The following is a 62575-nucleotide window of genomic DNA, read 5'->3' on the forward strand; positions in this document are numbered from 1 at the left end:
GTATGTGTAGGAATAAAACATCAGTAATACCCAAGGCTTCAGGAATCCAGTGGAGGTCTGGGACTGCATCCCCCTCCAATAAGGAGTATATCAGGATTGTCACACACTGCCACGTATATACCACTGTCAGCAACTTGAAGGCAGGAAGTGTGCTCTTTCCTCTTCGGACTCCTAGAGTACGTATTTTCAGGGCGCCAACACGATGGAAACAGAACGTTCTGAGTCCCCAGAGTCAAAGTTATGTTGACCACTGCATACCAGAGTGGTTATTCATGTGGAGTTTAAGCACTAAGGAGGGCGCAACACCGCAACACCCCCGAGAGAAGAAACAACCTCTTGGCCTCTTTCAAAGCTCCCTCTATGACGCGGCTCCATCTGTTTCCAGGGCAACAGGCCTGTGACGAGAATCCAACAGCGGATACACAGCCACTTGGAGGAACCAGCTTGCTGCTCAGTAACAAACTATTTTGCCGTTTGAAGCCACAGCCCCACACAGGAAACCCCTGACATCCCGGTACCCTAAGGCGGTGCCGCAGGCAACTTGACTTCGGCTTTCTGGTCTCGCCCAGTTCTCGGAGCAACAACTTCCGGCCTCCGAAGGCCCCCTACACGCCTCAGCAGGCCGGGGTCCTACAGCAATGGAAAGGTGCCCGCGGCGAACGCCTGACCCATATACGGACCTTGAACAAGGTTGTCTGTTCCTCCTGGCAGGCGGTGGCAACAGAGGCACTTAGAGGCATTGAGGCACAGTTGTGGGCGGGACGCAGGCCCAAAGCTGGAGAGTCTGGCGGGATTCGGGTAGGTGCAGTGGCGGAAGTAGTTGGACACAGTGAGAGCTGAGCCATCTAGGAAGGCGAGGCCGTGGGTCACCTCACCTGGAACAGCTGCCTGTCTCAGCCAGACCACAGCGAGTAGGGTTTGGCTGTCGGGGAAATGCCTCTGTTCGCCCCCAACCCTTTCGAGCAAGACGTGGGTAAGCGCTGGTTCCGGGGCCAGGCTGCTGTTCGTGGCTCTGGAAAGTGGGCGGTGGCATCTTGGGGGACTGGAATGCAAAAGGAGTGAGAAAGGGGGCGGCGCCGCGTCTTGAGGCTGGGAGGGTCACTTCGTCCTGGAGAGTGCTTTCTGCCCCCACCCGATCCCCAAGGTTGGGGATCCCGAAAGAGGACCATTCCCCTCGCCAAGCTCAGGCTGGGGAAGAAGAACCTGGGGCTTGCTGGAGACAGGGTTAATTAAGCAATTAGGAAGTTGACTGTATAAACTTTCTGCTCCCTAAAGAGCTGGGTAAGCAACCCCCACCCTTTTAGGAGATGATGCAAAAGTGGGCACTCTGCTGTCCAGGGCAGTCCAACCCTAGAGACCTTGACTTGCCCGCATTCAGTAGGAAGAACCTATGTCACCTTGCTTACCTGAAAATTTGTCCAAGCTCTGATAGCATAGCTTCAGGATTTATTTACACCGGCGGGAGGTGTTATTCTCTATCAGTGGATGGAGCAAGTGCTATGAAATATTGTTTTGAAGTGTGAAAAGGAAGGCAGCCCAGAACAACTAATATTTATTTGTTGGGGGTAGTAGGAGCGCCTCTGTCTCAATGACTGAGAAAAAAATGGAGTTTTTAAAAATTTTGGGCAGTAGAGTAATAAACAAATTGGCTAAGTAAGATTTTTGTAGCAGTCGTTAACAGAACCCTAGGTAGAGTCTTAGACTTTGTGGAATGAAAAAACACATGGCTGAAAACCACCAGAGTCACCCAGATACTTCACATTACAGCAGTGAAAGTCACTTGTTTCATAGTACAATTTTGTAATTATAAGGAGACTAGAAAGGGCCCAACTTTGATATATTATGTGATTCCAAAAGCATGCTCAAAAGTCAAATACAGTGTATAAGTCGCTTCTATACCCAGAGAGCTAAACATTTTTATAATGGCATTTTGATCCTAGAGTTTGATAATTTTGTTCAACATCTTTTTCTTAGTAGCTTAATACAGATAACTGGTATAAATCTAGGAAGCTTCTGCTTTTGGAACAGCTAATGAGGTTTTCCCTAGTTGCAGTGAGACTTGTATTTTTTATTGCTGGTGTGAAGACTTTCATTTTGTCCTGGTGAAATAAAACAGAAAGGGCAAAATAGAAAAGACAAGTGATTTTCAAATTTAAAAACTTTGAAACTTTTTCTTTAAGGGAATCTGTCGTGGAAACATTGTTTTTTGAATAAAAACTTCTAAAAGTACATTGAATTACTCTGCCTGTTTAGCTTTTCTGAACCTTCAGTGGCTTCTGAGGTTCCTCTCTGGTTTAGTGGATCACAGTATAGTACCAATGTAGTAAAAAAAAAAAAGGCAGTGCTGTTCAGACATATAAATACTACTGTGTTTATACTATTTCATGGGCAGCATCATTAAACAGAGCTTCAAGTACTTATTCGTTAACTCGAGTATGACTAAGTCATTATCCAAAAGGGAGTTTAAAGGTAAAAGAGCAAATTTGATTGAGTCCCATCTGTAACTTCTTTTAGACAAGTGAATGGAATTAATAGAAAAAGTGGAATGAAATACTTAGGAGTTCAAATTATTCTTAAACCTATATCATAGGAGGAAAATTATATAATGCATTTTTCATAACTTAAAGCTTCTTTTTTAAAAAAAAAAGATTTATTTTTAGAGAGAGGGGAAGAGGGGGAAAAAAGGGAGAGAAACATCAGTGTATGTTTGCCTCTGGCACACCTGCAAGCAACCCAGGCATATGCCCTGATCGGGAATCGAACTGGTGACCCTTTGGTTCCAGGCTGATGCTCAATCCACTGAGCCACACCAGTCAGGGCTAAAGCTCCTTTTAATTTGAAATGGTTAAGTAATGCAAGCAAGTCATCATTTAACTTTTGATGTCTATAGGAATATTCCTGTGCCATGTCACTGTCTTTCACCTACTCTCTGATTCAGTCAGATTTTTACTGTTGCTTCTTTTTTGTCATATCTTTGTGCACTTTCCATTCAGCAAACATGCATTGAATGATTACTGTGTATCAGACATTGTATTAAGTTCTGGGAACACAAAAATTTAATAAATGGACTGAATTCCTGCTATCAGGGAAGTCAGTCTAATGGAGGACACATACACACATAAAAAGGTAATTGTCATATAGTGTGATTATTATGGTACTAGAACTACATGACATGCTTTATATACATGCTCCCTTTGTTTAAAACAGTCGTTGTCCCTGAAAAGAAGACAAGAACCTCTGGGCAGACTCATTCTCTGTAAAGGCATTAACACTGTCCTCTCTTTCTCCCCCACTTTTCTATCTGCAGGAAGTAACTTTACATCTTACTATGTATGTGTGGTATGGTCATTTTATAATTAAAGGCCTTTAAAGATGAAACTGTGTTTCTTTGGTTCATATAGAGTCTCACCAGAGGGTGAGCAGTCTTTCTGACATTTATTTAGGGAAGAAACTCTTTACTCAGATTCAGAGAAAAGGCTGTAGTAGGTCAATATCTAAGAAGGCATTCCTGAGTTGATTATGGATGGTATATGCCTTGTGAAATGGAAGCAGGCCAAAGGCTAGGAAGTTCTTATTTTTTTCAGAGTCAGAACCTACAAACCCAGATAGGTATGTTAGGAATGGTTGCATTAGAGCACTTTAAATATTTATTGGACTTAAGTCTGGATTTATTTATTTTTTGTTCAGTAAAATTCCTTTGAAGCTGTGCTGAGGAACAAACAAAAATACGCACATACCCCAGCATCTTAAAGAGAAATCTAAGGTTCATGACGTGGAGCCTGGTTGGTGCAGCCTTCTTAGGCTATTCCAAGGGAAAAGTGAGACATGGGAGAGAGCCATAGTAGGAAGATTTAGTGGTTAGTGGCATTTCCTTATATTCTGGACCAACTTTTCTAGTTTCACTACATTGACTGCTTACTCATGACTTGTCTGCTCTGCACGTAACTCCAGTTCTTATTTGCATATCTTTTTTCTCCTTACCTGGTCCACCCAATCTCTTGCCAGGTTCTGCCTCTGCCATTTAATATTCACTGATAGACTTGCTTTTCCCAACAACCTTGGTATCTCCTTCCTTAAAGATATGTTTCCTTGTGTCCCAGAGAGCTGACCTCAAATTCTACCTCTAGAATTCTGGCACAGTGGATTGAAGTGTGAACTTTTATCTTAAAAGGAGACATTCCAAGTGAAATTTGAATGTGTGTATTACTGTATTTTTGGCTTGTGTTGTTACAACTTGACAGTGAGGTAGCTTGGGGATTTTATTTTATTTTATATTATTTATTTTACTTTATAGGAAACCTTAACAGAAAAATAGTATTTGATAGCACTTCAATGATACAAATTTGTTTTGTACGTACGAATTTATAACATTTATGTACTAAAGTCAATTCTTGAACACAATGAGGTTCTGCCTATTTATTTTCCTCCCTTCTAAGATTTAAACACTCTCTAAAAAAGCTATAAACTCTGTTTTATAATGTATAATAAACTCTATTTTGTAATATACTGTTGACCATTGAACAGCATGGGGGTTAGGAAGACTGATCCGCTGCACAGTCAAAAATCCTCATATGACTCCCCCCAAACTTAACTACTGATAATCTACTGTTGACTGGAGGCTTGACTAATAACATAGTTATCACATGTTTTTGTATATGTATTACATATTATATTTTTACAGTAAAATAGAGGGAAAATGTTATTAAGAAAATTATAAGGAGCCCTGACTGGTGTGACTCAGTCGGTTGGGCGTTGTCCTGCAAACCAAAAGGTTGTCAGATTGATTCCCAGTCAGGCACGTGCCTGGGTTGTAGGTCAGGTTCCTGGCTGGGGGCAAGTTGGAGAGGCAGCAGATCCATGTGTCTTTCCCTCTCTCTTCCCCTCTTTCTAAAAATAAAGAAATAAAATCTTTACCAAAAAAAATTCATAAAGAAGAGAAAATACATTTATAATGTTGTACTGAGTCAGTACTGTAAGTTTATGTCATCTGTTTTAGGTTTTGTGGTTCATCTGCAAGTTTTTTCAAATTGTCAATGGAAAAATAATCTGCATATGAGTGGACCCATACAATTCAAACAGATACTGATTGAGGGTCAACTGAATGTACTCTACATATAAGTATACAGTATTGTTTTTTCATGTTTCTAAACTTCATAAAAGGTGTTATTGCTTGCATTTCATTTGCAACTTGTCATTCAGCATTTTTTAATAGTTTTATCTCTAGTTCGTTAATTTTAAGACCTGTGTGGTGTTCCACCCTATGATTATGCCATATTTTTAATCTATGCTACTATTAATGGAAACGAAACTTTTTCCGGTGTTTTGCTGTTACAGACAGTATTTCAGTGAAAATTCTTATCCATGTTTTCTTGTTCACGCGACTGAGAGATTATCCAGGGATTGTACCTTGCAGAGGAATTTCTTATTAACAGTGTGGATAGTGCAGAGTTGCAAAATGCTGATTTTTTGATGGCAGAATTACCCTTTTAAGTGTTTGGGGGAGATTTTACTCCCACCAGCAGTGGAAGTAAAGTCCCTGTTTATTCAACATTCTCATTAACACTGCGTGTTGTCAGATTTTTACATTTATGGCAGTGTCATGGTTGTGAAATAGGGTATTGTCTTCATTTTATTTCAGCTTCATTGCTAGTGAAGATTAGCATCTTTTCATATATTTCTTGGTCATTCCATTTTCTTTTTTTTTTTTTTTTAATATTTATGGCAGCTATGACTGTTCCACTCTCCTCATTACTTTTACTTATTCTGTAGGATTATTTTTCCTGATTTTTAGTGTACCACAGACATTCTCTACTGATCTTTCATCGGTTATAAAAATTACAAATATATATCCCAGTTTGTTGTTTCTTTTGAAAATTTCTGATGTCTTTTATTAAGAGAATTTGTTTTAATTTAGTGATATCATCTTTCTCCCTTGATTTTATCTTTCTTATTTAAGAATTCTTCCTCTAACCCGAGTTTATAAGTATTTTGTCATATTTTCTTCTGCAAGTTTCATTAAAGTTTTGATTTTCACAGTTAGGTCTTTAATCCACCAGGACTCAGTATTTATGGAAGGTCCAAGGAAGGATTTGATTGGATAGTCAATTGACAATAGACAGTGATCGGTTTATCTAATCACTATTTACTGACTGTCTGTTTTTTCTCCACTATGGAGAGCTTTCTCCTTCATACAGTATTTCCTTTTATGAGGCCTGTATCTGTGCTTTCTGTTCTTCTGCACTGTTCTCTTTAGCTTCTGTGCCTATTCTAATCTCGGTGACCTTTGTAAGTGGTGGAGTAAGTCTCCTATCTTGTTTTCCATCATTTTGATAGTCTTACCTGTTTTTGGCCTTTGTTCTTTCATATCACTTTTTGATCAGATTGGTCCAATCATAAACGGGAATTTCTTTTAGGCTTTTTTAGGATTTAAGAGAAAAAACATTATAATTAATATTTTGTTTCATATAGAACTGATGTTATTTAAAACGCTCGCTTTTACTCCTTACTAGTAATATTTAATTCTAAGTTTACTTAGATTATAGTTTGAAAGTAAGGCAAGAGGGGAAGAGGATGATTTTTCTAGCAGAGAATATACAACATAATAGTACTGTAGCAGTGTACTGAGGTGGATGTGTCTCTGCATTGCTTTTTTGTTTGTTTAAATGAAAGGACCTGAGAGTTGTTCTTAATGCTAAAAGACTACATCTTGTTTATAAGTATGTGGACTAGACTATCGAACTTAGTTTCTTCTAGTTAAGGAATGTTGGAAATTGAAGGTCCTGGGAAGTAATTCTGACTAACTTTTAATGAACCTCAGAAGTTGTACTTAGTAGGTCTCTTATAAAAGCATGAAGGGAAACGATGAATGATTTTAAAATTTTGTTACGCATAATATCCCTGTTGTTTAGTATAATTTTTAAGTGGTAGATTATAGAAAAAATTGTTACAGAATTTTTTTTGTAACTGAAAACTTGTGAACTCTTTTTCTTAGTGAATGCACTCATATGAAGCACTTGTTTACCAGTGTTCATTTGCATTTTAGAAATGTAGTGACTCAATTTTAGTTCATTTGAACTAAAAGGGACTTTTATTGTTATCTGGAGCAGCTTCTTTTGCTTTCATATGTCATAAGATGAATTGTCTTCACATCCTTTTCTAAAAGCTAAGCTTAAATGCTTAAAGAGATCTAGCATGCTCAGTGTTTTGGTTGTCCTACTAGTACTAAGCACTTGAGGTGGAGGGTCGAAGGTTGACGGAGGAGACCTCTTTTTTTTTTTTAATTATTGCCTTATTAGGCTGTTACTTTACTTGTGTTAAAAAATTCATCTGAGTAAATTTGAACATCTAGTTGGCCTTATTAAACAATTCGTCAGTCAAGCAGCATCTCATCTGGCAGGCACAGAGATACTCAGAGGAGTTACACAAAATGGAAGGCTTTTATGGAAAAGAGGGGCAAAGAAGTCATTAGAAAAAGAAAAGTGAAAGTTCATTGGTGGAAACTAGGAGTTCAAGGTGCTAATGGCTTCTCATTGGCCGAATTGTGGTGTTTTCTATTGGGTGGGCTTGTTGCTGGGCTTGAAGAAAATCTCCTGCCAAGGTAGTCAAGTAGAGATGCGTTCCTGGTGGAGGTGGACTGCTCGTTGGGGTAATTGACAGGAATGGTAGGGTGTGAGAGCTCCCTCTACAGGCCTTCCCAACCCCAACTGTAGTTGAGATTTCATTTATGACAATATTTTGCTCTGTGTAATGCAGTTTTTTTGCCCAAATTTTTGAGGGAAAATAAGGGTGGGCTTTATACATGGGTATATAATAATCACATACCACAGGTAAAATAGTGGGTATAATAATCCCATGTATGATGCACACAAAAGCGTGGCTGCACATCATACGTGGGAGCGCATTACTTTTCACATTTGATAATGAATGCATATTTGTATTTAGTGTAGGGATTGAACCTAAGAAGGTCAGTGTATCAGATATCAGACATTGGCCCCTGAAGATTATCGACATTCTAACTTATTTTTAGCTCATACTACTTTAGTTTCATGTCAGAAATTTGTCAGTATGTGGTGATATAGTTTTAAGAATTTTAGCCATTTCAGTGGTATCTCATTGTGGTTTTAAAATGTATTTATCTGATTACTGTTGCTGTTGGGCACCACCTTTAAATATATTTATTCATCAAATGATTGTCCTCTCTTTTGAAGAGGACATTCTATTCAGTTTTTCATCCCTTTTTCTTTTCATTTAATTTCTACAACACTTCTAAGCCTGGGAGCCATTGTGGCCTTCATTTTACAAATGAGACCATGGGTTCAGATTTGATTCAGAGCTGAAGCAAACCACCTAGAGACCTTAAGCTAGTAAGTAGATTTCAGAGCTGGGCATAGAGAAGGCAGGTCTTCATTGTTTAATGCGTGATGTGTGTACTCTGCGTGTGCTCACAGAGTGTGATAACCATTTCCTCAGGTCTGTACAGGTCATGTGATCACCTACCCAGTCTACAGCTTTTGATTTTCCATCTGTGACATCTTGGCATGGTTACGGGTACTTTGTAGACTCATTTTCCCCCAACTATGGGTAAGTGTCTTATGCATGGAGCTTCCTGATAAGTCTGTTTCAGTACAAATTATCCTTACTACATTTATGCTTCTGCCTTGTTTTCTAAGGTAAGGGTGCTGTGGAAATGATCTGGTTTTTGAGGGCGTTGGGAGTGGGTGTGGCTCTCATATGTCAGGATTACAGCAGGCATCTTGGAAGTATTAGCTAAGGAGAAAGTGAACTTGCAGGAGTGTAAGGCTGGCCCTAGACCTTTTGCTTTTCTAATGTATGATTTACAGTGTTAAAAGGCGGCAACAGGTAATTGTGATGAGTTTTTTTCCTCCTCCTCCTCCCTACCTGCCCTATTTGTCCATCTCTCCCCAAATGGTGGTGACAGGTGAAAAGAGAGCTGCAGTCACTCTTCTGTATTCAACCAGAACCAAAGGCTCTTAAATATATGTATTGTTAGATGATGTAATACATGAAGTTAATCATGGCATGCTGGCTGGTTCTTTCTTTATAAACAAGAGTTGAAGTTGCATTTATCTTATTTGCCCTATTCAGCATGTTTTAAATGTTTGTACATAGGGAAACTGAAAACCAACTTGTTGGGAAGGGACATTTAGCAGTTTTGAACAAAAATTGCATTCGAGAGGCAGTTTAATATAGTACTTAAACTTAGAGAATATACACTGAGGCAGACTGCTTCTATTGAAATTATTGTTTTACTGCTTCCTAGCTGTATCACTGGTCTTGTGCTGGTTACTTTTTGTGTCTCAGTTTCCTGATGCTTAGAATGAGGAATTCTTACTTTATTGGATTGAAGTGGAAGCAATTTAGAATATGTAAAATGCTTTGAAGCTGTTAGTTGTTGTTTTAAATTAAATTGTTATTTATAATTCAGTACTCAGAATTGTAGGTAGGTTTTCGTTGTAGGAGATAATGAAGAGCATATTTTAAAGTAAAATTTATGTTACTGTTTTCCCCAGAGTAAACTGAAGATTTGCATTGATAAAAATTTACCCACACAGATCAGAACATTAAATGAGAAGGAGGATTAAATGAGAAAATGTGTGTTAAACCCAGGCACTCTAAAATGCTAATCAGGGCTGTTGTCATTGGACTCAGAGAAGCAGGTGAAAAATATTTTTAATATGTCAGGTTGAGGTAGTGGGATTTCAATATTTTAATCTAAACTTAACTATACAAGAACTGTATGGTATAGAAATTTAGTGTGTATCATTTTAATAGCGTAAACATATATGAATTATTTACAAACTAGAAAAATAGGCTCACCTACATTTTCAAACAATTTTTTAATGTATAATAAATTGGTCCAAAGAATGAACATTTTTATATTTTTAATAAAATCAGTCAGCTGTGATTTCCAATATTAATTCTATTCATTTACTTGCTTTTCATTTTCTAGCTTATTTTTGCTCTAAAAATTTCTTTTTGCTAGCTTTTCCAGTTCTTCTATAATTTTAAGCTATAAAAATAGTTGTTTTCTCCCTATTAATATGTAAAAATAGTTTTTCCTTTAAGATCTGAGCAGTGCTTTAGTTACATCCCAAGATAGTAATATGTAGTATCCTAATTATAATACATTTTTATATTGCCGTCTATTATACTGTTAATTATCTATCTTGATTGTTAATTTCTATGTGATTATATTTTAGATTTGGTCTAATAAACATATATTGTATTCAGAGAATATACTGTGTCTATTGTCCTGAATTATTTCTAGTTTTTGGTAGTTCCATGCACATTTGAAGAAAGATTTAAACTCTGCTTTAATGTACAGGAAGTCTTCACATAATTCCAGCATTCATGAATTTAGTTACAACATTTCAGTTAAATAACATTAATCACCCCAAAACAAGCCTTATAATATCTTAAGTATAGAACCCAGGCAAGATTTTGAAATACAGAACTGTGAACTAATAGCAGGTGACGTTCTAAACCACTTAATTTGCAGTAATTTGTTACATAGCAAGTTTAAAAAACAAATAGACTGAGACTTTGTTCAGTTTTTTTATCTTTATTCTCTTTTTCAGATTTGATTACTTGTATTGACTTTTCTTCATGTTCACTGTTTCTGTAGTCTTTAATCTGCTTGTAAGCTCATCCAGTGAATATTTTTAGCTGAGATCCTGTCCTTTTCATTTCTATAAATCCCATTTCTTTTCCTAGCACTCACCACCTACTCAATTATAATGAGCATCTTTTGCTTTAAGTCTTCAAAGAATATATAATACCAGTTTTAAAGTACATTTCTGCTAATGATAACATTTGGTTAACAGTTACTGGTTTTTATCTTGATTGTGGTACACTTCTGTGTATCCAGTAATTTTTTATATTATATTGGTCATTGTAGTTATTCTTTGCGAGGAGGCTAGATTATGTTGTCTTCCTTTAAAGAGTGTTGAGTTTTGTCAGGTAACTATATTATTGGAGAATCTTAGGTTTTTGTCAGGCTTAGTTTCTTTTTGTGAGGCAGGCCTATTTTGATATTGAACTTAAGGGGCCTTTACTCCTAAGGCATAGCCTTTTGGGGGTTTCAACAGAATGCCTGAAATTTTCTCTCTGTTCTAGTTGGGTGGATTATTAGTCTGCTTTGCCTGCCAGAACTAAATACCATATACCAGGTGGCCTAAACAACAGAAATTTATTTTCTCACAGTTCTGGAAACTGGAAGTTCAAGATCAAGGTCCCAGCAGAGTTGGTTTCTGGGTTACAGATGGCTGCCTTGTCACTGTGCGCTCACAGGACCTCTTGTGTGTGTGTGAGGGGAGAGAGCCTTCTGGTGTCTCTTCTAAGGACACTTAATGCTGCTGGATTAGGGTCTCATTCTTATGATCTCATTTTACCTTAATTACTTTACTTGAGGCCCAGTCTCCAAATACAGCTATACTGGGGGTTAGTTGCATATGAATTTTGTGGGGACACAGACATTTAGTTTGTAACAGGCAGGAATTTCAGGGACTCTCAGCACTGTACTACCTTTGAGTAGGTGATCTGTGCTGGTCCCCATAGAACCTCACTCTGTGTGTGTGTGTGTGTGTACAGCCCTTGATCAACAAGAGACATGTGCTCAGGAATCTGGTCTCTCCCCCAGCTGCTTTACTAGGGCTGGTCTTCCTTATGTTGGGACAGAAAAGTGTTCCTGGGTGGAAAGCTGGGGCTATCATGAGGGTCATTTCATATTTACTTTGCCTTAAAGACCTCAGACATGCACTGTTATTAAGTTTTTGAACACAGTTGCCTCATATATTTTGGCCTCTTTTATATACATTTTTTGTAGAATAGCAAATCTGGTACCAGATCCTCTTATGGTTGGAAGCAGATCAGTTATGAGTTTTTATTTCCAAACATAGTTGGAGGAGCTTTAAAGATCTCTTGTGGGCATTCTTGTTTTATATAGTTAATTTTTTATTACTTACAGAGCCTATTTTATTAAAAGTTTTATAGATAGACTTGAATTCTTTTTAAAGCTGTATGTTGAACATAATGGACTGTGTGGAGGGGGAGCCTTTTTTGATGGGCTGCTGCTTTATGATATTGTTAGAATCTCTCTGAAGTATTTCACTGGGTATATGAAGCTCTCTATATGCAGTAATCAAAACCTGGTGATGAAATGTTATGACTTACTCCCACCAAACCCTGGAAATTTAGCATGTAGGCCCCAGGAGAGCTCATTTAACTCTCATACTTTCTGAGCATTAGACATAGGACACTGTGAGATGCGGCTCCAACACTGGGCAGAGTGACATTCTGGAAAAGAATGGTTCCTTAATTACAATATTTAAAATTTTTCCAGGAGTTTAAAATACTCATAAGTACATAATTTAACTGTGATTTTGTTCACTTGGAAAATGAAATCCTTTTTGGCAGGCTATTATAAAGCATTGAGATTTTATACTTTTTATAAAGAGTAATCATGAGCCCTATATTTGTAGGGAGTAATACTCTGCTGGATAGAGTATTCAAATCAGGACTTTTAATTTTCTACAAAATTAAATCAAGTAAAAATATTCTGTTTAGTTTTAAAATTATTGGAAGGGGTTTGGGGTTATTGGCATAGGCTTCACATTAAATTGTGTGTCAAAATTTGGTAAGTAATGATTCTGGTTTCTCAGATCAAAGAGGAAAGGATAAATTCTTAGATATTGGAACTACTAAAAATATTTCATAAAAAATACTTCTGCTTCACGCCATGTGCTGGATGAAATTCCAGAGTAGACTACGGATTTATCCAATTAAAGAGACACTGTAGCTACATAAAAGAGAATATAAGTGAATATTTTATCTTAAGGTAGTTCTAAACACTGTACTGAAAGATACTATGTTTAAAAAGAGTAATAAAGCTGTACAGCAAAGACAAAACTCCGTAAGCAAAGAGCAAAGATGAGCATGAAGTTGCAAAGTCATATGTAATATAAGTGATTTGCTCTTTCGATTCAAGATATAAAGTTAAGTCAACTATGTATCACTGTACAAGAAGTCCTTTTCCGCCCCCTTTAAAAAAAAATAAGCAACAGGTATTTATTTCTCATAGTCTCCAGGCTGGGAAGATCAAGATCAATGTGCTGGCAGATTTGATGTCTGGTGAGAACCAACCTTCTAATTCATAGATGGTCATGGCCTCACATGGCTCAGGTGGCTCTGAGGTAGCTCTCTGGGGCTCTCCTTTTATTTTTTTAAATTAAATTTATTGGGGTAATATTAGTTAATAATATAGAGTCGATTTTAGGTGTAAAACTATATTTATAATACAATATTTGTATACTTTATTGCGTATACTCTATACTCAAGCATTTTCAGCCGCTGTGCCATACATAGCACAGGGGTATGTCAAAAAAATTTGTAAAACATACAGCACCTGACTGGATAGTGAGGGGCACTGACCTCTTTGCCCTTAGGTTGTCAAATTAAAAAATGACAACAGCCAACAGAATAGCATTCCCATGTGTATGAATCAAAATTATTCCTATTTTTGTCAGATCAACAAAAAATGCAATATATATTTTTGTGTGCCACAGAATTGTTGTAATTAGTTAATGTGTGCCACAGATGAAAAATGTTGATTGCTATGGCTAGGGACTTCCAGTACTGTGTTGACTAAGAGAGGTGAAAGCGAACACTCTGTCTTGTTAACGATCTTAAGGGGGAGTAGAGGGAAGATACCTAAACGTAATAAAGGTCATATATGACAGGCCTACTGCCAGCATCACACTCAGCTGGAAGAAGGTTGAAAATTGCTGCCCTGTTGTGTGCCCAGCACCCAGAGTCTGGTCTCCTTCCATCACCTTGTATTTGACCTTCTGTACCCTCTGTGTCCTCCCCTTGCCACCCTTCTCATCTGCTAATCTCCTTCTGTTGTCTATGTGTGTGTTTGTTTTTGTTTAAAATTGTTTGTTCATTTGTTGCCTTTTGTTTTATATTGCACATATGGGTGAAATCTCCTTTTTCATCTGACTTCACTTAGCATAATACTCTTAAGGTCCATCCATGTTGTCACAAATGGCAGCATTTATCCGTTTTATGGCTGAGTACTACTCCATTGTGTATGTGGAGGACATCTTTATCCAGAGTTTTTTCCATGTCTTGTTTTGCCTTTTGAGGCATTTCCTTCTACCCTGTACACCCCATCTCCCTGCGAGACTCCCAGAGGTATTGTCATTCCAGATGTATTGTTAGAAAAACAAGAAGAGGACTGGGATCTCGGAAGCACACCAGTGCCATTGCCTTTTGTTGTCACATGGTGTTGCTCTTGCAGCTAGTTCTGTGCATCACCTTGGGTGTGTGTCTGCTCAGGGGCGAAGCTCTTGCTGGTCCAGAGCTTTGCACAGACTTCTGTGGGGCCATACAGAAGTAAAACAGTTGGGCATCATAAAACAGTTCACATACTTAGAAGCTCCGTTATTGACTTCCACATTACTGTACTGTGCCACATTGATAGGATATGGAGGAGCGACCAGAATCATTCATTCACTGAACAAATACTTAACTGAACACTTTGTGCCTGGATACTGCTCTGTCCACTTGAAGTAAAAATAGTGAATAGAACGAAACAAAAAGTTCCTGCCATAATGGAGCACATTCATTTTGAGTGTTGGAGGGAGGGAGAGAAGTGGCAGAGATAGACAAGATAAAGTATTTATGCTATGAAACATCTATAGGAAAGGCCTATGCATGAAATCCTGACATTTAAAAATTATTTTGTATTTGTTCCATGTGGAGCATCAATACAGTTCTAGTGAATATAACAAAGAAGAGAGTCTGGGTACCTGATAGATTTAAAACCACAGTTGGCTGATACCTTCTTACCAGATCGTGTAAGCACTGTGGCCACTGTATATACTGGTACATCATGTAGCTATTCAAAATATTGGTATATGTTTATGAACATGGAGAGACGTTAATGGTAAATGGAAATGCAGGTTAGGAAATGATACATTTAATATGATTGCACTATTAGTGGGAAATACCCCCGAGGTTTCCTTCCTGAAGAGGGAGTTCCATTAGTGGCACCTGACTTCCCCTGCTCCTGTATTCTCTCCATTTCTGGTGTAATGATGTTTCTGATTGGTAAACTTGCAGTTAGTGGGCCCCGTTGATGCTCTTTGTCCATGCAGGAGCTAGCTAGTCTTTCCACACCCACTGAGTGATTTCTCATCTATTTCTCATTGGAGTAAGTTGTGCAGGGACTCCCCCTGCGGGGGGCGGTCTGCCCCTGGGTAGTGCTAAGGCGTGCCCTCCTCTGGGGTTCGCTGTTAGCAAGCCCAGTTGTCCAGCATACCTAGAGCTTCCATTCGTAATAACAGCAGTGTTCTATTTTTTGTGTTGTTTCTCAATGTATTTGTAATTGGCAGGGAAGGGGTTATCAGTTTTGGGGTGCAGTCTTTGGACATCTCATACCTATGGTCCTATTTTATTTAGTTTTACTGGTATTTTTATTTTTCTGTTTATGTATATAGAAGAAAGTCTGGAAATATATGTGTCATAATTTTCAGAGGTTGGTAGATTTTTTCTTTTTCTTGTGTGTACTTTTGAATTCACTAAATTTCTTAGATATGTTATTAAATAGTTAAACATTTTTAAAATTTTTATTTATTTATCTTTAGAAGGGAAGGGAAGGAGAGAGGGAGAGAAATATCAATGTATGGTTGCTTATTGTGCATCCCCTGCTGGGAACTAACCCCTGCTGGGAACTGGCCTGCAACCCAGACATGTGCCCTGACTGGGAATCTAATAAATAGTTAAACATTTTAAACCTCTGGAAAAAAATACATCCTAGGCTGACTTTACAGGTAGAAGAATTAGTCATCTCTGTACAAGGGAAGAAGCTGGACCTGGGTAGACAATATTTCTACCTATGAAACTTGGTGCTTGAATATAGAACTTAATGCAAGGCAAAAAAAATCCATTACTTTTCTAAAACCTCTGGCTTGTCATTTCTTCACATGTGTCAAAAATAATTACTCGCTATCCATAGTGTTAGGCAATTCACATGATTTTGTAAAGTGAGTTCCAGCATTTAACTGGATTGTTTTTCTTTCCTACTTGCCAAATATAGCTGTTTACTTAAGCCTGTATATTTTTTAGCTTTTATTATTTATTGCCTTTTAAAAAAAGGAACTACTTTAGATTTTTACCATTGTGATAAGCTTGTGTGTATCTAATGCCTTGGTTTGGCTGTATTTGAAATTGTAGAATAAAAGGGGGAAAAGACATAAAAAGTTTCTGAAGTATAATTTTTATAAACTCACTTCCTTATACTAGCAGAAAAGAATTGTATCTCTTGATATTGAAACTTTGTGAAAGAGCAAAAATATTACTTAACTTAGTATTTTTATAGTCTGGTCATGCTCTTTAAAGTAAAAAAATTTACTTTAAAATTTTTATTTTGATCATAAACTATTTCAGACCACAAAAAGATACTAAGAATAAGAATCATTCCTGGATACTTACTTTAGAACTTAAAAAAACAAAACTTGCCCTGGCTGGTGTAGCTCAGTGGCTTGAGTGAGGGCCTGCGAACCAAAGGATTGCAGTTCGATTCCCAGTCAGGGCACATGCCCGGGTTACAGGCCAGTTCCCAGCAGGGGACGCACGAGAGGCAATCATAGAATGATATTTCTCTCTCTCTCTCCTTCACTTCCCCTCTAAAGATAAATAAATAAAATCTGTTAAAAAACCCCAAAACTTTGTAAATATAATTAGGTCCTTCTTTACCCCATTTTGATTCTCCATCTCATTTGATGTTTTTTATTCTCATGCATATGGTAATATTTTTAGTACTTATATCTCAAAATATAGTATATATTTTGAGTGTTTTATAACTGTGTGTGAAATAGTCGTGTGTTGTTGGTGGAATGTGAAATGGTACAGATGCTTTGGAAAACTGCCAGATTCTAAAACAAAAATGAAATAGAGCTGCTGGGAGACCCAGCAGTTGGTTCTCCTAGGTGTATACCACAGAGGTGTGAAAACATGTCACACAAAAATTTGTGCACAAGTGTTCGTAGCAGCTTTGCATCATTAATGTTGACCAAAAAGTTAAAAAAGTACCCAAATGTTCATCAACTGGTGGAGAAATAAAATGACGTGTATCTGCATAGTGGCATAATACTCAGCAATGAAAGGAAATGAAGTACCGATACATGCTTCATCATGGATGAACCTTGAAAACATTATACTAAGTAAAAGAAGCTAGTCATGACAGACCATATGTTGTATGATTCTATTTATGTGAAAAGTCCAGAATAGGAATCTGTAGAGACACATAGTAGATTAGTGGTTGTCTAGGGTGGAAAGTATGGAGGGAGCGTGGACTGTGATTACCAATGGTTATACACTTCTTTTTAGGTTAATGAAAATGTTCTAAAACTAGATAGCAGTGGTAGTTGTACAAGTCTTTAATTAAACGGAAAACATTGAGTTGTGTCCTTCAGGTGAGTGAATTCTATTGGAAGATGAATTATATTTCAATAAAGCTGTTTAAAAAGTTCATGTAAATGTAATATATTCTATTAGCTTTTTAAACTCAGCATAAGCAAAACAAATTGTTATATTTTGAGATATACACATTTTTGTACATTTAGCTCTGTAGAACTCGTTTTTACATTCCATTGTATGAACTTTTTAAAAAAAGATTGTATTTATTTATCTTTAAAGGGGAAGGGAAGAGGAGAGGGAAAGAAATATCAATGTATGGTTGCCTCTTGTGCATCCCCCACTGGGAACTGGCCTGCAACCCAGGCATGTGCCCTGACTGGGAATCGAACCATGGTTGTTTGGTTTGCACTCAATCCATGGAGCTACACCAGCCAGGGCCCATTGTATGAACTTTTTATATTTTATTAATCCACTTTTCTTTTTGCTCTTAAAAGCAACAACTCTGAATAGTTTGGTTCATATTTCCTTATATGATGACACATTTTAAAGACTTTCTTCCAAATCAGAATTTGTTGGGATTATTGATAGTTTTTAATTTATTTATTCACTAAATTTAGAAGACATTTTATTGGTGTAACTTAGAACATTGGATTCATTTAATTATACAATTTAAAGTTGAAATGAGCTAAAGTACTCTATCTTCTGATGTTTTTTCATAGTTCTTTTATACTTGGCAGAAGCAAGGTAGGGCTTCTTCTGTGCCTTTCCTGTTATGTTAGTGTTGCATAAGAAATGTCCTAATTTGGGGGTATGCTAATATCTTACAGAAAAAGCCACAAATGAGTACAACACTGCGGAAGACTGGAGTCTTATTATGGACATATGTGACAAAGTTGGAAGCACTCCTAATGGGTAAGATGCCTGTCATGCTCAGTAAATGTCTAAGGACATGATAACCGGTGTCCCTTTTCTTGATGGAACTTTTAAAAGTTTGTTTACTTTGAGGGGAATAAAAAACGAAGAGGTCATGGTGGGGGGATTTATGGGATTAACTTTACAATGAAAGAACAGATGGGAAGAGAGTTCAACTGAAAACCTGAGATAAATTAAAATACATAAAGCTTTGACACAATAGAGATACATGTTAACAATGAATAGACTAGTTGTTGAGGAAATTCTCTTGTAACTAGACACTTCTGAAAGTCTTCTAACAATGAGGTAAATAAACATAGTAATTTAATAGGTAACATGCTGAGAAAGCCTTTCAGTAATCAATAGGTAAATATAATAGCATCATAATAGAAAGAAATGAGTATAAAAAGGATGCTTTACAGGGGAGGTGCAGTAGTGAAGCTGAACTGAATTATACTTTAGAAGTTGAGAAGACTGAAGAAAGCATTTGTTTTAACATTACAACTTTTCAAAGTACATTCATGAATGTTTATACTTAAACCTTTTAAGACTATATATCCTGCTCTTTTTTTTTTTTCAAGATAAGAATTTGCTGTTTGAAAGCTAAGTCTCTCTTGAACAAATGGAAAGATATTTTTTATATGATATAGTTCTCTTGTTTTGGATGACTTTTTACCTCTTGGATTTTGGAATATACAACTTTTGGAATAAGCTTTTTTTTAACGTCTACAAATCTATAAACAAAAGTGTAAAATCATTTTATGTAATGAAGTAAAGTTTGCAGGTTTTTATTTTTTAATTTAAAGTTATTTAGTGCTCGTATACCTCATATTTTTAATGTTTGATTTTAAATTCTAAATGAATATTTCACCTTCTTCATTTTTTTCTCAGGGCAAAAGACTGCCTGAAAGCCATAATGAAAAGGGTCAATCACAAGGTTCCTCACGTTGCTCTGCAGGCGTTAACTGTAAGTAGAAGTCATGCTATTGTTTGATCCAAATTTTATGTGTATGTTTATTTTAGTGAGTTAATATCTCAACATATGTATATTGATTTTTATTTTAATTAATAGCTTCTTGGGGCTTGTGTGGCAAACTGTGGAAAGATATTTCATTTAGAAGTATGTTCCCGTGATTTTGCAACAGAAGTACGTGCTCTGATAAAAAATAAGGTAAATTTTTAAAAGAGAAGAAATTTAAGTTATTAAGAAAATACATATACTCTATATCACTTTATATATAATATTAATAAAGTTGTATTATAAATGAAATCATTTTTAGATAAATTTGAAGTGAAATAAAACTTTCTGTTCTAAAATTTGATGTTTTTGTTTATAGTACCAAAATCTGTTTTCCTCCTCAAGGCATAGATGCTAGTGATAATAGCTAATCCTCACTGATGGCTAGTTACCAGTCACTGCTTTAAGCATTTTTATATCGACTCTCTTGTCTAAAGCTCTTAACAGTACTTAGAAGTGAGGTTCTCTTGTCATTCTTATTTTATAGATGCATAAACTGATGTTTAGATATTGAGTAACTTGTCCAGGGTAATGCCAGCCAGTAAGTAGCAGAACTGAGGTTCGGATGCAGGTTTCTGTGAGTCCAGTGTCCAAACTAACCACCATTCTGTACTGACTTCCCATTAGAGATGGAGGGCAAAGGTGGAGCAGGGTGGAGGGGTCTTCACTATAGGGGTGTTGTTATTGATTTCTTTAAGATGGAAACTCTGAAGCACCATTCTCTTGGTAGTAGTGGCAGGAATCCCAGAATTGTAGTTTAATTGACATAAAAAGCTTATAAGAAAACATGGAAGAATTAACCTCTGAATATAAAAGACTTGTCATCATAGTAAGACTTAGAAATTGATGTTCAAAAAGGGTAATTTTGCAAGAAATAACTATATCTTAAAAGGTAAATAGGTATTATCAAGTACTTGCCTAGGCTAGATATTGCTGGGCTTCTGTTGATGTTAGTGTGATTAAAGAAAATTTGGGTGATTATTCTCTTTGTTATTAAGTAATTCAAGTACTTTTAAACACAGTGTTTTTTTTTTTCTTTGCCTTCTCTTTGAAAGGCTCATCCTAAGGTGTGTGAAAAACTGAAATCTTTAATGGTGGAGTGGTCAGAAGAATTTCAAAAGGACCCCCAGTTTAGTCTAATATCTGCAACTATTAAATCTATGAAAGAAGAAGGAATTACTTTTCCTCCAGCAGGTTCTCAGGTAAGAGATTCATTCAAATTATGGTTGACCCTATATGATCTGGAGGGTATGTATCTTATGTAAAGTCTGGGCCAGGTCTGTTGTAATCGTCACCCACCTCCACTCTCCACATGCCTGGCTGGCACAGTGTCTTATATTTAGTAGGTGTGCTAATTGTAGTGAATTTCTTCTACATATTAAAACTTTGAGAAGTGACTCGGCCATAAATAATCTATTTAATGCTACTCTAGAGTCATGCAGAAGGTACAGGTGGATGAGAGAGCCTTATGTTCAAGAAATTTATAGTAAATTTGAAGGGTAGCTCTGTATATGTGAAAAATAACTACATGATAAGTGACAAATATGGATGAGGGGTACAAATGCTGTGTGTCAGGACAGAGAGGTAACTACAGACTGGGCTGGTGAAAATGAAGAGGTAGAATTTGGGGATTGGAATGTATTCAAGAGGTAGAGAAGGCTCAAGACCTGTTTATTAAAAGAGTGAATGTGCCTGAAAGGAATGGTTTATATATAAGATGGGTGGAGCTATAACACGAAGTTTATTTGGGGAGATAGGGGGTAGCTTTCGGAGGACAGAGTGGAGGCAGGAGTGATGAGTCACTGTATGGACTGTTTAGGTCTGTGGGAGAAAAGCATTGTATCTTGGGTTTTGCTCTCAGCGCTTCTTGCCCTCCAATTAATATAATATATGGGTTAGGGAAAGAGATTAGGAAAAAGACTGTATGTCATCTCTTTATATCTGTATCTATATAGATATCTATATATCTAATTTGTATAATTTTATTATAAACTCTAAACTACAGAGGCAAAAAGAACCTTTACAGCTGACCAGGTCTAAGGATTCTAGGTAGATTTGGGGGATAGAAGTCTTATAAGTAACAAAAAGCAAGCATTTTCCTGCTCTGTCCTTTATGCATGTCATTCTCAGAAATCTCTGTTAAAGAACTGACTGATGATTCACAATCCTGGACATCGCTGTCTTCCCCGCCTTTAAATTTAAGCATGACCTTCCTTAGTCCTCTGTTGTGCCTGAAGAGCCACCACCATTGAAACACAATGAGTAAAAGAGGGCTTAACAGGCATTCCTAGAGCACACCCTTTGAATTTGTCCTCCCTCCTCTTCAGTAGTCATCATGGCTTCTTGCTGCCACGTAGCAGTCATACAGCTTCTTCCTGTAGCTGTCTGCCTATAATGGCACAGCACCTCTCATGGAGTTAAGAGACCTTGGACAAGCTAGACCAGGAAGTGCAATTAGGAAAGACTCTTATTTAAGTACTTTCTGTATGCCAAATTCTGGGTCAGATACTAAGATTTATGCAATGTATAAGCCAGTTCATGTCCTTTTTGAGTTGATAATGTTTTCTTAAAAATTCTGATGTTTTATTTTTGTATTTGAAAACAACTACTTAAAAGTATCATAAACAACTTCACTTTTAAATGAAACTCATTAGTTATCAGTTTTATTTTAAATTAGCATGTGTGAGTAGTTATAGAACTTGTGTTTTCTTTGAAAGGGTAGTTGTGTTTATTTTACTTGTACATTTACAGACTGTCTCAGCTGCTGCCAAGAATGGTACATCATCAAACAAAAACAAAGAAGATGAAGACATAGCTAAAGGTAAATCATGAAACGTGTAATTTAGTGTTACTGGAAACATCCTTGTCGGAACAATTTATTGAAAAAAGTCAATAAAATTGGGTATATTTATAGTATTTTACCTCAAATATAGACGCTAGTAGGGTCTGAAAATTAAGTAAAACAATTGACATGATCATGAGGTTAACTCATTATCTTTGTCAGAAACATGTATTTAATGTCCTACCTTTGGAAAGCTTACATTTCACCTTTTCTTTAATGCCAAAGTTATGAGTCAAGCACAGAAATATATGTTCCCAGCTTGTCCTATATGGAAAGCTACCCATATCAAAATGTCACAATCTGTTTGCTATAAAAATAATAGCTGCTGTATACGACAGACTGTTTTAATCAGGAATGAGCAAAAACTTTATTTTAAAAAATGTCATGATTCTCTGCCCCTCTAGAAAGTTAACTGCTTAGTGTTTATTTGGACAAATAAAATACTCACTTGATTTACCCTTATTAAATATAACATTAATTTTTTTTTAACTTTAAAAAAGAATTAATTCTGGTTACATTTGTTCTTTGCATTTTAATTTTTCAAACTAGCTATTGAATTATCCTTGCAAGAGCAGAAGCAGCAGCACACAGAAACAAAATCCTTACATCCGTCTGCAGACGTTCAGCTAAATAATAAAACTGCAAGAAAAGTGAGAGCTTTATATGATTTTGAAGCTGTTGAGGACAATGAACTTACCTTTAAACACGGTGAAATTATTATTGTTTTGGATGACAGGTATGTTTTAAATCTTTATTTCTGGAATATTTTGAAGTCAAAGATAATATCCTTAATTTAGAATCCTGGATATCCAGCTCTTTGACTGTGTGTATCATAGAGCCTTTTCGTATCTTAATTACTTTTTTCTAAAATAAAATTTATAAAAGATTAGGTCATGTGATTTTCTTAATTATTATATTGAATTTGGTTTTTCTTTTTTATCTTGGATAGAAGATGTATTAAATGATCGATTATCACAATCAGGAAACATAAATATTCAGTAACCTGAATATTTACTTTGGCAATTTTGTATACCAAAATTACTAACAAATAAACTTTAGTAAGAAATTTAGCTGTGTTATCTTTGATCGAAGCAGCCAAAAGTTATGCTCAGCTCCTCCATAATCCTAATTTGTTACTCAACTCTCCCTCACAATTTCTGTATCATTTAAACTTGTAATAAAGACTACATTTGTCTATACTGGGTGTAATTCCAACCTCTACTTTGCTTTTAAATGAAGTTGATGAAATGTAACAAGAGCAAGACCTAACAGCTCGTTGTTATGAACACAGATTGTAAATGTATCCGGTATCCATTATAAATAGCTTACTGAAGATACATTAGGTTAGCGTATTTTTATTTATTTATTTAAATATATTTTATTTATTATACTATTATAATTGTCCCATTTTTTTATCCCCTTTATTCCTCTCCACCCTGCACCCTCCCTCCTAGCTGCATTCCCCCATCTTATTTCATATCCATGGGTCATACATATAAATTCTTTGGCTTCTTCATTTCCCACACTATTTTTAACCTCTCCCAGTCTTTTTTTGTACCTACCATTTATGCTGCTTATTCCCTGTATCTTTCCCCCATTGTCTCCCCGCCCTTTGCTGTTAACTCACCATGTAATCTCCATTTCTGTGATTCTGTTTCTGTTCTCGTTGTTTGCTTACTTTGGTTTTGTTTTAGGTTTAGTTGTTAATAGCTGTGAGTTGTCATTTTACTGTTCATATTTTTGATCATCTTTTTCTGAGATAAGTGCCTTTAACATTTCATATAATAAGGTCTTGGTGATGATGAACTCCTTCAACTTGACCATATCTGGGAAGCACTTGATCTGCCCTTCCATTCTAAATGAAAGCTTTGCTGGATAGAGTCATCTTGGATGTAGGTCCTTGCCTTTCATGACTTGGAATACTTCTTTCCAGCCCCTTCTTGCCTGCAAGGTCTCTTTTGAGAAATCCACAGTCTGATGGGAACTCCTTTGTATGCAACTCTCTTCTTTTTTCTTGCTGCTTTTAAGATTCTGTCCTCATCTTTAATCTTCAGTAATGTAATGATGATGTGCCTTGGTTTGTGTTTCCTTGGGTCAAACTTCTTTGGGACTCTCTGAGCTTCCTGGACTTCCTAGAAGTCTATTTCCTTTGCCAGATTAGGGAAGTTCTCCTTCATTATTTTTTCAAATAAGTTTTCCATTTCCTGCTTTTCCTCTTCTCCTTCTGGCACCCTTATGATTCGGATGTTAGAACATTTAAAGCTATCCTGGAGGTTCTTCATTTTTTGGATTCTTATTTCTTCATTCTATTCTGGTTGAATGTTTCTTCCTTCTGCTCCAAATCATTGATTTGAGTTCTGGTTTCCTTCCTGTCACTATTGGTTCTCTGTCCATTTTTCTTTCTTCCTTTTCTTTTTTTTTTTGTTTTTTGTTTTTATTTGTTTATCTTTAGAGGGGAAGGGAGGGAGAGAGGGAGAGAAACATCAGTGTATGGTTGCCTTCATGCGTTCCCTGCTGGGAACTGGCCTTCAGGGAACCAACCTACAACCCAGGCATGTGCCCTGACTGGGAATCGAACCGTGGTTGTCTGGTTTGCAGGCCCGTGCTTAGTCCACTGAGCTACACCAGCCAGGGCTGTCCATTTTTCTTTATTTCACTTTTCATAGTCTTTGCTTCTTCCTCTATTCTACAACCCTACTCAACCATTTCTGTGAGCATCCCGATTACCAGCATTTTGAACTCTGCATCTGATAGGTTGGCCATTTCTTCATAGCTTTGATCTGTTCTTTCATTTGGGCCATTTTTTTGGTCTCATTGCCCCTGTGACATAGTAAGGCATGGAGCCTTAGACATTTGCCAGGGCGGGGCAACCCATATCACTGTTGTGTTGCTGTTTGTGGGGGAGGGGTCAGAGAGGGAATAGTGCTGCTTGCTCAGCTCTCATATGGCTTTCCCACAGCACTTCCCTGGCCACCCACATGCAAATTGGGCCCTTCTGGTGCTGATTCCTGGGTGGATGGGTTTGTGGACGTTTTAGGATCTTGTGGATCTCTCCAATGAATTCTCTTGTGAGACTGGGAGTTTCTCCTGCTGCTTCATCCCCTACAGATTTTTGCAGTCAGAGATTTGGAGGCTTTATTTCCCCATGCTGGAACCCTGGGATGCGAGGGTCTGTCTTGCTCCCCAGTTGTTCCTCCCAGTTTATCGGTGCATAAATGTGGGAGCACCAGGTCTGCCAGCTACACCTCACCCACCCCGGTCCTCCAGCTGCCGTCTTGCTGCGCATCCTCTCCACCCTGGCTGCCTAACCCTGCCCCTCCTACAGTCTGGATGAATGTTTCTTCTTTAACTCCTTGGTTGTCAGACCTCCATACAGTTCAATTTTCTGTCATTTCTGGTTATATTTTGTTTTTAAATTTGTTGTTGTCCTTCTTTTGGTCACATGGGGAGGCATAATGTATCTGCCTACTCCTCTGTCTTGGCCAGAAGCTTAGTGTAGTATATTTTTAAGTGGATAAGTACACAAAAATGGTTTTACTGTGCTGTGGTAAATACTGAGAAAATGTTATGTAATAGATGCTATTTAGTTCTGCCATCTAAAACCCAGAATAAAGTATGGGAGTTACAGTTACTATACAGGGTGATGGAATGGAATGCAGAATGTGAATAGCATAGAAGAAATCACGTTGGGGTCCAAAGAGAGCAGATCAGCATGTGGTATGAGCATCTGGGAAAGAAGACCTATCCAGGGTCCATTTCAGGTGAACTTGGATTGGTTTTGACGGGGCAGGAAAGATTTCGCAGTAACCTAGAATATGAAACAAAGGTCTTAGGCAGTCAAGATAACACTATGTTCATAGAAGGTTTTTGCTTTTTAAAAATAAGCATTTGTAATGAAGCACATGACCCCTGAAGGAGAGTAAACAGATACGAAGGTGAAGAGGTAGTGGCCTCGATCACTGACAGTCTGAAAGCTTAGGCTTCTGAGTGTACTTTTAGTTAGAACATTTACAAAATAACTTACATTTACATTTCTGTTACTCTTATACAAGCTGTAAATTTAAAGATATTTATAAAATAGAAACAAAACTAAAACAGAGTAGTTTTTGCTCTGAGATTCAAATTTTGAGCATTGCTTTAATAACAAATTTTTCTAAAATTAATTGCTGCTCACATGGTAAGTAAATTACTGATAGACGGTACAGTACTTCATCACTCTCTCCAGTAGGTCTGTGTATTACCCCATGTTATGATAACTGCATCTCTGAGTTTGTCTTTGTAACTGTGAATCCCTGATGCATATCGTATCCCCTGATGTCACTTGGTGTTTGTGCAGTATTGTATACTTGTTGCAGGCCACAGGCTTGCGGTGAGTGAAGGGTTTTGTTACTGTGCTGCATGTGTTCTTTTCACTCGTGTCTAACTAAGGCACAAATTCATTAAGTAATGTAGACTCATGCAAAACAGTTTTCACTTGAGACTTACCAGTGCAAAAAAAGAACTTTGTTCCTTGTAATTGCTGAGAGGATGCAACATGAATATGATGCAATATGTAAGCTGATTGCCCTCCTTTTGAGGGTAGGATACCCAGTCTTAAAATTGCCATAGTCATGCTTATCAACATGTGTAGGTTAAATGTCATTCTGGGTGATTGGTAATCACTGCAAGATTTTAAACACAAAGGCAAACTTGTGTTTAAAAGGTTACTAAAGTTAAGTGGCAGTCTTAGGTTAAATGGAGGTCAGTCATCTAGATGATCCAGAACATGACTATATTCCTTGTACTGACAGTGCTGTGGAAATGAAAATATAAAATTAAAAATTTCACGTGTAGAACTTGAAAAAGTCCTTGAAAATACAGCATCCTTGGACTTCAACTTAAGAAACATGGAGCTGATAGAAAAGGTTCACATTTCTTAGTAGTGTGCCAATAAAGCTTTTTACTTTCTCCATTTTTAGCTGTATCTCACCACTCCTTGTTTGTTCCGTACGTACCATTTCAAATAATTAAGTAGAAATCTTGCAGTTCCAAAAGTGTCATGTTGTGATTAGACTTTTGTGGTGTTGTACATTTGGTTCTCTCTGCCCCAAAAGCCCTGTCAAAGAAGCAAACGCATTTAGAAAAGAAAAGGAACTTTACTTGCAAGGAAGGTTTGCAAGGGAGTCCAGGCCAACGACGTGTTCCCCAAATTAAAAAATAGAACAGGTAATTTAAGGAAAAAACCCCCACAAGATTGCCAGTTGTCCAGGTTTACTATTTGTATGTTTGTGGTAGAAATAGTACTTTTCTCACATGATTGTCAAATCCGTAGAAGACATCACTTATCTTCAGCCATTGTCATTGTAAAAGTCAGCAAATGAGTTGTTTTGGTTAAGAAGTCAGAGGCTAGATTTTCATTTATTTTGAGACCTAAAATGAGACAAGATAACTTTGTGGTTTTTTTTTCACCTCAGTGGGCAAAGTATTTTATTTCTTTGTACTTTTTATTTTCTTGCTTCTCCATAATGGAGAAGGGCATTTTTATTTTCACAACCATCATTTCCTTTTCCTCCTGATGAGTGCCTACTACACCTTCAAAACCCATGTCAGATTTTTTATCCCCTGAGAAGCCTTTAAACCCTTCTTTCTCTTTACCTATAAATTAGGAGTTCTATCTTGGTGCTGCTCTAGCTCCCTGAATATAATTGATAGCATTTCTCATATTGTATTGTAATTACTTCTTCACATATATCTCTCCTGCTAGACGAATTGATTCTATAGAGGGTCAGCACTTTCCTGGGATGGGAGAAAGGGGTAAGGAGAACACAATTCCCAGAAAGTAAAGCAAGGTAACATGTCTTAGTTGGTAGGAAGGGTTAAAAAATAATAGCACTAAATTTTAAATTTCTTGAGGGTAGAAACTGTCTCTTAATTATCCTTGTAACTTCAGTGCTTAGTCTAGTGTCTGTCCCCTTCTCGGTGGGCTTTCATAAATGTTAGCTGAATAGTCAATTTGTTGAGGGCAAAATTTATGTCTTTTATATTTGCATCATTTTTCACTCCACTGTGACTGACTTTCTTAACATAAACATCTATATATATATATATAAGTACTGCAATTTTCCTTAATTATCAAATGGTTTACGTGAAACTACAGTGCCAAATTACCTTAATTTAGAAATTTACATATTTTGTGCCATTAACATTCTATATAATCAACTAATTGCCAGTGGAGAGAATATAGAGCCGGCTTAGGGCTGGGAAGGAGCCATTAGGCTTTGACATGGCATTTGGGTGTCTTCCTTACTTTTATATTTTATCAAGCTGTTTGCAATAGTGGTTGGGAGGGAAATTATCCTTCATTAGTAGAACTACTAAGGAAGGCTACACATAAAATTGTTGTTAGGTTCAAGTAAAATCCATGCATCCATTTCATGGGTTTGGGTTCTTTGGTTTTATCTAAAAATTCCTTTAAGTTCAGTTTCCCATTTTTAAATGGAAAGTTCACCTTAAGAAAGTATGTGAGAATAAGGGAGAGTTTCTCATTCTGTAGATGTATTACCTTAGAACTGTCAATATATCATTATTTTCTGGCCTTAAGAATTTGGGTAATACATAGCTCTTTCATATTTTTGTAGCACTTCTTTTTTACTGAACTCTAAATTTTATTAAAATCAAACTATTAGTGGGCCCCCAAAGATTAAAGAAACAAAGCCCTTGTCTCACATCTCCTTCACAACAAATGTAACCTTCATGGAAAAAAACATGTCTTCTGACCAACTGGTATTATTTTCAGGAGCGTGAGCCATCAGCGTGTGAATTATGAGTTAGTAAATTCTCTTTGTTGTGCTTTTTAATGTAATAATGTTTCAGAGTCATAGAAATTAATTAATCTTTAAGTGTCATGCTTGCTCAATAAGTCAAGTTTTCGATAAATTACCATTATTTCTAGATTTTATGATTGCCTGTAGAGAACGTTCAAGAGAATCAGTGGACAAACTGTTAAAACTGGTGAGAGTTCATCAAGGTTGTTGGGTACTAGCTCAACACACAAAATCAGTGGCAAACTTTACTGTAATCACAACTACTTAGAAAATGTAAGAGAAACACATGCCAATCTCAGTAGTAACAGAAATTATAAATAATCAATAATAAAAAACCCAACAAAGATGTATAAGGCCTTTATGGAAAAAAATACATAAAATTTTTTCAAAGATATAGTGGAATATAAATATATATGACATTTATATAAATATAAGTGGAGGGAGCTACCGGCTTCATGGTAAAGAAACAATATTATTTCTTTATCATGAAGCTAGTATCTACCAACACAGATTTAATTTTTCCCATATGAATGCATAAATGCAGTGCATTTCCAGTTAAAATCCCAACATAATTTTTTATAGAGCACTTGAAAACACTTTAATTTTAATGTAGAAATGTAAAGATACACAATAACAGATAGGGTCCTTGCCTTGCTAGGAATCAAGGCATGTAATAAGCTCTAGTACATAAATATATACACTATTGCAACAGAATAGAATCCACACATAGGTTCATGAACAGGTAGCAGCTTGCTGTTTGAAAGACAGGATATGATAAGCCAGTAAGAAAAGAATGATATTAAGTAAATTTTGCTGGGGTGAATGGCTCTTCATACAGTCTAAATAAAATTTGATTTGTATTCATACAGTACATAAAATTTTATTCCACATGAATTAAAAGACCTAAACATGGGAATGGAATAAAAAAGAAAACTTGAAATAAAAACAAAAGAAAAGAAAAGAAAAAGAAAAAATGAAATAAAAAAAGAACAAAAAATATGGAATAAAAAAAAAAACCCTAACATGTTAAAAGACAAGTTTGAGAGAAGGTATTTTTATAATGAAGTTCCAACAAACAGTTGCTGTCCAGAATGCAGGAAAAAATCCTACAGATCCATGAAAAAGACAAAAGACCCAGTAGGGGGAAAAATGGACAGAAGACAGGGACAAGGCAGTTCACAGAGGAGGCAGTCCGAAAGGCTGACACAATCAGGTGGATACATGGGACGTACAAATGAGACATGATTTCTCTGCTGCCTGATATCAGGTGTTGCTTGGACAGTTAACAGACATGAGGGGAAATGACATTCTGAATTGCTGCTTAGGGAAGGAGGGAAGTGAATTGCCAGAATCCCTTTAGGGATCAGTTGACAATATCTATTAAAATCGGAAATGCTTGTATCTTGTGACCCAGCAAGTCCATGTTTGTGCATAAGCCTAGAGGATTGTTGCATGCGTGCCCCAGAATCTAGAGTGCTGAGAGACTGGAAGTTCCTGAATGTCTACGTGTATGGAGATAAATCAAATATGCCCTGTTTGTGTGATGAAACTTTGATTTAAAAAGGATAAACCTCTGAATCAAAGATCTGAAAGTATTAACATGTAAAACTAAAAAGATCTATAATGATTAACATCTAAATCTATGGAATAGGCTTAAGATGAGTAATGAGTAATTTTTTACTCATTACTTACAAATGAGTAAAAAATACACTGGCAGGAAAGCTACATGCCAGCATGGTGCAGTCGATAGAGGGGTCTTCAGTGTTATCTGTAATCTTACTATTTTAAAAGCCTAGAATAAAATGTGAGCAGTTGCCAATTGGTTCTAAATGTAAGTATGGGAATATGGGTTTGTTTTAGTTGTGCTTTTCTATATCTTTTAGTAAATTTAAGAACTACTTTTAAATATAGTTGCATGTGAACTAATATTTTTCAAAGTAGACAATTTAATTTCTATTTTAATTCATCTCAACACAAATGCACTAAAATGTATAGGAACAGATGACATTTTTGCACTGTATTTGCAGTGATGCCAACTGGTGGAAAGGAGAAAACCACAGAGGAGTAGGACTCTTCCCATCTAATTTTGTAACAACAAATTTAAACATGGAGTCTGAGGCAGGTAAGTTAAATCTTAAGAAAGGTTAAGTTTATGAAAGTTTTTTGTACTTGAATTTATAGTTTAACTTTGACTATAAAGTAAATTGGCATTTAACTCTTATTTTAAAACATTTATAGGCAGTACAATTTAACCTATTTTTTAAAAAAATATTTTATTTATTTTTTAGAGAGAAGAAGGGCGGGAAAGAGAGGGAAATACCAGTCTGTGGTTGCCTTTCCTGTGCCTCCTACTGGGGACCTGGCCCACAACCCAGGCATGTGCCCTAGACTGGGAATCGAACTAGTGACCTTTTGATTCACAGGCAGGCACTCAACTACTGAGCCACACCAGCCAGGGCCACTTTAATGTACTTCTTAACCAGATTAAGAGGTTAACTTATCCAGGTCAATTCTAAGAATCATTTCTTTATTATAATATTTTAAATCCTTTGACAATTAACATATGTAGTTACATGTAAGACATAAAATAATCTGTGATCGAGTAAATATTTAAATCAACCTAATTATGATTTAAGAGGCCATTACTGTCTGTTGAATACAGAGAATGCTGGTTTTATTCATCTCTGAACCACAGGATGAAAGGAGGTGCTATGGGGGTAGGGGCTGGTGGACAGTTGCCATGCCAAGTGTGATTACAGGGGTTAGAAGTACTCCTAAGTTTTAGACTTCTCCCTACCTTGATTTGATTCTAAGGCACTCCAGGCAATTTGAAGTAATGTAATCGGGATAGTAGGTTTCCTCATTCAATGTTGCAGCTACAGACAGGTCCCCTCAGCCACTGTCAGTTGTGCAGAGAAAGTTTCTATTTGTTACGCCAGTGGGGAGGTGACCAGAGTTGAGTGTAAAGAACAGCTAATAATGATACGAATAATGGTGGTGATCAGAAATAAAAGCGCTCGGTGGTGTTTGAGCCATCATGTGTCAGGCATTTTGCCATATCCTTTGCTTACACTATTTATATAATCCTCACAAGTCTGTGAGACTAGGTGCTTTTGTTATTCCATTTTACAGGTAAGGAAACTGAGGCTGAGAGGTTATGTGGCTGCTAGGTGAAATAGCTGGGATTCTAAAGTCAGCCAGTCGGTCTTTATAACGACTCATTGCAGGACATGTTGGTGATAATCCTTACCAGTTCTGGAAGACTCAAATCAAAAGCTCTGCATTTATATAACAGTGATTTTCAACCTTTTTCATTTCATGGCTCATGTAAACTAGTTACTGAAATTCTGTGGCACACACAAAATACAATATGGATTGTTTTTTGCCAATCTGACCAAAAAACAATTGGTATAATTTGTTTATTTTTTAATTTTTTAAAAGCATGTATTGATTTGTTATTATAGTTCCACTTTTCCCTCTCTGCCCCCCCCCATCAAGCAAACCCCACTCCCCCAGGGAATGCCCTCACCATTGTTCATGTCCATGGGTCATGCATATAAGTTCTTCGACTACTCCATTTTCTGTACAGTACTTTACGTTCTCATGGCTATTCTGTAATTACCTACTTGAACTTTTTTTTTTTAAAGATTTTATTTATTTATTTATTTATTTATTTATTTATTTATTTATATTTCTGGGAAGGGAGAGAGAAAGAGAGGGAAACATCAGTGTATGGTTGTCTCTTGCATGTCCCCTACTGGGGACCAACCAGGCCTGCAACCCTGGTGTGTGCCCTCAACTTAGAATCAAACCGGTGACCCTTTGGTTCGCAGGCCAGTGCTCAGTCCACTGAGCCACACCAGCCATTGCCCTGTCAGTATTTCTTAATCCCCTCACCACTTCACCCATTCCCCTCCAGACCCCTCCAATTTGGCAGCCATCAGAATGCTCTCCTTATCCATGATTCTGTTGCTCGTTCTTATTTGCTTAGTTTGTTTTTGTTTTTAGATTTGTTAATAGATATGTATTAATTGCCATTTTATTGTTCATAGTTTCAATCTTCTTTTTCTTAAATAAGTCCCTTTAATATTTCATACAAGAATGGTTTGGTGATGAAGAACTTTAGTTTTTTCTTGTCTAGGAAGCTCTTTATTTCCGCTTCAGTTCTAAATGATATATTTCATTGGTGAAGCAGTCTTGGATGTAGGTCCTTGTTTTTCATGATTTTGGATATTTCTTGCCAATCTCTTCTACCTGCAAAGTTTCTTTTGAGAAATCAGCTGACAGTCTAATGGGAACTTCCCTGTAGGCAAGTAACTGCTTTTCTCTTGCTGCTTTTAGGATTCTCTCTTGCCCTGGCTGGTGTGGCTCAGTGGTTGAGTGGCTGGCCTGTGAAGCAGAATGTCACTGATTCAATTCCCAGTCGAGGGCGCATGCCTGGGCCAGGTTCCCGTTAGGAGGCATGCAACAGGCAACCACAGAGTGATATTTTTGTTCCTCTCTTAGTCCCATCCTTCCCCTCTCTAAAAATAAATAAATGAAATCTTTTAAAAAAAAGATTCTTTTTTTTATCTTTCACCTGTGATGTGTCTTGGAATGGGCCTGTTTGTATCCATCTTCTTTGGGACTCTGTGCTTCCTGGACTTGCATGTTTATGTCCTTCCCCAAATTAGGGGAGTTTTCTTCATTATTTTTTCCAAATACATTTCCAGTTTTTTGCTCTTATTGCTTCTCCTTCTGGCACCCCTGTGATGCAAATTACGGAATGCGTAAAGTGGTCCCAGAGGCAGCTTATACTACCTTCACTTCTTTGGATTCTTTTTTCTTCTTGTTTTGCTTAGTTGTTTTTTGTTTTCCCATGTTTCAAGTCATTGATTTGATTCTCTGCTTCATCCATTCTACTGTTACTGCCTTGTAAATTGTTCTTTATTCCAGTTAGTGTGTTCTTCATTTATGATGGGATCATTTTTTATGCTATTGAGGTCCTCACTAAGTTCCTTGAGCCTCCTTATAACTAGTGTCTTGCACTCTGCAGCTGATAGATTGCTTATCTCTATTTTGTTTAGTTCTTATTTGAAATTTTGATCTGTGGTTTCATTTGGGCCACCTCCCTATGTTTGTCTCTATGTATTAGGTAGAGCCGCTACGACTCCCTGTCTTGGTAGCATGGCCTAATGTGGTAGGTATCCTAGAGGGTCCAGTGACACAGCCTTCCCCATCACCCAAGCTAGGTACTCAAAGTATAACCTTTGTGTGGGCCGAGTACACCCTCTTCTTATAGTTGAGACTTGTTTGCTGTTACTCAGCCCAGTCAGCTGCAGGGACTGGTTGTGACCACAACCACCAACCTCTGCCTACCGTGGAGGATCAGCTGTGGAGGGACAGGGTGATGGTGCTCCAATGTGGTCCATAGCTGTTCATTAGGAGCTCAGGCTCTGAGGTTTTCTGGTTGTTGCAGGCTGAGATCAGCCCCCACCTGTGTTCTGCTTGGGGCTACACTGCCTGAGCTATAAAGCAATCTGAGATGGCTGCTACTTGTGCTGGACTCAGAGGTTCTCAGGTAAAGCCAAGCTGTAAACCTAGGTTGGCTGCTGCTAATGCCAGGCCTGGGGCCACTTAACAAGAGGAACAGGAGCTAGAGACTCACTGAGGCTGTCTGTTGCTGGTTTGAGAGGATTTAGGAAGTTGTGAGGCATGAGCCAAGACCAGCCATTCATATGGAAAAGTCACTTTTAATAGTTTGGGTTGACCTGTAAGTTGGGTGTGGTGGAGACTCCGGATCTTTAGGGCAGGGCAAACAGTGTTAGCCGGGTGGATGGAGTCTCAGATAGGGCTCCCACTTTCCAGCTCTGCAGCTCTGTGTGGGACAGGATCAGAAATGGGACAGTGGCCTCTTTTTGCCTTTCTTTCTGGGAGAAAGCTGTCCCCCAGCTCTCTCCTTGATGTCAGACACTTCTGTTCCTCGCTGTATGCCACTGGTGCCTTTCAAGCTGCTACCCTGGTGCGGGAGCTCGGAGGGAGTGAGTCTGTATGTGGGTTCCGCATACTGCTTGGGGCTCCAGCTGTTTCTTCCACCAACTCAATCCCTGGTTTTTGCAGCCAGAAGTTACAGGGACCTGTCTTGCTGCCACTGGAACCCTGGGCAGGGAGCCCTGGTGTGGGTCACCCTGGTGTGGGTTTGGGATTCCTCGTTCCCCAGATATCCCTCCCCATTTTTACCTACTGTGTGTGGGTGCGGGACCAGTTCATTCTGCCTCTACGCCCCTCCTACCAGTGTGGATGGATGTGTTTTCTTTAATTCCACAGTGGTTGCATTTCCATTCAACTTGATTTCTGATGGTTCTGAGTGGTGGTGGTTCTCTAGTTTAGTTGTAATTTTGGTGTGGTCATGTGAGGAGGTGAGCCACATTTCCCTGCTCCTTCCTGTTGACCCGAAGTTGCCATTTATGTCTTTAAATACATTTCCGGTAATGACATTTGGAGCAGGACACCTTTTGGAACCTGTGGCACAGCACGGGAAACCACCCTCCTGCCTGGTATTTGAAACATTAACTGGCATCTTATGATTGTTCAGACACTTGTGAATCCATCTGACTATCCCACAGGCTGTATTTTTCTATCTTGTGACTAACTCTGTCAAATGGCTTGATGAATTCTACCTAGCATTTTTTTTTTTTTTTGTAGTCACAACAGAAAAGAGCATTGAAATCAAGGTGGATACTTTACTGTCCACCATCCATGCCATGCTCAGGGTCGCTTTCTGGTTTCCTTTTTTCATTCTTTCTGCCTGAAAGCTTTCTTGTGTGTATGCACTCTCTCTCTGTCCCCCTCACCTTTTACTTATATTCCTAGTACTCTTTCATGGTCAAAACAGTTCTTCCTCCTCCAAGAAGCCAGCACCCATCTTGTCTCCAATAATTCCAGGCATGCATAGTTGCTATGTAAGGCAGTTTAGCCCCTAACCTTCTCATGGTGTATTACGTGTACACCCAGAATGAATCACGCACTTGGCGAATATTAGTTGGAGGAGTGAAAGTTAGTCTTCATTTTGATCAGTCCATAACCATAAGCTTCTTAAGGGGAGCTGCTAGTCTAACATTTACTCCCTCTTCTATTGAGGTAGAATTCACACAAGATAAAATGAACCACTAAAGTGAACAGATCGGTGCTTACAATTCCTTTAAACTCCCTTACAATGCATGGCACACAACTGGGCATACAGAAATGCTCAAGTAGGCATTTGCTAACAATACCTGATGTAATAATCTATTACAATAATCTAGAATCTATTCTAGAGGAAATAATCTATTTCCTCTATAATCATGCTGTGACTAATGACTAATTACCCAGATCCTTTGAAATGGATTTATAAACATGGCCAGTGTTTTATTTTGGGGAACTCTAAGTTGTGGACTAAAGGAAGCTTTATTCTGAAAACATTAGACTCTTCTGTGCTGTTATTTAAGAGATAAACAATTCTGGATGAACAGGAAAGTAGATTCACTTAGAAAGTGAATTCTAAGTGGAAAGTAACCCACTTAGAAAGTCGATTTCAACTTTCTCTGTATGAAAAGTTTTTTGTGTTACTTTGTTACTAAAGTTAGGTTTTGATCAACTAAATTTTTTGTTCATACGGAAAATACATCTTTATAGCAAGGATAGACTGTTGAAGGAACTCATAGGTTTAACTGGAGTTAGCTAACTAGATAATTAGCTAACCAGATAATGCTCTACTCTCTTCTATATTTTCTCACCCATTTTTCAGAAAATGCCTATAATAACTGTTCTTGTTAATATTGCTTGCTTGTTCCACCAGAGTGTAAGTTCTATCAGGGCAGGTGTTCTTGTCTGTTTTACTCACTGCTGTATTTCCAGTGCCTAGAACAATGTTTGGCATGTTGTAACGGCAAATGAATATTTGTGGCATGAATGATTGAACATATATAATGTTATTGATTATGAAATTGTGATGACTATACTATTTAAAGAGTTTCCTTTTTTCTTATGGATGAACATGGACTACTTGTAAATTAGTGACTAAAATAGCAAAGTAAATGCTGAGGAACTTAAAGTTGACTTTGTTTTCATAGCAGCTATGGACAATTTGAATGTAATTGATGAGGAGGAAGAAGAAATTAAGAAATCAGAGCCTGAGCCTGTTTATATAGATGAGGTAGAGTCCTTTTTTTGTTTAATAGTTAAATTTTCAAGACTTTATAATGTATTATCCTTAAACACTTGGAAAGAGTAATTTCTGTATTCACCAAAATCAAGACTCAACTGTGTGTTCGGTGTGTTCCGTCATCTTTCCAGGAGAAGATGGATAGAGCCCTGCAGGCCCTCCAGAGTATAGATCCAACTGACTCAAAACCAGACTCCCAGGACCTTTTGGACTTAGAAGGTACTTAGTGAATATCAGGGATTACTTTAATGTCCTTTAATATTTTAGCTGTCTGTAATGTCATAACTTTTCCTCTGCCTTGTGTTTGCTTGTAGAGATTAGAAAACTCTGGTGGGAAATAGACTAGTGTAGTTATTTAATAAACACATTATTTGGAAATTGTTATAAGATTGCCAATCTTATTCAAGAAGGAAGTCTGTATTATATCTGTAAGCCCACTAATGAAATTGGCTGAAGAGATTGGCAATCCAAAAAAGGACAGGATTAGAAATAATAGCCTATTAAATTGAGTCAAAATGTTAGAAACTCTTATTTCTCTTTTAATTTCTTGTATCATAATTTTAAAGGTCAACATAATGCATGATCTGTGTTAACTCAGTGATGCAGTCACTAGGTGCATGCTGGTGTGTCTTTGGATCCCAAGATATTTGAAACAAACAAAACAAGTGCTTTTATGCCTGTTTTAAAAAAATCCTTTGGTAAAAAAATCTGTGATAAATGAATAAATCTTCTTAATCTTTTACTAGAAAGTTTAGTTATGAATATGGAATATTGTAGTGTTCATTATATCAGTGTTTACATTTGAAAATACACATCTTTAATTTTGAAATGGCTTAAGTAAATGAAAATGTTCATATCTCATCTGAATGTAATTATATATTTTATACACTGACTCAAGTTCATTTTACTTAGCTAATAAGATTTTGTAGTAACTCCAAATTTCACAGTCTGTAAAACAGACTTTCAGAGAACACAGTGGGATTTCTGTTTGTTGACTTTGGTCACATACTAATACTGGTGCTGAATAGTGTTAAAATTAGGTCTTTTATAGTCCTTTCTCCAGCATAATCTTAGTTCTCTTCGTATTCATGGTGTTGCATAGTGGTGCTCTGTTCTTAAAAGTTGTTGAAATTTACTTAAACTGGTTTAATTTTAAAGAGTTAAAAATATTTTTATGTTTACAGATATCTGCCAACAGATGGGTCCCATGATAGATGAAAAACTTGAAGAGATTGACAGGTGAGGTTTTTGTGTGCAGGAAATAAAAAGTATAGTTTTCCTAGTTTACTTGTTTTGGGTAGAATTTCAAACTAGGAAGTGTTTATGAATCTGTTCAATCTGTTGAAATTATTTATCAGGTCCCCAAAGTCTTAGAAACTAATAGGAAGGTGGTACTTGTTATTTTGGTGACATGTTTTTTTTTGTTTTGTTTTGTTGTTAATGGCAGTAGAGTGTGTATATGGCCTTGGACCCTTGCTCTTATGGTGCCAGTCTTCATTTTCTTACTTGGGCTGGAATCGAGGGGTAATGAGTGACGAAGAATAAATTTGTATAGAGTACAAAGTGAGAACAGAGATCTTAGGCAAGCATTGTCTTGTTATGTGATGAGAATTAGTATTTGTAAAACTTTCAAATGAGACTTACCTTTTATTTATGAAGCTAAATCCAAAGCACACTCCTTGTTTTTCTTCCTTGCATTTCTGTTGGGCTTTTAATTTCCATATCCCACCTAGTCTTACTCTTCCTTAGAATTAGTAACAGCACTGAAGGATACACTAACAGGGTTTTCATCTTTTTACTTAGTTTTGGTCCGTCTCCTATTCCTCAGAACTGTCTATCCAACGTCAGAAAGAAGCCATAATGAATGGGAGACAAGGATAAGGCTTTAGTGCTCTGTGGCTGTCGCTTTCTAGATTCTGTTTATGGAGCCGCTGTGTGCAACAGCACAAGCAGGACAGGAACTACGTACCTGCCTTTATCAGAGAAGGGGAGTAGCAGCATTTTTTCTAGTCAGCTAGGATTATAGTTTTTGTTCCATTGGGCATTTGGAGTAAATTCTTCATATTTTCTACAGAAATGAAAAATAAATCTCTGTTGCACTTAAATGATGGTGGTAGTCTCATTACACTTTATTGTTCATATTTTGGAGAAGGCATTAACTATCTACTTAAATGTCTTCTACTTTGGTTTCAGTGCAGCGATGTTAATGGTCAATGAATAATCAAACTGGGATCAATAATAATAAATAGATCAATAAAATACATGCCTATGGCTATTCTTAGTCGCACTTTCGTTAGCATGGACACTCATTTCTGAAGTTGCCTGTATGTTCAGTATTTCTGAAAATTTGATATTTCTGAAAATAGAGTTTGACCTGCCTCGTACAGTCACACATGCAGGAGGGGAAACAGCATGTTTTTGTTTTGTTTTCCAGATACAACCTTCTAATAGAGGACAGGTGACAAGTCCCGATAGGTCTCAGAACAGGTCGTCTGACAGCCCCCTGTGTGGTTGCCTACCTCTGCCTCTTGTCTCTTGAGCCTCTTGCATATGTAGAGAAATAGCTACATTTAGTAAATAGCCTTGTTGGATGCCCTAGGCCAGAAAAAGTGGCCGTTTAGCTTTTATGAACCTCTCAGTTGCAAAGGGCATTCTTTATTACTCCCAGAGGAACAGGCAGAAGGGTACCAAGTCCAGAAGGATTTGCTCTGGATTTCTTGGGCAAATTTGAAAATACTCTTACTTGGACTTGTTTTTACATAATAAGGTATCTGGTTTTACTCACTTTCTCAAAAGAAATCAACCAATAAAAGCAGTAGCTACTAATGTATATAGACATTTTCATTTGCATTTTCAAGGATAATTATTAAACATATTTTTCAGTTGATCTTTTCATGAATATAACCAAATGAAAGTAAGTGTGATTTTGTTTCTGAATGTGTTTCTGTTTCAGTCATATTGTATTTCACAGCAGGTTCTGGACCTAAGTATTTTCTCCTACTAAGATGTTTAGTTAAGGCCTGGACTGTTTCTAAATTGAGAATTTTTTCTTCTTTGTAATTGGGTTTCCAACAGAAATCTGTAACATATGGAACAAAATTCTCCCAGCACCAAAAGTATGAATAGGTTGTATTTTGTGAGGTGGGGAAAGGATGTTCCTTAAGTTTATGAAGTCATATTATCTAGTTACTATAAGAATTAAATAATTCCTCCCTGGCTGGTGGCCCAGTGGATTGAGTGCCGGCCTGTGAACCAAAGAATTGCTGGTTCAATTCCCAGTCAGGGCACATGCCTGGGTTGCAGGCCAGGTCCCCAGTATGGGGTATGCAAGAGGAAACCATCCATTGTTTCTCTCCCTTACTTTCTCCCTTCCTTCCCCTTTCTCTAAAAATAAATAAAATCTTTAAAAATAAAAAAAATATAGAATTAAATAATTCCTTCTCTGCTTTCCCCTTTGTGAATATTCTTTCATCATACAGGCTGGGGCAAAAGTAGGTTTATAGTTGTGAATATATGAAATGCAGCTTATTCTTGTATTAATTATTGTATTATTTTTCCATATGAACAACTGTAAACCTACTTTGTCCTACCCTGTATATAAAGAACCATTTAAAATACGAATAGAAAATGTGTTAAATTTAAAAAATAATTTGTGTTGCTAAATACATACTTAAAAACTTTAAAGACTATTTAAGTGCTTTTCTTCTGTATCAGGAAGCATTCAGAATTGTCTGACTTGAACGTAAAAGTCTTGGAAGCCCTGGAACTGTATAACAAGTTGGTAAATGAAGTACCAGTATATTCTGTTTATTCAAAGCTCCATCCTCCAGCACATTACCCACCTTCATCAGCCGGGGTTCCGATGCAGGTGAGCATGGTTTCTGACAACATTTTTCAAAATTAAAAAAAAAAGTAATTACCAGTAAACACAGTTTTAAAGTATAGTATTAAAACTGCTACATGAAATGGTTCTAAAATTCATTTTTGATAGAAAAATAGTGGCTAGCCCTGGCCCATGTGGCTCAGTTGGTTGGAGCATTGCCTTGTAAACTGAAAGGTCGAGGGTTCGATCCCTGGTCAGGACACATACTGAGGTTGTGGATTTGGTCCCTAGTCGGGGCATGCGCCAGAAGCAGCTGATCGATGTTTCTCTCTCTCTATCCCTCCCTTCTCCTTTCTCTAAAAATCAATAAGTGTGTCCTCAGGTGAGGGGAGATATATATATATAGTAAATGATTAGTGCTCACCAGGACAAACTAGATACTGGTATTGCCCAAATATACTTTAGTTCATTTTTAACATTAATAAAGTGACCACTAAATATACTTGGGGACTTCTGGTTCTTCATATATGCTTTGTAACTATAAAGCATAAATCCTTTAAGTAAAGAGAACAAATAAGTACACTTCGTATAAGTACAGAGTATAAGTCTTTGATTTAGGACACCGTGACATAGCTGATGCTGTTCCCATTGTTCATCAAGGAAGATTGAACATTCCATTGAGAGCATGATTAGTAAAAGGCTTAGTTAATGAGCTTTATTTGTTCTCAGATCATGTTTTCTATTGCCTTAGATGCATGACTTAAGTGGTTAAAAATCCGTGTGTGATGAGGATATGACGCAAGGCCACTGATGCAGGTTCAGTAAGCTGTTCACGAACAGCATCTCTCCCCAAGATTTTACGTCGTATCTGTCATTTCCAACAGAAACACTTGTTTGTCAGTGTCCAGTATTCTGAGGCCTTTTTCAAATTTTAGCCAGTTAGCGATTGAATTTAGAATGAGCTCTGATGAGCAAAATTCATGTTAACTTATGAAAACTGGTATGTAAAGGAGCGTGTGAAGGAGCTACCAACATGAGAGAATGTGGGTGCATAATCTTGACGACTTGACATAACATAATTGTTAAGTAGAAAAAGAATAGTTACCCTGGTAACTGTCACATCAGACAAGATGCATTTATCAAGTATGCTATGCCCTGAACTTTTGAAAATAATAAAAGAGTCATTACAATTGGGGGTAGAAAGGGTTTCTGGGTGCAAAAGACATCTTGAATTTATTCAGTATTGCTTCTTTTTTCAAAGAGTTCTTTGCTGCTGCTGTGAGAATGGAACAAAGTAGAAGTGTTTATACCATTGTCTGATAGAATTGTGTATTTGCTTCTTTGTATGTCTGTAAAGGGTTGTCATCTTATGTCAGGTTTTTGTGTTTAGTTGCACACTATTTACAGTCTGTATCGTGCTGAGCACAACTCATTTACTTAAAATATTAGCTTTCTGTCATTTTGATTCCTCACTTCTTCTACACTACTTAGTCATAACAGCATTTGAAATATTCAAAGTTTCTATTCTAATTTGGGGGAAAAAAAGCTTCTCTACTACAGAAAACTTGTAGTAACATGCCATTAGTTGTATCTGTGAAGGCCACCAGAGACCTTCACTGCAGAAGAGGTCCATCCCCACAGTGTTAGTCTGTTGTAGGGAGTCCCTACATGTCCAGTTAGGAAGTGACATGATCGCACTTACTGTGGTTGATTTGGCATTTGTAGCATTCTAAATTTCCATGTCACTGGTTTTTGCTTAAAAATAGCTTTAAAACTAGAGTGATGATAGTTATAAGATATGATATTTATTAAATGTGCATCGTTTTTGAATGCTGCATTTGGTAGACAGATGGTAGGTCCTGTCCTTAAGGAGTTGTTACCCTGAACATTAAGTGGGGCACATATAAATATCCAAAGAGACTTAGATCATTTTGCTATTTTGTGAAGATATATCTTCTCCTTTACCCCCAAAATTATTCTTTACTTTCGTCCTGTCTATTCTAAAGGCAGGAAGTAAAGAAGACATTGCCAGAAAGAACCCGCACCGTGCTGAATACCGCTTATTCTTCAACTGACTGTCCTATGCTTCATTCTTAGGATTTGAATAAGTCATCCTGGGATGAGGGCAAAGAAGGTCATCACTCTGATGGCTCCTTTCAAGGGGTGTTTAGTTTTCTCTGCTTCTATAGCTACACACATCGCTGAGTAATGGACAACCTGGATGAACTCCAATCTGCTACTTAAAAATACACCACCTCCCTTCCTTTCAACCCCCTGCAAAATGAAAGAACAACCAAGTAAATAATAAATTTCCATAGATTTGGCAGTATGATTTGGAAGCTCTCTACTTTTTATACTAGGGCAAATGGGTTGGTGAAACCAGATCGTTCTCTCAAGAAGTATAACATTTTCTTTCTTTTAGCTCCTTTAAAGTTTTAAATATATTGTTAGGGAGATGTTTGGGAGTTCAATGAGTCACCTTTTTCTCTTCGGTTAATAGACATATCCAGTTCAATCACATGGTGGAAATTATATGGGTCAAAACGTTCACCAAGTTACTGTTGCCCAAAGCTACAGCCTGGGACCAGACCAGATTGGTCCACTCAGATCTCTGCCTCCAAATGTGAATTCCTCCATGCCAGCTCAGCCTGCTCAAGCTCCATACTTAAGGTAGGTTTTGGGGACTGTGTTAAGTTTGTAATTACATACGTTAAATATTCACAGACTTTCAGAATGAGAATAAATAAACCCTTCTCTTTGTAATAATACTGCTATCCTTTACTATTGAGATAAAGTTTATAGCGCTGCCCATTTATAATCCCATGAAGTAAGAATTGTGCTGCCCTTAACTTTGCTACTCATACTGAGATGGTTATCCATGGCTTACAGTCTGGGTCCCCGGAACAAAATAAAGGTAACTGTCCCGTACTGGAACCTAGCCCACGATCTATTCTAACACACATGTACCATAGCCCTGTGCTGTAAGCAGCCTCGCAAAGTAGTCCCAGACTTACTTATCAGTGTACACACCTAAATATCAGAAAACTTGTTATTTTGACTCTTAAAAGAAGTGTGTTTGAGCTGTGGAATTTGTGGTCTAATTTTTTATATTAACACTTCTCTGAAAATCATGTTAAATCTTGCCTTCTTTTACCTTTGTTAGTCACACAAAATGTGCATTCAATATAGTCATGTGTGGATGATCTCTAAGCTCTCTCCTCACTTTTAAATTCCATTATTGTAACTTTTAGATACCTGAAAATTAAATAAACCGTTCATATTGGTATTCAGTTAAAATGTCAAGTGTTATCCTGAAGGAGACTTAGGGCTGTTATGGAGAAGAAACAGGTCACGTGAACATTACTCCTCCTGTACTGTAAGCGGTGTATTTGGTTTACTATAAAATTGTATGTCTTTTAAGATAGATGTGTGTAGTTATAGGAGCAAACCGAAGTCCTGCAATTTGGTGTGATTTTTCAGCTTAGTTGTCTTTTTAAACAGTGTTAATAAGTAAACTCTAGGTCAGGACTGTCTTGCAGCGAGATTAAGGATCCTGTGTGGCGTGCACCATCCTCCTTGCCATCTCTGATTTTATTATGCAGGTATCAGGATAACCATTAGGGCAGCTTCGAGATGCCCCACAAAGGACGGTGTAAAGACTGTGACAGGAAAAGAGGGGGACTGAGAGGGGCAGGGAGAGTGTGGGCTGGCAGTGCACTTGAGCTGGGCTTGGTTCTCATTGAAGTTGGCCCAGTATACCGCTGTCAGAAATAATCAGCATCTCCTCAAAAGATTTTTAAATGATTTCAGATTAAGTGGGTCTTACAGTCTTGTATTTTTTACTTTTTGAATACGTTCTTCTTAGCAGATATAAAAATTACATTAACTGTTGGATAGGTGGAGTGAGTAAATCATTATCAGACTAGCACAGCTGGTAAACTTAAAAAGAAAGAAAAGGCATTTTTCATTTTCTCAGGATGATTGATCTCTGACCATAACCTAGATAATGCAAAGTAAATATGATTTTCTTTTTAAAATTTTGTTTGTAGCACTGGACAGGACACTCTTTCCAATCCTGCTTACATGGACCAGGCAGCCGCTGGCACAGCCGCTTACGCTCAGCAGAGGGGGCTGGCTCTGGGCCTGCCATCCTACCCGGCCACCGTGTCCAGTCTGCCGCCGCTGGCGGGCTTTCCGGCGGCAGTTCCAGCTCATGCAGGTGCACAGCAGCAAACAGGTTACCATCAGCAGCCTCTCCTTTAGAGACAACCCATGCGTTTCGTTCAAAGCCTTCATATATATGTATTATTTGACCATTATGATTCTAATCTGAAAATACTGAAAGAAAAACATTTTTCACAACTAAAAAGGACAGACCATGAATAAATAAAGCACAAAACCTTCTTACTCTACTAGGCCATAAAAGGGTTTTTTTCCACTCGTTTGTTTGAAGTCAAACTTTTGAACAGAGGCAGCTTCAAGTTGTTTCCAGTTGATTTTGTCTGAATTTCAAATTTCTCTACACAGATCTGGACACCCGTGGGTAGCCTTATGACACTAAACAGCATGAGAAACGTACATTTTATAAAGAACCCACCCTATACCCCCCAAACATTGTGACGATGGGGAGAGTGCTGAAACCTTTAAATATATTTTGTATGCATATTTTTTCAGTTTCCTACACACCACTATTTTAAAAGGTGACCATCTTTTTTTTGTGCATTTAGCTTGCCAACATACTTCCTTTTGGCTCCTCAAATTGCAGTTGTATTTGCAATACTTTCAGTTTTGCTCTCAGTGTATGTTGAGTAATAATTAGCATGTAATTGTCTGCAGAAGAGCTGTTTGGAAGGATCAAAAATATTTTGTTATTAATAGTGAAGACCATGTCAATGCAGATGTGTGACAAAGCATTTAGCTAGTCCTCCCTTCATGCCATTCGTGGGCTAAGAAATGCCCCGTAAACCATTTCCATTACCTGCAGAACAACATTTATTTTCTTACAAGGGTCCCTGGTATTTAGAATGGCCACTACATGGACCTTTTCCAATGACTTTGGTCATTCTGTAATGAAGACAGGGTCTGTTGTGTTCCTTCATACACTGCATCATGCAGAGATGCTGCATTTCCTTTTTACAGACGACATGTGAACTTGAGCCATGAGGCAAACCTAATAATTTGATGTGATGTATGCCAGTCGTTAAGTGTGGTTTTGTTGATACGTTGCTTCTTTACAGAGGTGATGCGAGTACCATTGCTCTACCAGGCTGTCGAAAAAACTGGCCATTCTTTTCAGGAGTAATTCTGAGTCTGTGGAATAACAACCAGCAACGGATTGACAGGGAAGCTCTTGAGACAGTTTTTCTGAAGCTTACATTTTAAATTAGTTTATAATGCTAATAGATTCCACTTTAGAAGTCAGTAACTCAGTAGGGACTATCTTCTCTCTAAAAATTTGCACACTACTGTATTGTCTAGCACTTTTTTAGATAACACAAAATAGAAAACAAGCCATAGTAGAAGTAGTAAGCTGTATGTTATAGAAACACCAGCAGGCCCCCCAATGTTATTTGTAGGAACAATTGATGTTAAAACTATATTCAAATTTTGATTTAAGAATTTTTGAGATGTAGTCAAACTATCCAAAGTTTCTTTGTATAAAAGAGGCAGCATCAAGAGTTCTAACTTTTTGATAGAGAAGTCTGTTAAATTTATATCTGAAAAAAGGAAATGCAAATACCTATGCTTACAGATACATAACAACTGGAAAAATGATGGACATGTTTATTTTTTTAAATGATAATTGTATGGAAGCAAGATTTCTGCATTGTTTTTTTTAATAGGACTCTGTAGTAGAAAGATTACCCTTAATCTTTTGTCATTTGCTATTTGAAGAAACTTGATTCTAAATATATTGCTCCCCCCACCCCCCCCGCCCAAAGAAACTGTATCCTACAAGAAATTAGTCCATGTACTACTTGGTCTTCATTTAAAGGGAAAAACAGTTAATATTGGACAGCCCAGTTTCTGTCATTCTCTTATTTTAGATATAGGGAACAGGAAAGAAAGTTTTAACCTTTAATGCTTCGTGTTCTGTTTTTCATTCCATATTTCTTTTCCATCCATGTGAATTCAATGATAATACTTACAGAAAATTCTAAAATGGCACCTTACTTTCTGGAAACAAATCTGTTCTTTTTTTAAAGACTACAAAGCATAAAAAACATTTACAAAGCTGCTCTTGATAATAATGTTTTCATATATATGGAAAATCCTTTTTCCCAAACAATATTTAATAAACAGTTATTTTAATATTGGTGTAAATATTTCATGTATAATTTTTGGTGGAATTGTAAAAGCTTAATTTTGCATAAGTCTGAGCTAGTCTGAATGCTTGCACACCCCCTAAATCGGGGTCAGTCAGTTTAGTTCACCTAATGTAGTTTTTGAATAATGTAATATGCAACATGTATATAAATAGTATATATTGGCATTTATCTGTGAAATTTTATATATTCAGAAGTTTTTTCTCCCTCTTAAATTAAAAATAATTTTATTTTTGTCATACTGTAATGAAATTTGTGTTGCAGGTTGTTGATAGTATAAAGATGTTAAATCAGTGTAGCGAGATATTTTTAGTGTTAAGAAATATAGGTTTATTATTTTTCTTTTCCATAATCTAATGGATTGTATTTATTTTCAAACCTGTTTATAATTAAATGTTTTCTGCCAAAGGAACTGTCTAACATCAGATTTCTACATTGGGTTCATACTTACTGTTTTTATATAAAAAATAAAAGTAACTTCTGCTTTTTCACATAAAATCTTGGTACGTGAGAAAGAATTTCTGAAAATTAAAATAAAGTTTTCATTAATGTAGAAAACTTCCCCTGGTGTTAAAGTATGTGAAGTGGGATGTGTTCTCACAGTGTGGAAATGCAGTCTACCAATACTTTCTTGGGATTTGGTGACTTATTTATAAAATTATCTGAACATGAAAAAATTGTAACATTTATCAGGATTTGAAATTATTTGCAGATACATTGTCATCATATACTATTTCAGTAGTTGGTTTTTGACCACATAAATTTCACTGTACATTTTGAAGATTTGATGATTAGTTATAAAACTTTGCCTTCCATATTATAAAATCTTGATTTTAAATGTTTAAAAAGTTATGGCCTAGGGACTTATAAAAAAGTTTTTTCTAGTGCAATAAAAATTGTATACCAAGGCTCCTGACTTCTGGGAGAGGATGGATTTGTTGAATTGTTACCATGACAAAGCTGGAGTTATTTTTGTAGGTGACAGGTTGTAAAGAATATAGTACCAATCTGTCTGTCATGCTTAGTTTCTGTCAAAAGACATTTTTCTTATTTGCTTACATGAGTCTTTAGCTTTTAGTTAAAAAATAAAGGGAGGACTCAATTCTAAGGATATGACTTTTTTTGATTAGTTTTAGCTTCTTTTGAAGATTAAACATTTATTTTTAAAAGCTTTCCCAGAGGAATTACTTTAATTTTACCAAGTCGAATTTGAATTAGACCTTTTAAAAAACATTACTGTGTCAGAAAGAGAAATTATGTTGCTTACATAGTCTAATGGGATAAATAGTGTCTCTCTGAAATTCATGTTCACCTAGAATGTCAGAATGTGACCGAATCTGGAAAAAGTCTTTGTAGGTAATCAGTGAAGGATCTTGAGGTGACACCGTCCCGGGTTTGGGGTGGGCCCTACAGCCAGTCACTGGTGTCCTTATAAAAAGAGGACACGGAGCCGCAAGGCAGTGAAGAGGGAGGCCGGGAGTGTAGTTACGCCCCACAAGCCAAGGACTGCCTGGGGCCACCCGCAGTCACAGGAAGAGGAAGTAAGGAGTCTTCCCTAGGGCCCTAGAGGGGGCACCGTCTTCCTGATTCCTTCAGCTCAAATTTTTAGCCTCTAGAACTGAGATAAGAAATTTATGTCGTTTGAAGCCACAGTTTGAGGTGCTTTGTCATACCAGCCCTAGGAAACTCATAAACATAGATAAAAGTATACAGCAGAATCTGAGTACCTAGCTTTCTAACCTTTTATAAGATTTGGTGATTACTTATAAAATTGTCACAAGAGTTCTGAGACAAATGTCCTGTAGCAGCTGTTTTGTTTTTTAAACTATAATGGAATTGCATGGATAAATGAAACCAAACCCTGGGTTACTCCCATAACCCCATTTTTACTAATGTTTTAATATGTCATCTGCATTTCAATAATTGATTTCTTTATGCCAGAGGTGTTAAATTGTAACATTTACTGCTCATGCTCCTGCCCGTCTTGCGTGGTGGGTGTTAAAGGGAGACGCTGGAGGTTAAGCAGAGAACAGAGGAGAAGCGACTGGGTGAATGTTCCCCACAAAGCCTATTGAAGATGGAGTTTGGTTTGTTTTAATTTCACACCATCTAGTATCCTAAAGAGGAATACAAAGGCTTTCCAGTATCTTCACAGCAAGTCAGTGACCTCTACTGATTACATTTTGGTCAAGAGAGCCAGCTAACTTATTTTAAAAATTGAGGTGACATCGTATACCATTTAAAGTGGCCATTTCAAAGTGAGCATGATTCAGGCGTTTAGTACATTCACAGTGTTGTATAACCACCACCTCTAGTTCCAAAATTAGATCTGTGTCTTTTTTTTTTTTTTTTTCGCTTAAGCCTAATGTTTCTGAGGTTCATCCCCACATAGACCACGTTATATGAGGTTCATGTACCACAGCCTGTATATTGAGTCATAGGTTGGTGGAGACCTGGGCAGTTTCCACGTTTTGGCTGTTCTGAATAGTGCCGCTATGAATGTGTGTACCTGTATTGAGTACCACTTTTCAGTTCTTTGGGATATATGCTTAAGTGGAACTACTGGGTCATACAGTAATTCTATGTTTAATTTTTTGAGGAACTGCCAAACTTGCACAGCTGAGCCATTTTACATTTTCACCAGCAATGACAAATGTTCCGATTTCTCTACATCCTCACCAAGACTTATTTCCATCTTTTTAAAAAATCCTCATGTGGCATTTTTTCATTGCTTTTAGAAAGACAGGAAGTGGGCAGGGAGAGAGAATGTGAGAGAGAAGCACTGACTGGCTGCCTTCTTGTACGTGTCCCAACTGGGGATTGAACCTGCAACCTGGGTATGTACCCTGGCCAGGAATCAATCCCACAACCTTTCAGTCTACAGCACAATGCTCCAACCAAGTGAGCCACACCACCCAGGGTGTTATTTTCTATTTTTTAAAATTATAGCCATCCTAGTGATGTTGAAGTGGTACTTCATCATTGTTTTAATTTGTATTTTCCTAATGAGTAGTAACATTGAGTATCTTTTCACATACTTGTTTGGCCATGTGTATACGAGGGGGGACCTAAAAAATACCTGAATTATCCTTTGCAGGGCAGGCCCCTTGCAGTACAGGCTTCCCCCACTAGGTGGGTGTTCTAGGAACCCATCTGCATCAGGGTACCAGCTGGTGTTGTGAGAGGCCGAGTTCAGCTTCAGTGAATTTCTTTGGAAGACTTTCATTGCGTTTTGCCCATTTCATGATGGGTGATTTACAAGCGCACCTGGCCACACTGCACTGAGTGTTCAGCAGTTATTGACCAAAAACAGCATGACCCCTCTACCCCACCCCACCCCGTGCCCCACCTTCCCTATTCACCCGATCTCATTACAAATGACTTTGTTTCCCTGGATGAAAAAAGTCTTCAAAGGGAAACATTTTGCCGATGTGGAAGAGGTGAAACTGAAAACAGCAGAAGCAGTAAAAGGCATCAAAACTGATGAGTTCGAAAACTGTTTGGAGCAGTGGAAAAAACGTCTTGATAGGTGTATTGCATCAAACAGAGTACTGTGAAGATGACAAATTTAAACATGTAAGAATGAGTACACAATTTTTAATAAATAAATTCCAGTTTTAGGGGTCCTCCCTTATATCTTCTTTGGAGAAGTATCTATGTAAATCCTTTTCCCATTTTTTGAGTTGTTTGTCTTTTTGTGGTTGTCTTTGTTCTTTAGGTCTTCTTTATGTACTAGACCCTTACTAGATACATGATTTGCCAATATTTTCTTCCATTCTGTAGGTTATTTTTTTCTTGATGATGTTCTTTCATATGCACAAGTTGTTAATTTTTATGAAGTCCAGTATATCTATTTTTTCTTTTGTTGCTTATGCTTTTGGTATCATATCTAAGAGTCCTTTGCCAAATCCAGGGTCATGAAGATTTCCTCATTTTCTTCTAAGAGTTTTATGGTTTTAGCTCTCATAATTAGGTCTCTGGTCCATTCTGAGTTAATTTTTGTACATGGTGTGAGGGAGGCGTCCAGCTTCATTCTTTTGCAGGAGATAGTTACCCCAACACCATTTGCTGAAGAGACTGTGTTTTCACCTGCCCCTTTTGGACGCTGCTGTCACATACCATCACGGTAGTCCGCTCTGAGTTTTCCAGCTGGGGTGGATCAGCCCTGTAGCTGTCTAGTGTGCAGGTTTACAGAGCCTTGTCCTCATCTGATCACTGCTGTCATGTATCTAAAGGGGAGTCAGTGGATGTATCTTGTTAGGATGTAGCTCCCGGTGATGAAAATCGAATGGATAGATGTGTTAGGTAACAGTATATAGAGGTGGTTTTTAGCTGTTGCATACTTTTTTTCCTTCCAAGGAACTTCAGACAAATATTTTGAAAAATGCATTGTTTAAAAAGAAAAATGGGACTTAAAACCCCAGCCAAAAGTAACCCTATTTCTTTCCTGGGAAACCCCCAGGGATTTTTACCTGTGTGTCATTGGTCAGAACCGGACCAAAAGGCTATTTACTTAGTGGCAAGCGAGTCTGGGAAAGCGAGTATTTTGCTTTCCAGACTCTAAATAGAGAGAAGGCAGAGGAGAGGATTGGGAATGAAAACAGTTCCATTATGCAGAATCCGTCCTGGTCCAGTATGCTTCCAGTGTGGTCAGTACGAAGTCAGATCGCTCTATTGCTATTCCACGGTCAAATAAGCTCTTGTTAAGATTCTCTGATATAATAAGCAAACCATCGCTTTTAGTCAATAAAGACTAGAATTAATATAAGTACACTTGATCTGATTGTTACAGTGGAGACTTTTTTTTAATTGGATTAATTTATTCTAACAAAAGTACAAAGTATGGAAAATTAGTGTGTCTGAATCACTTCAGAGAGTAGAGAAAGCTTCACGCTAGCAGACTGGACTTTCAGCACCTTTGAGCAGAGAGACTCGGAGTTGAGGCAAGTGGCGGTCCAGGCCTTCAGCGGCCTGAGGAGAACAAGTCTGATGGAGGGTGTGCATGTGCTGACCACAGAACGGTGTGGTCACTTGGGTTTCTTCTCTACAGTTTCAGAGTGCCACAGAAGCACAAAGAGAATAGGGAAGGTGTTCACTGAGTTCACGGCTGGTGGTTAACAAAGATGGAAGAGAAATGCTGAGACAAAAGGGGGAAGAGCCCAGGCGAACGAGGAGGTCAGGTGGACAGTCTGAAGGTGCTGACGATGCAGACTTGTTCTCCCATCACTGGTGCAGCTCCCATCAGGAGAGAACCAGAAGCAAGAACTTGCCTGTGTAATCCTGTTCTGCATAATATACTTAAATGGTTTTCCCAGCTTGGTGAGTTGGCTTAAGTCTGTTCTACCATACTTGTGGTCCACTGATTGACTTTGCTGTGCTGACAGGTATTGCCATCAATGTCACTTTCTGTAGCCTCTTTTACAATGTTGCTCACGTCATCCACAACAAAAGCATTCTCTTCTGCAGCCTGGAAGTCTTCCATCCTTTCTCTGGCATGTTGCCTCCCTAAAACTGAGACTTTTTTTTTAAAGACCTTCTCAAGAGAGACACAGTAGTTCCTGCAAGTGGAGATGGGTATAAAAGTTTCAAACTGCTGTCTCTTCTATTTCAAAACAGGTGAGGAAATTTAAGACTTATTAGCAGTCATTAATTTATTCCACAACATTATTATTTGCCGGGATACTAAGAACCTGAGTTTCCAAGCCCGAGTTGTATCTGTGGCTTTGCCACATGCCAACTAGTTGTATAATGGTAGACATTGCACTTTGACTTGACTGGAAACCATTTCCATACATACTGTCATTGAATTCTCATAACACTTGTTAGGGAGAGAGGCAGATGAAGAGACGAATCTTCACAAACTAGTAAGTGGCAAAGCTGGGGTTCTACCCCAGGCTCTGGCTGACATGCAAGCATGTGCTTTGGCTCACTATACTGGTGTGACTATTACCTAGGAATAATTGTGTGATAAGGTTGTCAAGTAATATGCTGTAACAGCTTCCTTCCCCACAAAACACAGATTAACGGGGTCCCAAAGGGCTGACCTGGGTAGAAAGCGCCTGTGGTTGTGAGAATACTCCTGTAGGGAGAGCATAACAGTGGCTGGAGCTACTTAATGTGCACAAGCAGTACAAATAGCTGTCACACACGTGGGCTGACAGGACCAGAGCTTGATGTAAAGAGACAGGCTCTGAGAGTCTGTGAGGAGGAGGGGGTCAAATGTCAGAGAAAACAACTTAAGGAAGCTTACAGAATTCTGTATTTTGTGAATAGAAAAGAGTGAACCTCAAGGAATTTCTCTGAAGAAAACACTTGGTGATAACTAGATGAGGCTGTTCTGAAAAGGGGAGTATTTTGAAGTGATGGGACCCGGGGCCAATACAGCCCAGTTTCTCCAGAATCAGAGCTGCTGAGAAAATCATCCAGCCTGAGCTCGGGGCTCTGTCAGGTTCTGGATTGGAGCCAGACTCTTCAGAATCGCGTATTAGTTTGGATCTTCACGATCCCACCATGGGCAGCCCTTCTGACCCCTCCACTGTCCTGCATACAGCTAGATTCCAGTCCCCAAACCTAAAATTCCTGGGGTGCCAATTTTGCTTTTCACAGCTGTGCTTGGCCCTTGGCCCTGTTATTTTTCACTGCCTGAAATTCTTGCATCCATCAACAAATTGTCTTTTCAAGTGTCAGCCCAAATGTCCCTGATTCTGGCCCCTACTAACCATGCTGCACTTCTGCAGCATCTTTTGACTAAAACTTTGCAGGAAAAGGCACTTGGTGCTTTCCCCTTCCCCTGGCTTGGAAGGCAAGTGCAATGTTAGGAATTAAAGCAATTGTTCTGTGACCATGAGGAAGAAAGTTACGATGGCTCAGGAAGATTAAAAGTACTTAGCTTCTTTTTTGTGGGGTGGGGGTTAGAACTTATTTATTTATCTATTTATCTATTTTAAATTTTATTATCCAGGTACAGTTGTCCGCACCTGGTACAGTTGTCCCCACCTCTCGCTCCACCACCCCAGCCATCCCCACCTTCACCCCTGATTCCACCCTTTCTTGGTTCCATCCCCCACATTACCCCCTGCTACATCCTCTCTGGTTACTGTCAGACTGTTCCTGATTTCAATGTCTCTGGTTGTATTTTGCTTGCTTGTTTGTTTTGTTGATTAGGTTCCACTTAAAGGTGTGATATGGTACTTGTCTTCACCACCTGGTTTATTTCACTCAGCATAATGCTCTTCAGTTCCATCCATGCTGTTGCAAAAGGTAGGAGCTCCTTCTTTCTTTCTGCTGCATAGTATTCCATCATGTAAATATACCATAGTTTGGCTCCCTGATGACAACTTTGATAGTCAATTGTAGACTATAGTCGATAGTTGGTAGTCAGTTGTAGACTATCTTCCTCTGGACTACTTCATATGTGAAGAAAAAATAAGCCCTTGATCTGTTACCCCTACTTGTCTAGACTGCTGTTGGTAGGATTTTGCTATTTGTATCTGAAAGCGTTCCTACTCCTACTAGGTCTGTAAAATTCTTTAGAATTTAGAGCTGTGCTTAATTCATTGGTATATTCCTAGGGGCCCAGCTTAGGCACATGAAATGTTTATGAGATGAAAAATAAAAATGGATTTAGCAGAGAGCTGCATAGTCCCTTACAGTGCCAGGCGTTCAATAAATGTGAGTTTTGTTTGACCCTTTTTTATCCTTGCTTGTTGTTTATCATCATCATTCCATTTTAATGTGTAAAATCAGAATGTATTTTACAGTGGATCAGCATGTATTGTAAGGTTTCATTTTATTCCCTCCTTTAAAGCTATTCAATCAATGATACATCTTAAAGTTGTCTTAGAATTCAGGGAATATGGCACTATTTTAACTATCAAGAGACAAGGGAACTAAGGTCCAGTCTAAGTGTCAAAAAGGCCAATGGATCTAGTTTAAGAAAAACTCTTAGTGTCTCCAGTGCTCATCAAATGACATTCCTGGACACTTTCCAGAACAGGATGCTCATTTCTTCACTCTGAGGTCAGGGATTGCAGCAGAAGCAGAAGCACACTGAACATTTCTTTCTGACTTGTGGCAGGAAACACTGACCCTTGCTGTGGGCTGGGGAAGGAAGTGGTTATGAAAAACACTCAATAAAGGAGTCATCTAGAAGGTTGAAAGGTCATAGATAGGCAGGTCACATTAATAAGAGGCATTGCAAGAGGACATTAAGGGCAAAGCAAATTCTATATAATGGTCCTGACAATACTGGATAGCTTGACTTTGACATCCTACATGTGTATTACATGGTTGCAAACCACTAGTATCGATTCATTCGAGTTCTTCAGCTTTGCATTTCTATAAGCCTATGTTCTTCACTGGGCACAGAGAAATAGAAAAACTACAATTTGAACATTGCTTGGAATTCATTTACATCATTTGGCATCTCAATTTGAACTTTTAGAAGAATACTTCCTTTAAATGTTGTAGAAAGAATTAACATAGTTTATGACAACCACAAAAAATGGCAGAATGAAGGGGAAGGACAGAGGTGATCAGATTGTATAACTGCCCAGTTAAATAAGCTATCCCTTATGTGCCAGATTGTATTGTTTGTATTTTTTTTTACTCTTCTCCTTTCTTCTGGGAGGATTGTACATATCTGCCGGTGCCCTTGACCCCTAGAGTAGCATGCTCCCATCCAGTGATTTTGGTACTGATTGCAGGTCATGCATTGCCAATGGATATGAGCAGGTGCAACAGAGATGCCCACACCTAAGCAGAGGTTTAAAGAGGCCTCATGAAATCCCGAGCGCTCTGGTTCCTTCCTCTCCAGAGCTGGCACGTCTCAGATCAGGGCTGCTGCTTCACCCTGGGCCTGGGAGGGGAAAGGAGAACTGAACAACAGCCTGGACCAGAAACAAGGGCTTAGCTGATGTTGTAATCCACTAAGATTTTAGGATTGTTTGTTACCAAAGATGACAAATATGGCAGATAAAAGAAATAGAGTATAAAAAATTTAGACTAGTTACTTGGTAGCATCTCAGTGCAATTCTCTATTTACAATATGTGTATGAGTCATTTTAATAGTAATCATACCTAAAACTCAGATTGTTAAAATTTACTTCCATTGCCATCTAAATCATTTGTACTCCTTAAAACTGTACCCTTTTCACTAGGTTTTGTGGTATATAATTTTCTTAAAGACAACCCGTAATATGCAATTACGCACATGTACCACTCTTGTGAGTTAGTATGCTCCTAGCTTAAAAATACAAACAGCGTTCTCCTGGATGTATAGGCTCGAGACAAAATGTATTATGATTTGATTTTTAAATATGAAATGCAGTGTCATGATTATGAGCTCTGAGAATTCTGTAAATCACATCTTTTTATTTAATGGCACCTCGGACAGGTTAAGTACTTCATCTGTAGGAAGTACTTAACAAAATGTTTATTAAGTGACAGAATAAAGCGTATGAAGAGTGCATTTGTTGCTGACAAAGTGATTCAACCCCGTTCAATGTTTTAGGGAAGAAAGCGGAGTATAATAGTGGTCACTTGCTCCTGAGCAGTTCATTCTCTTGAGAGCAGATTCCTAATTTGCTAAATGTCGGGTTTGTTCCAGGTCTAGATGGTTACTGAATTCCCTTCCAGGTATAACATTAAAAAAAATTTTTAATAAAAATATAAAATAAAATTTTATTTCGGGATACTTTTAGATTTATTAAAAAATCATGAGGATAGTACAGAAGTGTACATTTAGGTTCCCCTATTATAGATATTTTACCTTACTATGGTACATTTGTCACAGTTTTAAGAAGATTGTATTTATTTATTTATTTTTAGAGCGAGGGGAAGAGAGGGAGAAACACAGGGAAGCACTGATTGGAATTGGTTGCCTCTGGCATGTGCCCAACCCAGTGGTGGAACCACAACCCAGGCATGTGCCCTGACTGGGAATTGAACTGGCGACTTCCCGCTTTGCACAATGATGCCCAGCCAACTGAGCCACACCAGTTGTCACAATTTTTAAACCAATTTTAATATTTTACTAACGTCCATACTTCATTCAACTTTCGTAGTTTTTACCTAATGCCCCTTTTCTGTTCCAGGACACCACACATTTTAGTCATCAAGTTCCATTAGGCTCCTTTTGGCTGTGACAGTTTCTCAGACTTGCCACCTTTTTGATGACTTTCACAGTTTTGAGAGCCACCACTACATTTGTAGACTGTCCCCCAGCTGCGATTTGTGTGGTATTTTTCTTATGATGAGACTGGGGTTGTGGGTTTCAGGGAGGAAAAAACCACACGGGTGAAGTGCCTCTTGTACTATCAAGGGTAAGTACCGCCACGCTGGCATCACTGTTGATGCTGATTTGGATCGCCTGGCTGATAGTGTTTGTCTCCCCATCTCCACTCCCCCCTTTCTACAGTGCACTCCGGACAGAGTCACTAACTTGCAGTCCATACTTAAGGAGGGCGAGTTTGGTTCTTCTTTTTCTTTTTATTTTTTTAGTACTTTACTTTCTGGCACAACAAGATGCTTCAGGCTTAGCTTGTATATTTCCTGCCCCAGTCTTAGAATAAGCTATTTCTTTGAGGTGTCTGGGTTTCTTTCATTTGACGATGGTATTAGAAACCCAGGCCTGGGTACTAGATGTGTTTGTTGCTATTGAGGCATTATTTCTAGGCTTTCAGTTGAAAGCAAAAAAGTATACGTGTGTATACTAACTTTGTATATACACATATCTACAAATATTTAATTATATAGCTATCAGTATCTATATTAAGCTACACTTGAGCTCATACTGAGGTCTCTGACTTGAGTCCATTACCACATGGTTCATCCTAGCCCTCTCTCTTCGCTTATCTGTAACCATCCACCCGAGTCATGCACAACCCTCCTCTCGTCATCTGCTGTCCATACCTACCGGTACTTTTTCAATTGCAGTATATATGTATAGTGATTTCAGCATCGTTCACTCATACTCCTCAGACAACAAGTTGCTCATGCACAATTCCTTTTGCATTTAGTACTACTGACTCCATTCACTTCCAAAGTTACTTGGAAATAAAGTTGCTTCATGTAAGTGTAATAGTTATGTTCTTTTGTCACATTCCGCATTCTATTCTGGAACCTCCCAACTTCCTAAATGATTTTTTGAAAATTACATACATTAAGGTTCACTCTTTGTGTTGTACATTTCTATAAGTTTGGCCAATGCATAATGTCCTGTGGCCACCATTACAGTGTCAAACAGAATAGCTTCAGTTTTAGGATTTGACCACCTTAAATAATCCTCTGTTCTTCATCTAGTCAACCCTCCTCCTCCCGAGTCAACTGTTTAGTCTTTGTAGCTTTGCCTTTTCCAGAATCTCATGTAATCATATGGTATATATCCCCAGACTGGCTTTCTTCACTTAGCAATATGCTTTTGAGGTTTATCCATGTCTTTTTAAAGCTTTTAGCTCATTCCCTTTTATGAATGAATAGTATTCCATTGTATGATTTTGCCATTTGTTTCCCCATTTACTTATTGTAGGACATCTTGGTTGCTTCCAGTTTGGGGCAGTTATGAATAAAGCTATGTTAAATGTTTGTGTGCTGTTTTTGAATGGACTCAAGTTTTCACATCAACCTCCTAGATACCTACGAGCAGCATGATTGCTGTATCGTATGGTAAGACTCTGTTTAACTTACTAAGAAACTAGCAAACTGTCTCCTAGAGTGGCTGTGCCATGTAGCATCCCCATCAGCAATGAATCAGAGTTCCTCAGTTATCAAAAAGAAAGTAGCCATTGTGATAGGTGCATAATGGTATTATATTGTCATGTTAAATTGCATTTCCCTAATGACAAGTAATGTTGAGCATCTTTTCATATGCTTATTTGCTATCTATATATCTTTTTTGGTAAGGTATCTGCACAATTTTGGTCTATTTTTAAAATTGGGTTGTTTTCCTACTGTTGAGTTTTGATATATATATATATATTTAAAGATTTTATTTATTTATTTTTAGACAGAGGGGAAGGGAGGGAGAAAGAGAGGGAGAGTAACATCAATGTGTGGTTGCTTCTCACATACCCCCTACTGGGGACCTGGCCTGCAACCCAGACATGTGCCCTTACTGGGAATTGAACCAGTTACTCTTTGGTTCACAGGCTGGTGCTCAGTCCACTGAGTCACTCCAGCCAGGGCTGAGTTATTTATATATTTTGTTTATGAGTTCTTTATGAGATTTGTTTCATTTGTATGAAAATATTGTATCTTACCAAAGTTTTCTCTCAGTCTATAACCTGTCTTTTCAGTCATTGAACAGTGTCTTTAACAGAACACAAATTTTTAATTTTAATGAAGTCCAATACATCAATTTTTACTTTCTTGGATCATGCTGTTTATGGTGCTGTTTATCTAAAACTCTATTACCAAACCCAAAGTCTTGAAGATTTGCTCCTGGAAGTTTTGTAGTTTTGTATTTCACACTAGGATCTATAATCCATTTTGAGTTAAATTTTATGAGGTCTGAAGATTTTTTTAAAATAACAGCTTTACTGAGATAATTCACATACCATGCAAATTCATCTATAATATTTAAAGTGTAGAATTCAGTGGTTTTAACTGTGTTCACAGGAACATGCAACAATCACTACCATCAATTTTAAAACATTTCCTTCACCTCCAAAAGCAGCCCCGTCAGCTGTCACCTGACTACCTCAGCCTCCCAGCCCCAAGCAACCACTCATCTGTTGTTAGTCTTTATAGATTTCCCTATTCAGGACACTTAATGTAAACGAAACCATGCAACAGGTGACCTTCTGTGGTTCATTTCTTTTACTTGGCATAATATTCTCAAGGCTCATCCATGTTGTAGCATGTACTGTATCAGTACCTCACTCACATTTAATGCAGTGGGTGTTGCGTTGTGTAGATGTATCACACTTTATTCACCCGTTCTTCAGTTGGGGGACATTGAGGTTGTTTCCACTTTTGCCTACTTTGAACGACATTGCTACAAGCATTCTTGTACAAGCTATTACGTGGACATATGCCTTCCTTTATCTTGGTTACATACCCCGGAATGGCATTGCTGGGTCATATGGTACCTCTGTGTTTAACCTGAGGAACTCCCAAAATCTTTCTCACATTGGCTGTATCATTTCACATCAGCAGTGTATTGTGGTCCCAATTTCTCCACATCCTGATCAACACTCGTTATTCTCTGACTTTTTAATTATAGCTGTCTCACCGTGGTTTTGATTTGCATTCCTCTGATGACTGGTGACGTCAAGCATCTTTTTCATAGATTTATTGACCATTTGTGTATCTTTTTTTTGGAGATATATCTATTCAAACTCTTTGTCTAACTTTATGTTAAAAATTTTAAAGGTTTTTAAAAAAATATTTTATTTATTTATCTTTCGAGGGGAAGGGAAGGAGAGAAATATCAATGTATGGTTGCCTCTTGTGCGTCCCCTGCTGGGAACTGGCCTGCAACCCAGGCATAGGCCCTGACTGGGGATCAAACCACGATCCTTTGGTTCACAGGCCCAAGCTCAATCCACTGAGCTACACCAGCCAGGGTAAAGGTTCTGTTTATTTACTTTTAGATAGAGGAAGTGAAGGAGAATGAGAGAGAGAAACATCACATTCTGGCACGCCCCAACTTGGGCGTGGCCAGCACTCAATCCACTGAGGCACACTGGCCAGGGCTCTTTGTCTAACCTTAAAATTGGGTTGTCTTTTTATTATTACTGAGTTGTAAGATTTCTTTTATATATATGTGTGTGTATATATATATATGTGTACACATATCTGTGGGTTGTGTTTTCACTTCCTTGACAGTGCCCTTTGAAGTACAAAAGTTTATAATTTTGATAAAGTCCAATTTGTTTTTCTTTTGTTGCTAATTCTTTTGGTGTCATATCTAAGAGTCCATTGCCGATGTTTTCTTCTAATAGTTTTACATTGTTAACTTGTTCACTTAGGTCTTTGGTCTATTTTGAGTTAACTTTTGTATGGATCAAACTTCATTCTCGGTGTTCTGGTGCTGGATGCAGTGAGAGCTCTCGCTGAGTGCTGGGTAGAGAGGGGCCGCAGTCTCAAGGACCTCTCCATGAGCAGTCAGGACCCCAGTATTTTCACAGGGACTGTGTCCACACTAGTGCCTCCATCCCGTGAGTGGGTGGGGCAGGGCTAAAGAAGGGAACCCCCACCTCTCTGCTGCATTTGATGGGAACTTAGCCTCGGCAACAGGGATCTAGGGCAGGATGACAAATGCTGATGTCCTTTACCTCCCAGGAAGATGACCCTCCCGATGGGAGCTGAGGGGAGAGGGAGGCCTGCATTCTAGGCTGCACCAGTGTGGTGTGGCATTTCCTTCTCTCTGAGCTGACTTCGGAAGCAGGGAGGGAGGTATTTGTTTCAAATACCACAGACTCTCACTTATCTTATTGACATTTAGTGATGGTCTTGAATAAATGTTTCTTCATTTGCTGAGTATCCTTTGGACCGCTTCCAGAGATTTAAATAATTTAAAAAATAATTTTCACCAGTTTTGCCATGGGGTGGGTGCAGAGAGTGCCTCACTGTCATGCTGCTATGGATTCTTTTTGGATAACTCCAAGTCAGTGAGACTGTGGGCAGTGGAAACCCAGAAAATGCAACTTCCAGTGCCCACATAACAATTCATTCTATACATATTGATTAACAAATACAGATACTGGCCTATGAAAATGGCTTAGAACTAAAAATGGATTTAGCTGACCATAACCAAAGCAAGGAGTTTTGTATTGGCAGATACACCATTACCCATAAACTTCATGATATATCTACTGTGTGTGAGGTAGAAGAATAGAAGATGAAAAGCTAAAAATCTATTTTAGAAAATAGGAGATTTTTTTGCAAAAAGAGAACAAACCAAGACAGCCTATATTAAATTCCCAGAAAATAAATGCTTCTATTTTTCAGGGACACAAGAAATTATTCAGGACTGGAGGGGTTGGTGTTGTGGGAAGAATGAGCTCAGCCAGGTTTGGAGGAAGAGTAGGATCCAACTGTGTGTGTGCATGGTATGTGTGTGTGCATGGTATGTGTGTGTGTGTGTGTGTGTGTGTGTGTGTGTACTGGGAGAGGGTGTATTCCAGAGCAGAGGTGCTGCACCCCGATGGTATTTGGTGCCCTGAAGCAATCATGTGCAGACCTGCCTGCTTGCCAAAAGGTCTGTACAGACTAGAGGTCAAGTT

General features: G+C 37.8%; 1 protein-coding gene across 4 annotated transcripts; it reads left to right on the plus strand.

Annotated features, from left to right (window-relative positions):
* The first annotated feature begins 778 nt into the window (after window positions 1–778).
* Window positions 779–48359, plus strand: STAM2 (signal transducing adaptor molecule 2). 4 transcript variants are annotated; one of them, XM_037131325.2, is made up of 14 exons: window positions 779–973; window positions 18270–18354; window positions 19246–19321; window positions 19427–19525; window positions 20428–20574; window positions 22124–22193; window positions 22764–22950; window positions 31045–31139; window positions 37111–37190; window positions 37331–37418; window positions 38384–38438; window positions 40914–41067; window positions 43523–43692; window positions 45072–48358. In XM_037131325.2, the coding sequence occupies exons 1-14, from the start codon at window positions 934–936 to the stop codon at window positions 45283–45285; spliced, it is 1560 nt and encodes a 519-aa protein (XP_036987220.2). In that variant the 5' UTR covers window positions 779–933; the 3' UTR covers window positions 45286–48358. The 4 variants fall into 4 exon arrangements, with proteins under 4 accessions (XP_036987220.2, XP_036987222.2, XP_036987219.2 ...); XM_037131324.2 differs by having other exon boundaries at window positions 780–973; window positions 37108–37190; XM_037131326.2 differs by lacking the exon at window positions 779–973 and adding an exon at window positions 8511–8580 and having other exon boundaries at window positions 37108–37190; window positions 45072–48359.
* Window positions 48360–62575: the final 14216 nt, after the last annotated feature.

Source organism: Artibeus jamaicensis, unplaced genomic scaffold (genome assembly GCF_021234435.1).
Source record: "Artibeus jamaicensis isolate MK-2021 breed Jamaican fruit bat unplaced genomic scaffold, CSHL_Jam_final contig_1832, whole genome shotgun sequence".
NCBI classification, from domain to species: domain Eukaryota; kingdom Metazoa; phylum Chordata; class Mammalia; order Chiroptera; family Phyllostomidae; genus Artibeus; species Artibeus jamaicensis.

Coding starts and splice junctions, on each gene's coding strand:
- STAM2 (XM_037131324.2), top strand. CDS start 934: ATGCCTCTGTTCGCCCCCAACCCTTTCGAGCAAGACGTGG. Junction 19,322..19,426: donor TTGCTCTGCAGGCGTTAACT/GTAAGTAGAAGT, acceptor TTTAATTAATAG/CTTCTTGGGGCTTGTGTGGC. Junction 31,140..37,107: donor AAACATGGAGTCTGAGGCAG/GTAAGTTAAATC, acceptor TTGTTTTCATAG/CAGCTATGGACAATTTGAAT.